At 33.9% G+C, this 72,089-nt stretch overlaps 2 protein-coding genes across 2 annotated transcripts; one reads left to right on the forward strand and one right to left on the reverse strand.

Annotated features, from left to right (window-relative positions):
• The first annotated feature begins 9,169 nt into the window (after window positions 1–9,169).
• LOC112277956 (puromycin-sensitive aminopeptidase) lies at window positions 9,170–29,846 on the forward strand. The gene is made up of 32 exons (XM_073531556.2): window positions 9,170–9,219; window positions 19,241–19,340; window positions 19,486–19,570; window positions 19,933–20,123; window positions 21,508–21,597; window positions 21,726–21,773; window positions 21,947–22,084; window positions 22,207–22,282; window positions 22,544–22,617; window positions 22,877–23,173; window positions 23,388–23,600; window positions 23,909–23,970; window positions 24,151–24,178; window positions 24,429–24,515; window positions 24,738–24,763; window positions 24,966–25,029; window positions 25,147–25,227; window positions 25,416–25,487; window positions 25,647–25,658; window positions 25,748–25,804; window positions 26,052–26,161; window positions 26,383–26,463; window positions 26,667–26,853; window positions 27,025–27,173; window positions 27,307–27,445; window positions 27,565–27,711; window positions 28,097–28,178; window positions 28,428–28,603; window positions 28,740–28,850; window positions 28,954–29,070; window positions 29,281–29,352; window positions 29,564–29,846. The coding sequence occupies exons 1-32, from the start codon at window positions 9,170–9,172 to the stop codon at window positions 29,642–29,644; spliced, it is 3,303 nt and encodes a 1,100-aa protein (XP_073387657.2). The 3' UTR covers window positions 29,645–29,846.
• A 15,094-nt stretch (window positions 29,847–44,940) lies between these two features.
• On the reverse strand, window positions 44,941–50,853 carry LOC112277813 (uncharacterized). Its single transcript, XM_024510558.3, has 3 exons — window positions 48,620–50,853; window positions 47,385–47,514; window positions 44,941–47,027 (listed from the first exon to the last, which is right to left on the reverse strand). Exons 1-3 carry the CDS (start codon window positions 48,750–48,752, stop codon window positions 45,578–45,580), a joined length of 1,713 nt encoding a protein of 570 aa, XP_024366326.1. The 5' UTR covers window positions 48,753–50,853; the 3' UTR covers window positions 44,941–45,577.
• Window positions 50,854–72,089: the final 21,236 nt, after the last annotated feature.

A 72,089-nucleotide genomic window follows, 5' to 3' on the forward strand; every position in this document is an offset into this window, starting at 1 on the left:
CAAGATTCTTTATTGGCTCCCATGTGCGTTCACTAATACCATATCCGTGCCAATAGACAAGATATTCTAATTTATTTTGGCACCGCCTTGAATCTAAGATTTCTTCTACTTCAAACTCTTTATTATTGTCCACTTCTATAAGATGAGGTGGAGCTTGTTGTCTTCTTGGTATGACCACTGTCTTGTATGGTTCAGAAAGAGACACGTGGAATACTGGATGGATTTTCATTGACTCTGGTAGATCTAAACGATATGCAACTGGATTGATTTGTGCAGAAATAGAAAATGGTCCCAACCTTCAATACTCCAACTTGTCACAAGGACGAGTGGTCTTGATATTGCGATGAAGTAGCCATACCTTATCACCAAAGACGAATGATGGTTGTTCCTTTCGATAGACATCCGCTTTGGCCTTTTGTTGTTCTTGAGCCTCTTTTAACTGCGCCTTCATCGTTGCATGTAGCTCTGATAAATGAATTGCCAAATCTTTCGCAGCAGGATTATCAACTTTTGAAAAGTCAAAAGTATCAAGTCGTGGATGATAACCATAATTAGCAAAGAAAGGTGTTTGTTTTGTAGAAGAGTGTACCGTGTTATTATAAGCAAACTCTGCCAATGGCAAAAGAGTTGTCCAATCAACTTGTTGGTAATTAATAGTACATCTTAAATATTGCTCCAAAACTTGATTAACACGCTCTGTTTGTCCATCAGTTTGAGGATGGAATGCCGAAGATAGTTTTATATCCACTTTAAGAATCTTGAAAAGAGTCCGCCAAAATCTTGATACAAATTGAGTTCCCCTATCTGATATAATATCCTTGGGTAATCCATGATAGCAATAGATATTGTCAAGAAAGAGCTTAGCTGTTTCTTCACCTGTGATAGATTTTGTACATGGTACAAAATGTGCCATCTTGGTAAAACGATCTACTATCACGAATATAGAGTCATAAGAACTTGAGATTGGAAGATCCGTGATAAAGTCCATAGAAACAGAAGACCACGATTGTTCTGGAATGGGTAATGGCTGAAGAAGTCCAAAAGGTCAATGACGAGGAGTTTTTGATCTTGAGCAAACATCACATGATTGTACAAAATCTTTAATTGCCTTCCACATATGAGGCCACCAAAAATCCCTAGATATCAGTTCCAAAGTCTTATTATATCCAAAATGTCCTGCTGCTGGGAAGTCGTGACGAGCTTGAAGAACACGTAAACGTGCTTCTCCTTCTGGAACATATAGGCATCCTTCGAAATAGAGTAGGTTGTTCTTGAATTCAAATTTAGATGAATCATGAGATTTAGAAGAATTGTTCTTGATATCATGAACAAGAGGGTTTGAAGACATACTTAACTGGACTTGCTTAAGAAAAGTTAAATCAACAGTCAATGTTGATTTTATTGCTCGAAGATAAAATTGTTCCGGCTTCAAGAGAACCATTCTTTGTTGCTCAAAAGCTGCATCTCCTTCTTTTGGTGCAAGATAAGAACGTCTAGACAAGGCATCGGATAAACCTTGTTGTTTTTCTGGCCGATAAGTGATGATGAACTCGAATCTTGATAAAGACATGCTCCAACGAGCTTGGCGACGATTTAATACGTGTGCTGACATAAAATATTCGAGGTTCTTGTGATCCGTATACACGGTGACTGGACTAGAAGCGCCTTCTAGATAATGACGCCATTCTTGAAAAGAATCCACAATTGCTAGAAGTTCTTTGTCATGGATCTCATACTTGATTTCTACTGCTGAGAATTTTCTTGAATGAAAGGCTATTAGATGAAGTTTGTCATCTGTTCCTATTTGTAATAAAACCGCACCCAGAGCAAAGTCCGATGCATTTGTTTCCATAAAGAATGCTTTGGAAAAATCAACACGATACAAGATTGGTGCAGAAACAAACGCTGTCTTCAAAGATTCAAAAGCAACTTCTGCTTCTTGATTCCATTGGAATTTGTCTTTACAAGTCAAACGTGTAAGTGGAGCTGCAACTCGAGAGAAGTCTTTGATGAAGATCCGATAGTAGTTGGCAAATCCCAAAAAACATTGGACATCTCTTACCGTTTTTGGGATCTTCCAGTCTATAATAGTTTGAACTTTCTTAGGATCCATCATAAGTCCATCATTTGAAATGATGTAACCTAAGAAATCGACTTGAGTAGTGTGGAATACACACTTTTCTATCTTGGCCTAGAGTCCTGCATCTCTTAATTTTTGTAACACACGACGAACATGAAGTTCATGTTCTTCTACATTCTTAGAATAGATCAAGATGTCGTCTAGATAACACACCACAAAATCGTCCAAAAACTCTCGAAAAACATCATTCATTAGATGTTGAAAAGCTGCTGGTGCATTTGTAAGTCCAAAAGGCATGACGTTGTATTCAAAATATCCATACCTAGTTCGAAACGCAGTCTTCCATTCATCTCCTTCTTTGATGCGTACTAGATTGTATGCTCTCCAAAGATCTATTTTTGTATAGATCTTAGCTTGATTCAGCTGATCAAGAAGTCCGGATATTAAAGGTAGTGGATACCTGTTTTTTATGGTAATCTTGTTGAGTCCTGGATAATCAACACACATCCGCAATGATCTATCTTTTTTCTTCACAAATAGAATTGGAGCTCCTGCCGGAGATTTAGAATGGCGTATGAAATTCTTGGCTAGATTTTCTTCAATATACTCCTTGAGTTCAGCTAACTCATTTTGTGATAAACTATAGATTGGTCCGAATGGCGGTTGTACTCCTTCTTGAAGGTCAATTGAGCAATCATAGGGACGATGTTCCGGGAGTGTATCCGCATTCTTTTTTTCAAATACATCTTGAAATTCTTGATATTGGCTTGGAATGCCACTTGAAGTCTTTTTACCAGTAGAAACGGATGTAGCATAAATAATGTATGGTGATTCTTTCATAGCAGCATGCAAGAAAGCTTTTGCACCTATAAATACGGGTTTAATTGAACTGAACTTATGACTCTCTACTTGCTTAACTACACTGTTAGTTATACTTTTAGAAAAAGTAAGAGTTTGGAAAATCGAGTCTATTTGAGGGTTTTATTTTTCTAACCACGATAAACCTAAAATGACTGGATTAGAGGGAGATCTAATGATATTAAATACTACAAAACTATTATGACCATTGATTATTACTTTTATAGGAAGGATTTCGTGAGTAATATCTCCAGAAGACAATGGACGACCATCTATGACTTCTACATGAACAGGTTTAGTTTTCTTTACTAAAGATATGCTATATCTTTTAGTAAATTCTTCATCTAAAAAACACGCTGAGGCTCCTGAATCTAACAAGGCAGAGACTTCGTAATGTTTAGGTCCTAAAATAACATTTAATGTAAAACAAGGAGAGGGCTCTGAGGAAAGAATAGGACCTTTACTAGATGTTGTGCAAGGTTCCAGCCGCACGATCCCTATTGTAACTGGACAAACTCGTTTTCCGACATATTATCTTCTTTCACAGCCATACTCCTCATTTTGTAATTGCGTCGTTTCTTTGGACAATGTTGAGCAGTGTGCTTTGGTTCTCCACAATATAAACATAATCCTTCTTTATGACGACGAGTCTTTTCTTGCTAAGTAAGAGGTTTGAAACGTACTGCATCAATTTGCATATCCTCTACTTTCGAATGTATGTGTTGAACAAGTGTTGGTGTTGCCATTGAATTATAATAACGTTGAGGTCCACTTGTACGGTTTTCAGATCGGAATTCAAAAAGGCGATTGTCGCACTTCACAGCAAAGTCAATTGCTTGACTCAATGTTTGAGGATCAGGTAAGTTGAGCATTAATTTTTTTACCTCATATTATAATCCATAGAGAAATTGGCTAATAAGTGCAGCATCATCTCACTTGATATCAGTCGCAAGTTGTCGAAATTTTGAAGCATATAACGTTACTAATCGATTGCCTTGTCGTAAAATACGGATCTTATTGGTTGCAACACGAATTGCATCATGTTCTCCATACATGGATCGAAACTCTGCCAAAAAAGCCTCTAGATTATCCAATATTGGATCTCGTCGTTCAAAAAAAGATGAAAAGCACGATAGTACCGAACCTGAAAGAAGCGTACCAATGAATCTAACTTTTGATCCTGGAGTTGGATAGCTTTGGAGTTGAGTTCAATCACAAGTTGCACTTGATTGATAAATCCTCGAAACTTAGATGTGGTACCATCAAACTTCTCGGATAGGACAATTCTTGGTTCTCTAACATTTGAAGGGCGTTCCACCATAGGAAAAAGGACATGGTTTGATACAGATGTTGAAGCAGCTCCAACCATTTCTATATCTTCACTTTTTGCCAATCTTGTTGCTTCTTGTGGTGGTAAATTGAGTTGATGCATTGCAAGCATTAAGTCCCTCAATTGCTCTTGCATTTGTGCCATTTCACTCTTCATTTCAAGAAGTTCTGCCATGATAACACTTAGAAGAGAGAAGATGTCTAATATCGCTCAAGACAAATAGAAGAGAGGACTTGCGGACAAAGAAAATACTAAGGACAATATCAGTTTAGAAGAGGGTAATCCGCAACTTCTAATACGCTTATATCTTATCAAGAAAAAGGGGTAATCCATTCTTAATCAAGATTAGACAAAGCTCTAATATTGTAGATGCACTCTTGTCAATCTGTCAAGGACAAGAACTCGATGTAAAAACAATTTAGACAAGTGAGCCTTCACTCAAAGAGAGGTAACAAAATATACATAAACAAGTATATATATTGAAAGAAAAACTGGAATGGCTATTGCCAAAAGACAAGAAAAATAAAGACCCTTGAAACTAGACTAGAAGCAAGAAAGGAGTTGACAAGAGTGAAGAAGCCTTCACTCTTGTCTCTATATATACTATCTAACTAGGGACTACATGGCGATATTCTATAGGACCTCTAATATGTGTTGACTTTGTAGGACACATGCCTTGACTTACAAGGCAAGTTTTTCTACGTGTGGGCCACATAGTTAGCTTGATCTTCAAGTTAACAACATGTGTGGCACATGGCCAACTTGTTGACCACGTTTCTAATCCAAAAAGTCAATTAAAGACACCTATGAAGTTAAAGCAGCGTCTAAGAAGTTTCTAAGAAGCTTCCATATTAAATATTATAGAATTAACTTACTTTTATCTACTTTTACTTACTTCTACCTATTTCTATATGTAATTATTAGCTTACATGATTATGGCCGTAACATTTAGATACTTATACTTCAAGAGAGACATGACATTCCAATATCTAGACATCCAAGGCATGAAAAGACTCTAGAACAGATTTTAAAGACATAATTTTGGATAGATTTAGATCTTGATGTTTGAGCTTTTGTACATTCTTGCGAGTTATGCTAACATAACAAAGTATGCAAGACAACATTTTTTAGGCTATTACAATCAATTCTATTATTTATGGCATGTTAGGAGCAAGTGACTATGGATCTCATTATGTATTTGTCATAGATACTTCGCAATCATACTATGATTGTTATCTTTGTAGATTAATTCTCAAAACAACTTCACTTGGCTACAATGCAATCCAATATTGATGCTTCAATACTTGCATGGATCTTCTTTGACAATGTCTTTTGTCATCATAGATTATCTCATGTCATCATTTCATATCAAGATTTGCACTTCACAAGGAATTTCTAATAGACTTTGTTCAAGCTAATGGACACACAACTTCTTATGTCCATGACCTTCTATCCATAAAGAGTTGGACAAGCAAATTATGCAAATTGGACTTTAGAAGATATACTATGAGCATTTGTGGCGGTTTATTATAATGATTGGAATAAATATTTGACACCCTTGGAATTTACTTACAATAATAGTATTCAAGCAAAGTACTAGTCATTCACCATTCTTATCTTAAGACCAATCAACATCCAATTATACTAGCAACTTTCTATTGTTTCATCAATACCAAAAATTTGATAATAGAGGAGTTTATACAATGGCTTATAATGATCTTGTAAGAGGCTATTACTACTATTTTATTGCATAGAATTGACAGAAGAAATATGTAGATAACCATGGATAATATAAGACCTTTGAGGATGGTGACTAGGTATTACTTTTCAATGCCAATTTTTTACTTGCTATATCAATTTAGGTCCATAAATTGGCACCTTAATTCCTTGGATCTTTTTATATTTTTGCAGTGATTTTTTATGTTGCATATTGCCTCGAGCTTCCACTATATATTTTGGTCCATTTGGTCTTCTATATTTCACAACTAAAGGAATTTTACATTGAACCAAGGCACTTTTCATATCAACATCAACCACCACCACCACCACTAATTGTGATTCATGACCAATAAGAGTATAAAGTGGACAACATTTTAGAATATTTCTATCTTTACAATGGCAATGGACATTTGTAACTTCAATATAAAGTCCTTTGGAAAGATTATTCTATCTATGATGTAATATAGAAACGTGCACAAAACCTCACCTATTGTTAAGAAATAATTTGAAGATACCATCAAGAGTGAAACGAAGACGTTCTATATTAGGAGAGAGAGATCAATTATAATAGGGTGTGGATAAGATATTTGTATTATTGACGCATAGAAATAGGTAGTTGGAGCCATTTTTGTAAAGTTTCTAGAATTAGAGTTAAGTTGGTGGTCTACATGGGACCTATTATAGAATATTCCAGAAGGACTTAAGATGATTATCTTCATGGGACCTATCATTAGGAACATTCTAGAAAGTTTTAAGATGATTGGACAAGTATAAATAGGATTGATTGAGGCCATTTGGATATTCAATCAAATATGGCTTTGGTCCCTTTTTCTCAGCAAATTTGATTTGCATTTTTTTGTTCTATTTTTTTCTATTCTCTTTTCCTTTGTTATGCCTTTCATGTTCAATTTTGTATAATTTTGTTTAATTTTGTTATAATCTACTCTATCTTATGTTATAATAAGATTTATGCTGCTATGGATTAGAAAGGTTTAAATATCTTAGAGAGAATCTAGTCTCGTTTCAAATATACTAACATTTTTACTTTGTAAGTTAGTTGATTAATCTTTAAAAATCATGAATATATCATAGAAGTATGTTCTTCTTTTGAACTAACTGTAATATCTTCTATTTGCAAAGGAATATTAGAAATCAATTAACATCTATTGATTAATAAATATCATATAAATATATTAGAAAATTTTCTTCTTTATTTAATTCTTAACTAACTATAGCTAATATTACATAAAACTTACAATTTAAACTTTTCTTTGTAACATTAATGAATATAGTTGCCCTTAATATTGCCTCTAGTAAATCTAATATAAATATATATTATTTTTCTAGTTTCATCTAATCTTACTAAAGTATTAAGTTTTATCAAGACATAGTAGAACCTTTATTTTATTTTTATTTGGCATGTTTAGTACATTTTTTATGTTTTATACTATGAGGTTCAAAAGCTACTTAAAGACAATTACTAAAGAATTATACCTGTGTCATTATTTCAATTTTTTTGTGCCGGAACATGTAGAGATTTAGTTACTATCTTCACTAAAATTGTTCTAACCTCATCCTACTTCAACATAATTGAACAATAGCCATGTTAATAAATATGACATTTTTTCACCTGAAGTCAGACTACGGTGTGAATGCCACACACATACACCAAACCAACACCCCCGCTGTAAGAAACTCATGGTAGTATTCATTTGGTAGAATTTGCCAAGCGAATAATACAATGAGTTTCTTCGAGTGCCTTGGTCTGTAATTGCAGTGCTAATAATTGGGGCTTACAGGTTCCAATCACTCATGCAAAGCGAATTTTTTTATCTGAGATGGCGAAGGTTACACCTTCATAGAAAGTTGACACTCTATCAGGAATATGAAGGCTATGAATAGCAGTGCATGCATGATGAGGGATTCTCAAAGTCTTGAGACCTTATCTCGTTTATTCGCCATTGCATAGCTCAATCAACAGCAGCCTTTTATTTTTATTGTTTAGAGGTGATTTATCATGAACTTCAATCACATTGTTATGAAGACCGGCTGGTGTGAAGTCTGGTCTGGTTAGTAGAACTAGTTTATGAAAAAGCTTTCGGGAAGCTGTAAAGCTCGAAGTTGCAGCAAAAGCTGCAGTTGTTGGCACCAGCAATCGAAGTTTTATATCAATATTCTTTATACCAAGCACTGTCGATTGGGGAATGAGACCAGGCTTCTGATTCAAGTCGTAAGTTCATGACTGATAAGATGGTGAGTCTAGGCTGGAATCGACATGCACTGTACCTCCACTTCTCATGTCAGTTTCCGAATCTTCACAAATTAATTGTGTTCAAAACCGACACATCATCGGGGGTATTCTAGGCTTGAATTGTCAGTCAACAAGAAGAGGCGGAAGCTGGTAGATTGTGCATTGATTCTAATCCTTTCCCGACCACCTTCAATTCCTCATAGTAAAAACAAAAAAAAACCTCTGATCGATGAATTCATCAAAAATAATCAGACGTACCCAGGATGGTTGGACGGCGCTTGAATCTCCACACAATTGTCACTGACCTTTTGCTGGTATCACCAAATCTCGAGGGGACATAACAGTCTGGAAGAACGCCCCAGCCGACCTTTGAAAAACGCATCTGAGACCAGAACCATGACACACTTTCTTTCCGTGGAGCTTCACTAAGGCAAGCTGGAACTTGCGAAAGCATTAGTTGGCATCTCAACGGAACTTCCAGGAGAGCTACCGGCTGGAAACCCTTCACAGTTGACCACCGCGAGCAGGAACTTCGTCGACGCATTCCAGCTTCCCATCCTGTTGACCAGGAATATATTTTCAGGTAAATGTTGGTGTTCTTGCTCGCATTCCGATGCTGCTCAGCCAGCAGCTCTGACGCCGCCTTCTCAGCATTGCGGTGCATTCGCTTTCTGCAAATCCACAAGGGAGGAAGGGACCCACACTGTGCAGACGTACAAACAAACAAACAAACAAATTCACGAATAATCAAACGAACCCAGAACTTAAAAAACTCGTCCCACTCTGACTGGTTGAACAATTGTACGTTTTTGCATCACTCATTCAAAGTTGTTGGTGAGTAATTCGCTAAAATTCTCAAATCTCGCATCCCCACGATAAGATTTTGTCATTTTCACCTGCCGTCGCTTTAAAGCGGTGGAGGTGTCGGTAAATGCCGAAGCAGCTTTTTGTAGGTGGTCTGAGACCCACCATCTTGTGCCGGTTGTTCTTTTACTCTTGTCGTTTTGATTGTGGCCGTTAGACGAGTAAGAAATGCTTTAGAAAACTTCTCCAATAACTAGCTTGGTGCAATAATAAGAGGAAGGTGATCAAATAAACAACTGATTTATTTGTTTGAAATAGGTTTGACTTCACCAAACAATTTGTTGGATTAGTTGATAATTATTACGTTAAAATCAAATCAAATGCAACCATGTGCGGCTCCCTATGCCTCCATTAATGTTCTCCATAAATTATATTTTATCTTCTTATTTCTCTATTATTAAGTTGCTTCCTTTGGTGGATTTTTTCCTTGCACTATATTATTTACATACCACTTCTTTAAGAAATTTTATCCACCAATTTTCTTCGTCTACAGCCTACAAATATCAAAGTATTTCAGCGTAGGCTGATATCTTTAGAAAAAATAAATCCTCTTCTTTTTATCTTTTTTATCTTTTTTTTTTTTTTTTTTAAGATAAAGAACTGTTATCCAATAATGCTTTGTCATATTGTGTCAATCTTTAGACATTTAACCTTGCTTTTATATATATATATATATATATATATTTGAAAAACAGCCTTGGTGTTATTCATGTATGTATTACTTGCAAGGTGAAAAGCTTGTAATAGAAGCTTCAAGTATCAAGTAATATAAGTTATTAGAATAACTGTATGAAGATATTTTTTAGAAACACTTGTAAACAAAGCTTGGTAACTAAGACATCAAGAACAGTATTGAAAAAGATTTTTGACAAGACTTGTTGACCAAATTATTAGAAGAAGCATCTAAAAAATTGTTTAGAGCACAACAATTGATAAAATAATACTAAATGGATATGCATATGTATATATATATATATATATATATACATATATATATATATACATACAAATCTGACTTGTCTTGTATGGTTTATTCTACAAAACTGATTATTTTAGGATAATTCAGTTTAAAAAACAATCATGACTTAGAATTCAACAATCTATTTCAAGTAGCTTCATATGAATGTTTTATTTACATTTAAAAAGTACTAATATAACTTAGTGTATTTGTAACATAAAAATCAGTAATAAAATACTTTTTATTATTTATATTACATCTAACTTCACAACTTCTATTCTTGTAAAAGCATTATTTTATGCTAACACATTTGTTTTGTATATTGAATTTGTAGTTATTTGTATCACTACTAAATTAAATAAAGATTTAAAGTGGATGTTCAGAAGATAATTTGAGATGGTTTATATTAAAGAAATTAAATGTAAATTTCTTGTAGTTTAACGAAATGAAATAAAAAAAATCACAATTTATATTATTATATGAAAAATTAAATTATTTATTTTATATTATCTACTATATTTAAGAAATTGTTTATAGAATATATACATATATATTTTTTTTTAAGTTTTGAAATAGTTTAATAGTAAATGATGTAATGAATTTTACTATGATGTTTTTTTAATAAATATGATGCTAATTGAGCTCATGTAGGATGTTAGAGCATTAAATATTCTTATTTTGAATATATCATTAAAAATCCTTCATACACATGTGTAACTCCTAAAAGACATTATATTAGACATTATGTATTTGACTGGTACTTCATTGGTTAATTTAACATTACTAATTGGCAACTTAAATACACCACTAATTAGGGGTATATCCTGTAAGTGTTACAACATATTAAGATTGTTCTATGGTTTAATAAGACAAATATTTTAAAATCAAGTGGACTTTATTGGTGACTTATTGATATTATGCTTGTAATAAAATATCATCATTGTTATATCATAAGTAGCTAAATCCAAAGCTCATTTTAAGTTTTTTTAGAACTAAGAAAATTTAACAAAACCAGGTGGTAAATCCAGTTTTATATAAACAAGAATATATATATTTATAAAATTAATTTTATAATGTGATGCCATTATACTGTCATGTTGGTTTATTGTCAATTTCATATTGTATTTATGACTAGATCAAACACATACATTGGCATCTATGACATATATAATATGAAATCTAATATAAATATAAGCCACAGTTTGTTGTAATCTGAGCACAGTTTCATTGTCCCCACAATGACCAAATCAAATACAGATACTGTTTGTGAAAGTAAATGTTCGATGTATTTGTAAATAAATGCATCACCATGTAAAACAATTTTTAATTTATGAGGGAATTTTCTCTTAAGGATTTTAAACAAACACAGATTAGAATTTTATTTTCTCTTGGTTACGTAATTTAGTTCAAAATCCATAGGGTTCTAGAATTCTAATGTTTTTATATCTTTTAGCATGTTAAATAGTTACCAATATATAAATACAAATAAAATATTGCTAGTGTCATCATAGTTTTTGCTATTGGCACCACAATTTGACATCCACCATGTGACATCACAATTTTTGCTATTACCACCTTAGGTTTTGCTATTGCCACCATAATTTGCCATCCACTCAATATATTATATTATTTTTTATTATTATAAAAAATATAAATACTAATCATATATATATTTAAAATTATATAAGAAGAAATTTTTATTTTAATAAAAATAAATAAATAATTAATAATGATAAATTGTGGTCATTGTAGCAAAAATTGTAGTAGTATTAGCAAAATTATATATATATACATATATAATTCTTTTGGATTTAAATTTATAAACAACAAAAAAATCATAATTTTTTGTAATAAATATAAATATATAATCATTTATAATAAAAAAAAATTCTTTGATTTTAAGTTTATGTTTCTAATAGATTTGTTATATCTTCATGCCTCATTTTATTCAGGCTTATTTATCCTTGCTACTTATACTAATATTCTGCAAAACTCTTATTCTTACTGAAGTTCCAACCTTAACATAGATGTTTCTTTGTGAAAATAGATTTTAACACTTGTGTTAGATTTTAGTTATTTGGTGTGAAATAATTAAAAAATGAAAAAAAAAATTATATATGAATATACATGTCAAAGAAGATAAATAAAAAGACATTTGATAAACCTTAAAATTTTGTTTTTATGATAACTTCAACTTATGAATTATATAATCAACATGCGTTTTATACAATAAAACCTATGCAACTATAAAAAAATTTATCAATTTGTAAAACTTTAAAATCATCAAGACTATACATTTGTGACTTACTTCAAAACATCTTTTTTTTCACAAACATATAATGGAAGAAGATTCTAAAAGATTTTAGAAGGTCCCAAAAGGTTCAATTAGGCTATATAAAGTTCTAGAAAATTCTCAATGAATTTCAAGAAGTATCTCATATGTTCTCATAGAGTCTAAAAAAACTTTTTAAAGATCCTAGAAGGTTTAAGGAATTTTACATGATTATAGAAGGTGCTTGGAGGCTTGTTTTACCTCCAAGTATTAAAAAAACTTCTTAAGCAGCTTCCTTGCACCTAATATGTATATGAGTTGAGACTAAGAGGATCCATAGTCTTGACTTTACAATCCATATGGCTCAACTTGAGCTTTTTGATCATATTTTGATGCCTTATTGTAGCTCCTTCTTTATGATGTAAAATAGATTTTTTTGTTTTTTATTTTTATTTTTATTTTTTATATATATTCTTAGAATCTTATTTTTGAATTTTTAATGTATTTATGATAATTTATCAAAACTCATATAATATAATATTGGAGCTAATTCTTTTTTAATAGAGAGTAGTTTATCTCTCATTTGAAAAATAAAATTGTACTCTAAAGGTTGTAAAATATTCTCTTCTAGACTAATATTGTTATTATTTTTTTGTATTTATTTGTTTCTAGTTTATTTCTATAGTAGAAGATAAAGAATTTAATGTAAAAATTTTTATAACTTTTTTTTAGATTCAAGTGTAAATGTTCTTCAAGCAGTGAGAGTCAAGACAAAGATCTTGTCTAAATAAAATGAAGAACTTAATATAACTATATATAATGGTCAAAGATTAGAATCACCTTGGCTACTACAACAAGTCATTTTAGAAATTCTACTATTAAGGTCTACTTTACTAGATGATATATATTTTCAAGGTGCCATTTTAATGTTAAAAACAAAAGAACTAAGAATTAATCTTTCAAAGACATTTGATATAACTTGTTAGAAGTTCTGTGGCTTTTTAAATCAAATATAAATTTTTATTATATTTTGTCTTTAATAATATTCTATAAAATTATCTTATATTTTCTATTTTTAACTTTTCTTTTAAATTAAGATTTATCTTTGTTTATTCTATTACTTAAGAAGAATTCTCTAATATTGCATAACTTTGAAATATTTTGGTGGCATTTGAAGAAGAATTTGATGAACATAATAAGATTTATTTTTCAACAATCAAGATTTGAAGCCTTTGACAAAGAACACATTCCACATTGGTTTATGTCTCAGATTTTTACAATTAGCATGTAATATAAATTAAGGAGAGGATTCATTAATAAGCCAATTTTAATAGGAATTACAAGACAATGTAAATATATCTAACCTATTGTTGAATATATCTAATATTTAATTATTCTATGAAGCCATTAATTAAGTTGTAAAGTGTAATAACCAACTTTCTTAATATTAACAAGATAAATGTCTATTATTTATGCCAAAATTTTATTTGGCATCTTTTAAATCTAGTAAATATTTTAAAGGAAAAAGATATGTAGATTGATGTGATTTACTTCAAATTATTTTTTGAGCGAGAAAAGATATATTAAAGAAAATATTACATGTGTTTATATTATAGAAAATTTTGACATAAGTTTGATAATTACCACAATATCATTGACATATACATTAAATGATAAATGTGATTGTATTACAAAATCCTTTATAATAACATAAGGATGTTTAATCACAGTAGAGACTATATATTTGGAATTTTTTACTTCACAAATCAAAAAGTATCATCTTTTTGGAAATTTTAAGATATATTTGAAAAGAAGAATATAGACATATTGCCAAAACATCATCTATATAATTATGCTCTTAATCTTTTAGATGGTCCACAACCACCTTTTGGTCCAATTTATATATTGGAAAAAAACAAGCTTAGAGCATTGAAAGAATATATTGATGGAAATTTAGCAAAGAACCTTATTTAACACTTTAAATATCTTAATGACATACTATTTTCTTCATGAAGAAAAAAGTTGGATCTTTGTATACATATATTGACCACCACAATATCAAAAAAGTAATGATAAAATATTATTATTTTTTACCATTGATATCTAGGCTTCTTGACTAATTGATCAAATTAAGATCCATTTTAAAATAAATTTTTGGAGAGCTTATAATCTAACTTGCATCTAAAAAAGAAAAAAAAAATATTATTTTTTTATATAAGATATGGATGTTTTGAGTATAATGTTATGCTTTTTGGTCTTAAAAATGTACCAATTATTTTCTAACATTTGACAAATGATTTATTTTTTGAATTCTTTGATGACTTTATTATATGCTATATAAATAATATTTTAATTTATTTAAAGACTCTAGATGAGCATAAATGACATATCTTCCTTGTCATAGTGGATTATATGCCAAATTAAAAAAAAAAAAATGTATTTTGTGATTTCCAAGTAGAAAGTTTTGGCTATATCATATTAAATAAAAGCTTAATGATAGATTCAAAGAAGATTAAGACCATTAATAAATAGGAAATTTAAAAATTCTTATATTATGTCTAATATTTTTTTAGATTTGAAAACTTTCATAGAATCTTTATCAATAATCATTCTCAAATAGCTATTCTATTTGCACAATTAATATGAAATGATAAGCTTGAATGGAGATCAAAAGCCACAAAGTCTTTAAATAATTAAAATAATAATTATAGCTTCCACCTTGATCTATCCTTACTTTTTAAAATTATATTTTATAAAAACTAATACCTAAGCTTTGTATTGGAAGCAATCTTGTTACAACTTAGAAGAGAAAGAAGACTATATTTTGTTATATTTTATTCCAAAAAATTCTTAATTACAAAGAAAAATTATGAAATCAACAACAAGGAACTTCTTGCTATTGTAGATTTCTTCCAAAAATAGTTCTATTTTTTCAAAGATGCTTTATATCTAAAGATTCTATATACAAGTCACAAGAACCTTAAGTATTTCTTATTGATTTCTGTTCTAAATTATTTTCAAGTCTATTGGAGCATGTTTTTGTCATGTTTCTACTTCAATACTACATATCAACTAAAGAAGCAATAAGGACTATCAAATTCTCTATAAACGTAATCATAACTTATGCTCTTAAAAGAAGATGCAACATATAATCAATAATTGACAACACTCTTGAAACTCAAGATTTTTTTTTATTATAGCAATTGTTATATCAATTCCAATAGATCTTTTTTTTCTTCATTAGATTTGTACAATCTTAATTAAATACCTTTTAGTTTTTGATATTAAATCTTATTCCAAAGCTTCTTCAACTTCTACCAATTCTAAAACAAAAATGGTTTTTTATTTTTATAAACTTCATCACAAATCTCTTACCAATAAATTTCTTTGATACCATATATGTAATTTTGAATAATTTATAAAGATAGCATATTTTATTTCTTTTAAAAAATATTAATAATAAAAAAATTACCAAATTCTTTATTAATAATGTCTATCAATACTATGAATTTCTAGATGATATTAAATTAGATCAAGGAATATACTTTATATTTAAGTTTTGAAAGTCATCTTTAAATTTTTTTGAATAATTATTAAGCTTTATTTAGCATTTTATCTATAAACTAATTTCCAAATGGACTAAATCAACCAAATCTTAGAACTAAACTTGAGATATTCCATTAATTACTAACAAGACAATTAGATATCTTACTTGTCTTTATCAAAGTTTGTTTACAATAAAATAATACATATATCTATTTAAATCTAACTATGGTTGATATATAAAATTAGATATATTATTTATTGGTAGATTTGATAATCTAATAGTAAATAACTTTATAAATTGAATAACTCATATCCAAGCTACTTTAAAGCTTCAATTAGGAGAAATCTAAGGACACTATTGTGTAGTAATACAACCATTAGGTGAAAGAAGAAAGAAATTACTTTATTATAGAAGAGCCTAATTAAAAAGATATATTAAAAAAATTTAAATAAATAATAGGCAAGTAGTAAAATTTATTAGTATTAGAATTGTTTTTATGAAATTGGATTCTATTCATTTTGTAAAGCCATAAATAAAGCAAATCAAGGTAGATTAGAAAAATAAAGGATATAAGTATGTGTAAGAAATAATTAAGGATTTATTTTAGCAAAAATTATCTCAAGAAGATAAGAATTGATACCCTAAGATGACAAGTTGCCAACTAGGATTGAAATCAAATCCTAAGGTATAAAACCGAGAATTTTAGGCAACTTTGGGATATTTTTTATAAATCAAAGAAAACTTAAGAAGAGATTTTCGAATATTAGTTTCATGTTATTTGGATTAATATTGAAATTTTGAAGGATTTTCGAAGTTAGTAATGTACTTAGTAGATTTAGATTTTGAGAAATAAAAATATGTTTACAAATTTTATATAAATTAATTTTGAGGGATTTGAATACTTATTAAATTTTTGTGAGCTTTACAAAGTCAGGGTTGTTTTGGATGACTTTGTTTTGTATTGAATAAAAAAGAAATTTAATTTTGGCCAATTGTATAGAATTTCTAATAGATCCATTAGTAAAATTTAGTAGATTTGTAAATGCATTTGTGTTGAATATGTGTTTTCAATTTGAGCTTAGTTTAATAGTCAAATCAAATGTAAGTGAGGTTCAGGGGAGCTAAGGTCTTAGAAATTAGATTATAAAGATTAAAAAGAGTTTCTTAAATTATAAGTAATTTTCTTATTAGATTGAAATAATTTATTTTTGTGAAGATGATTATTTTTTATTTTTTATTTTTTTTCATTTTAAAATATTTTGAGACAAAGTTCACATTTCAATTATAAGGTATTGAGGCTAGAAGTTTCACTTTGAAGTTGGAGAAGGGGGACAGCCAACATTCAAGCAAATAAGAAAAATTTTCATCTATTTTATAAGTAAGATTATCTTTAAGCTTTTTATGCTTGTTTTTAACTAATAAATTGATTTATATAAAAAAATATAATTAAAATTAATAGTTAATATAATAATTATTGAGATTTAAAATTTATTGTGATATTTATATAGGAATTGATTAGGATTTGTTTGAATTTACTTGAGGTTTGATTGAGGCTTTTAACATTTTTTAGGATTATATTAGGATTCTATTAGAATTTGATTAGAGTTTGGTTATAATTCTATAAAGATTTATTTATAATTTCTTTGTAATTTCTTTAGGCTTTTTTAAAGACTTATTTAGGATATGTTGTAATTCCTTTATAATTTCTTAAATATTTCTTTAGGTATTGTTGTGATTTTTTAGATTTCTTTTGTTTTATTTTGTTTTCTTTAAGATTACATTTGATTTCTCTAAGATCTAAATAGGATTTTCTTACGATTGTTTAAGATTTATTTGAAGTTGAATATAATGAGATAAGATTAATTAGATTTTTTGAGATTTCTAAAGTATTTCTAAATACCTTGTGTATTATCTTTGCATTATGAATCTAACTTTAAGAAAAAAATCATTCTTTTCTATAATTAGATTTTTAATACATTTTTAAGGCTAATTTTTACTTAATAGTAATAATTACAACATTAATAAATACATAAGTACCAACTTTAAATTTAATGAATGCACCTCAAAGTGTATTATAATTTCATTGACAACATCCTTATGGACCTAATGTAGCAATATATGTTATGTAATACTCCTATATATCATATTTAAATATGGTATGTGCTAGACTTTGTAGTTTCTTTGTACAAGAAATAGAAGCAATTCCAAAAAGTTTTAAGAATTCAATTCTTATACAAACTAACAAATCTCGAAGTAGTTCCATTCTACCTTAAAATTACAATACATCTTTAATTTAACTAGTTAGATGTGAATCTTCAAGAAGATAATACCATGCCAATTAGGCCATATCAACTAAGCATTTTTTGTTGTCAACTTCAAAAAAAAGAATCACTTGAATCAAGAAGACATTAAAGAATATCCAACATTTGCTTTGTGGTAATTGTCATTGAAATAGAACTTACTTATGAAAGACAAACTGAAGTAATTTTTGAGGGATTGCTTTGCAAAAAAAATACATAAATTCATGCTTGGTTTGTAGTAGAAGGTGTTAATTACTATTGTTGGTTGCAAAGACTAATGAATCTTTTCACTTACAAAAGACAACTTGAGTATGTAGTAGATACCATGTGGCACATCTTTGACTTTCTTTGCCTTTGATCAACTTCAATTCTATTTCTTCTCATGAAACTCAAGGCTAAAAGAAGATGTGATGTTATAGACATATAATGGAAGAAGAGTCTAAAAGATTTTAGAATGCTCTTATTAATTTTGAAAAATTCTTAATATATTCTAGTACATTCTAAGAAGCTTCAAAAAGGTCTTAGAAGGTTTGAAAGAATCTTAGATGCTCGTAGAAGGTTATTAGAGACTTGCTTACTTTGAAGAATTAAAGAAACTTTTCAAGGAGCTTCCTTGCACCTAATATATATAGGAATTGAAGTTGAAAGGATTGGTAGTCTTGACAATGCAATCCATTGGGCTCATCTTGAACCTTTTGGTCTTATTCTTGTACCTTCTTGTAGCTCTTTATTTGTGATTTAAAGTGAATCTCTTTTGTTTCATTTCTTTGAATTCTTGGAGTTTTGTCCTACCCAAGTGCTATGTCTATAACATTTCTAACACAAAAAAGAATCTTATATACTAATCACTATACATAAACCATACAAGCAACTATTGTTCTTGAATATAGTCCACTTCAAATGAATGTTATTCTTTAACATTCCTAAAGAATGTTGTTTCGAAAAATGCAGATTAATTCGAAATGATAACACCAATCATCGTAAAATTGAGAAGCAAGGAGGAAACGAATGAATTCATCCACACATTAATTAATTAATTTATCCCAACATGTTCAAAACAGCAGGAGGGGAGGGGAAGAGGTGGGAGGCAGCGGGCAAGCCTGCCCGACGTTGGCAGGGCAGGGCAGGGCAGGGCTGCGAACCATGAGCGGGGTGGCCACAGTAGGCTCTGAGCAGATAAGCCCCCCCCCCCCCCCCCCCCCCCCCGCCATCGCTACTACCGCCATCCACGTCGCCGATCTTCCTATTCAATCAACCGCAGTGGGAATCCATCGTCACGGGCCCTCCACACCTGCTGTAGTAGTAGTTGTTGTTGTTGCTGCTGCAATTCTGTTCACAACCTCGAGTTGCAAGGTCACACGGAGGTGGCAGCTCGGCCAATTATCACCAAGGTAACTGGGAATTGTGCAAGCATTGCTCTCTCACTCTCACTCACTCTCTCTGCACGGAATAATATTTCACCAGTCCTGGTCCTGTTAATTCCATTGCCAGTGTTGGTGGGCACCCCCACGAATTTTCGAGACGGGTGTGCTTGGGAGTACATGCGGAATTCCACATTCTGTGCGACTGCTGGTGTCAGAGGCGGTGATGTCTGGCAGTGAATTGGAGGTATTGTTGCTAGGCTGGAGGCGTTGTGGAGGCAATTAGGTTTGATAGAGAGTAGGCAAGTGAGTCTAATTTAGCGGATTTGAAGATTTTGGTGCATTTTTGGTAAATTGGATTTTGGCGGGGATGGCGGCGCCCGCTTTGTCAGTGCTACTAGAGCGGAGCCCCGCAAGTGCTCTGTATGCTTCCGCTGCAGACTCGAGCTCGCGTTCTGGCGCTTGGATTGCTGGGAGTGCAGCGGGAGGGCTGGTGCTTATGCCGGTGCCGCGGTTGCGACGGAGTATGTCTATGGCATGCTTGCGATCTTCCGCCCGCTCTTTGCTGCGCGCGGCTGCGACTGTGAGTGTTCTATGCCTGGGTTGTGTGTTGGAGGCTTGTCGTTGCTGTTGACAGCTGTTTTTGTTGATTGTGCACTGCAAGAAACGCCGAATTCCGAGATGGATGTCAGTGAGAGGTATGCGCGAATAGCTATGTGCTGAGGATTTATTTGTCAGCCTTTCTTGGTTGTTGGAAGTTGAGGGAATCCAAGAGTATTGGCGGTTGGATCAGTAACAATCAGTTGTTATCTTAAAGGGGATATTCTCTGGATAGGATGAATTACAAGGCAGGTCGAATTCGGTTGACTTTTGGACATGTTAGTATTGCCGGGGCAAGGATGGCGTGCTCTCTAAACTGGTACTTTGAACGCAGTCAACAGGAGTGTCCGCTAAATGTGTCGTGCGTTACCACGGTTTTTTTTTTCCGGTTTTTTTTTTTTTTTTTTTTTTTTTTTTTCAGGAGAGATTGAAAGTATATATTCGGTTCGGCTCGATCGCTTCAATTGTAGAGCTTGATGGTGTTCATGCTTGATGGTGCTCATTTGCAGTTCTGGAGATATATTCCTTCAGGTTAGGGCTTTGCAGATTGCCATCATTTGACAATAGCATTTAGTGTTATCTTGCAGGTCTTATTCAATCTCCTTTTGATGAGCACTCGCTGATGCAGTTTTTCTTCAGGTCCGAGGACTAATTCTTATGTCTCTTAGATATTTGCCACCGGTGATATACACATGTTTTTTCTATTCGTGTGTAGCTGTTTAGCAATCACGATTTTTTGAGGACATGTGAATTTTTTCTAGTATCGAGAGAGGACATGATCATACGTTTATAGAAGATTGCTTTTAGGCAAGAGTTCATTACAATTTTTCCTTCATCTCTTTAGATTGTTGCAGATTCGAAGAACTTGCCCTGAACCGGTTACTTCTGCTTTGCTGAAGCAAGTACGTATTGGCTAAGTGGAGGATTAGTCCTCATCGTGTAGTATTTGAATCAATTGGATAGCTGAGCGGTAGTTAGGGTTGTCACAAATGTCTCTTTTATTTTAGTAGACGAGTGATGTTTATCTACTCTCGAGTTGGAAATGTAGACGCCTGCTTTGCGATCCCTCTGTGGCCGGATTTTAATGTTAGGGGTCTGCCCAACATTCGCAGATTTTTTCCAATTCTTTGTTTGTTTGCGTATTAACACGGACAGATGCGTGACGTGAAGTTTCGCATGAATATAATGATTTCTATCTTGGAGAGCTGCATCAGACTGCAAGGGTTTGGATTTATTGTTTGGTTAAGACTGCGTCATGTGATAGACTGCTGATCACAGTATTCTACAGCCTCGTTGAACCCTCACAATTCTTTGGATGCATTACACAAACATCTGAATGCTTTGTGTGTAACATGCGTCAATTTCAGAAGAATCCGACCTTCAAATCAGCTCGGGTCCAGCGTGGTATCGTTTCTAGGCAGACTTTGAGGGCCAGTCCTCTTTCCAGGAGTGTCAGGGTAAGTTCCATGCACAAATTTTTGCAGTTCAGTTTTATCTGCTATTCCTTGCTTTTGTAAATTTATGAGGGTCTCTATTAGTTCGAGATCCTTGACTCGATTAAGATAATTCAATTGTCTTCTTTCAGGCACTTGGCTCACAGTCATATTTCAGCAACAATCTTCTTCACTTGCGGGTAAATTGATCCAGCGTACTGTGATTTGGTCATCATTCTTTTCTTTTCTTTTCTTTCTTTGAAAATTGTTCACTTGTGTGTTAGATTATAAGGCGGGTTGCCGCACTTTTCTTCAGGTATGTTGTACTCTTAGTAGTTTGGGATAGTAATTATTTCTTCGTTTCTTTCCCCAGGATTCGGTGTCTAGTCGTGTTCAGTGTACATTAGCAGCCCAGCCTCAGGACACCATGGCGAAGGATGAGGTTGTCAAGGAGGGTCCCAAGGAAATCTTTCTTAGGGATTACAAGGCACCAGATTATGCTTTTGAAAAGGTGATTCTAGCGGGCTATTCCAGCTTCACTGCTTTCGTTTGTGTGCTTTCACATTTGCTGTTTAAGGGTTTGCTGATTATTTGTATTAAATATGTTTAGATGCTGTGATATTTTTCTTGCAGGTAGATTTGAAATTCGAGTTGGGGGAGGAGAAGACATTAGTTACATCCAACATTCGCGTCCTTCCTAAATCTTCTGGTAATGACCTCTTATGAATGTGCACTTGTTCCGCTGGCAGTTAATTGAAGCTTTTTTGGGGTATGATGCGTGTGTCCTGGACTACGTTTAGTTAACGTGGTCCATTAGATTTTAGTTTGCAGCTGCAATTGACTTTCGTCCTTTGTTTGTTGTCAAATTATTTCGTCATTGTTATTCAGGAGACTGTTGTGACATTCGCTGTCAGTCAACTTTACAAGTGTCGCAAGTATAGTTATTTGATAAAGCGTTTTCTGTTCACAGGTGCCCCATTGATACTTGACGGTGACTCAAGCTTGAAATTAGTTACTTTGAAAATCAATGGCTCATCCGTACCGGTAAGTTAGTTAGGTCTCCTTTACTTAATATTTCTGTCTGTTCATGAATTGTTTGGTGTTGAGCAATATCATGTTTTCATCTTTTCATTCTTTTATATCCAGTGAATTCTAGCTAGTCTTTTATGAGCCATATTAATTTTCTCATCGCAGCATTCTGGTCTGGAATTTGGTTCCTGGTAACGCTTGTCATTTTCTTGTTTGAGTTTGGCATGGATGTTTTTGACCTATGCTGAAAAGCGTCCGTTCTAACCTCATGCAGGAGGAAGATTTTAAGATCACTCCGCGGAAATTGCACTTGACTTCACTGCCTACTGGTCCCTTTGAGTTGGAAATTGTGACCGAGATCGAGCCACAGAACAACACTTCTTTAGAAGGGCTGTACAAGTCATCTGGGAATTTCTGCACCCAATGTGAAGCAGAGGGTTTCCGCAAGATCACCTACTACCAGGACCGTCCTGATGTTATGTCTAAGTTCACAACACGCATAGAAGCCGATAAAGCCCTTTACCCAGTGTTGTTGGGTAATGGCAACCTGATCGAGGAAGGTGACTTAACAGTAAGTCGCTCAACATTCATTTCTTGCTGCGAAAGTGGCATGCCCAACCGTGCAATGCTAAATTCACCATTTGAATTTTATTATTATTATTATTATTATTATTATTATTATTATTATTGTTATTTATTTATTAATATTTTCTGCGTTGCTGATGTTAAAGTGAATGTATTAGGAGTAAATTTATTTCTCTGATTAGCATGCTGCTGGGTCGCAGGATGGCAAGCATTATGCAGTGTGGGAGGATCCATGGACCAAACCTTGCTACTTATTTGCACTGGTAGCTGGTCAACTTGTAAGTCGTGATGATACTTTCACCACTATGTCAGGCCGCAAAGTCGTTCTACGAATTTGGACTCCTCCACAAGATATTCCTAAGACCGACCACGCAATGAAGTCTTTAATCAATTCTATGAAATGGGACGAAGAGGTGAGATTCTTCAATATATTTCCTAACTTAGGTAGGATGCATTCAACTTCGGTGCCAAGTCTTCATTCATGGGTAGAATTCTTGTCAAATCGAATTTGTAGGGGTGAATATGTTGTACTTACAGGAATCAATATTCATATGCTTGTGTTGGACCAGTGAACCGAAGACTTAAAGGACTCATCTTCTTACGAGACTTGTCCCTTTAGACGGAAATACTTGTTTATCTGCGTAGATATTTGCATAGAACCATCTGTAAATTGTTTATTGGTAGCACATGAGTTATGTCTGATTTTGATATCGTTGAGCAGGTATTCGGCTTGGAGTATGATCTAGACCTCTTCAACGTTGTTGCTGTGCCAGATTTCAACATGTGAGTATGCTAACTTCTACAATTTTCGACCTTGTTGCCCAGCGTTACATTATGGTGGTATTCAAATTTCAATGTTTGGTGGAATTTCGAATAAGTGATGATAGCTTGTGTTAATTCGAATTCATTTGGTGCTAATTTTTACGGGTTTGCTACGGCGTGGTTATTGCCTATGGTTGACAGGGGTGCTATGGAGAATAAGAGTTTGAACGTAAGTATTGCTGTCTATGCTACGCAGAGTATCCACTTATGTCCATTGCAATATTTATACTGCTTGGATTATGAGTGTTGAGATTGTTGCACTTCCGAACAGTGGTGTGTGAACTTCTGGAAGCTTGGTTCGATTATACATTATGCCACTTGCACATCTTGTTTGCATTAACCATGTGGAGCTGAACATTTTCTACCCTTCATTCTGTGGTTATTTTAATACGTGTGTCACATAATACATATTTAAATAGATTTTCAACTCGAGGTTGGTTTTGGCGTCTCCTGAGACAGCCACAGACTCAGACTACGCTGCTATTGAGGGTGTTATTGGCCACGAGGTACACTGCTCCTCTGTGACTATGTTGCTATATGTTGCTCATAAGAGCTATATACTTTTTTTTAATCTGTCGAATCTTATCATAATTAGTCAGCAATTAACAGGTTAGTGGTTCTGAGTGTATCCCGGGGATTGTTTGTGCTGAATAGTGTGCTCTATTTAGTTCATCGTTGATGACTACTGAAGTACTCTTCTGATTGATCTGCGCGGTCTGGAAATGCAGTATTTTCACAACTGGACAGGAAATCGGTATGTACCGGGCAACATTTCACCTGAGAAAATTAAGTGGATTTGTTACTGTAAGTTGCAAATGTGTGTGTGTATATATATATATATATATGCACGCATTTGCAGTGGACCCGTGGAATGAACATTCTGCTCTGTTTTGTGTCTTGGAATATCTTGTGATCATTTCAAAATAGGGCTTCATAATTCTTTTGCGTTTGAACAGGGTGACATGCAGGGATTGGTTTCAGCTTAGTTTGAAGGAAGGTCTTACTGTATTTAGAGATCAGGTAAGGAGTTTTTGAATACTATCTAGATCATATTTTTAATTATGTATTGGAACGTTTTACAGTTCTTTTTTGTATAGTTCATGGTGGTTAGTCTTCTTAAATGCATGTTGGGTGCAGGAATTCTCATCTGACATGGGTAGCCGTGGAGTAAAGCGTATTTCTGATGTGTCCCGGCTACGAATTTCTCAATTTCCTCAGGTTAGTATTCGATTCACACTTTGTTTTTGATAGATTTCAAATTTTTTGTTTTTACGAAAAATCTCTGGCTGGTTCCTTTCAAAGAGTTGTGGTAGCTTTTCTTAGAGGGTTGTACTGTTAAGTTTTGCCTGCATACTTTCATGGCTGACTCTCGTATCTCTTTTAATGGCCGCTCTTGCTTCTGGCAGGATGCTGGTCCGATGGCACATCCTGTGCGACCTCAGTCCTATATAAAGATGGATAACTTCTACACCGTTACTGTTAGTTTTCTTAATCTCACCTTCGCAAGTTTTCTGCTATTTTTCATTATTATTTGTTAATGTTTGGTGGTTTGTATGATAGAATGGGACTAATCATGACTTTGTCGTTTGCATGGTAATTCTGTTGCGGCCATGGCGATTCATGATGATGGATTGCAGGTTTATGAGAAGGTAGTCCTCATTTCAAACGTTCCTCAACTTAATTAAAGTTATTTTAGTTTTTAAGCATTTCTTAATTAACTTTATATCTCGACCTGCAGGGTGCTGAGGTCGTCCGTATGTATCAGACTTTGCTTGGAAAGGAAGGCTTTAGAAAGGTTTATCATCTTGCCCTCTTTAATTTGGATAACGAAGTTGAAGTCTTTTTTGCATGTTTTAATTGCTATGTATATGTAATAGTTTCTCATTGGCCGGGTTTACGTCAATTTTTTCGTGGGTTTACTCTGCGATGAGTTTTTCGAGATGTCTTCCCAGTTAGAGGATATTTAAACCCTCTTCAGATGTAAGCACGCCTTCTTTCTTAAGTATGTGGTATTAAGAGTCTGGTTCGAATCGGGGCTTCAGGGTATGGATTTGTACTTCCAAAGGCACGATGGTCAGGCTGTTTCTTGTGAGGAATTTATGGCGGCCATGTTTGATGCCAATGATGCGAAGTTCCCTACGTTCCCTCTTTGGTAAGTTGGTCCTGATATAAAATAATTTTGAGCTTCGTTCTGCTGCAGTCGTAAGTAAATTATTTCACCTTGGATTTTATTTTTGTAATAGTTGGTCGCATTTTGTTTATACGTTTCTTTCTTGTTTTCATTTCAACTGAAATTTATCCTTGATCCTCTGTCCCTCATTGAACCATCACTTTCTTTCTCTAATTGATTGTAGTATACTCGTGGTTTTCCAGGTATGCTCAAGCAGGTACTCCGATTCTGACTGTCACCACCTCTTATGACGCTGATGCGCAATCTTTCACGATCAAGTGCAAGTATGTGCTATAAACCCGTTAGATGTAGTTGTTAGCATTGAAAGCACATTCTTGTCTTTCTTGAAGCTTTATGTGACCTTTTTATTTGTTCATCGTAAGAGTGGTGGTTAACTGCAAATTCTCTTATCTACAAGTTTTCTTGTGATGCACTATCGCTGTGGACTACATATGTTCTATTACTAATATAGTTTTTGATTGTATAGGCAAGAAGTTCCCCCCACAGCAGGCCAGCCACAGAAGGAGCCAATGCTTCTACCTCTGGCTGTGGGACTTCTTGACTCACAAGGAAATGACATGCGTCTGAGCTCTGTTAAGGATGGCGCTTCACTTCACAATTTGAGCAGTTCGGATGGTGATTTTACCACTACTGCTGTATTGCATGTTGACAAGGTAACATTCTTTGGTCCGGGGTTCAACTTTATCAGTACGGTGCCTGTTGGAAGTTTTGAAGAAGTATTTTTGTAAACCAGACTGACAAAGTTGGGGCTCCAGCAGTGGTTGTACTAGCATTTTATGAATCGGTTATTCAATCTTTTTCTAACGTTATGACTTTATCTTTAGGCCGAGCAAGAGTTTACATTTTTGGGCATTACTGAGAAGCCAGTCCCATCATTGTTGCGGAACTTCAGTGCGCCGGTGCGCCTAGTCTCTGATGTTACAGATGACGAGCTATTTTTTCTCCTGGCTCATGATTCTGATCAATTTAACAGGTAATTTTGGCAATAACTTTCGTGTGCTTCAGTTTGATACACCCCAGATCTGCATAAGCAATAATTTGAAGTCTGGGTTGACGTGCTCTGTATACGTCATTGGATTGCTCACGCTGTGTTGGGGTGAGGACAGGTGGGAAGCTGGTCAGACTCTAGCTCGCAAGCTTATGCTGGACTTGATTTCTAAGCAACAGAAGGGAGAAGAGCTTAACGTTAACAGTGCTTTTATTGAGGGCATCCGCAGTACCGTAACGAACTCCTCCCTCGACAAGGTAAGTAGGAAAGTGAATATTTTCCTGCTGTTTCCAACTGTAGTTTATCTTGAAGCCAGGGGATGCTGTGCCTTCCACGTCTTATTCTTCTTTATTTATTTATTTATTTTTGATTGCAGGAGTTTGTGGCGAAATGTATGTCGTTACCTGGAGAAAGTGAGATTGCCGACCTTATGGAGGTGGCTGATCCAGATGCCATACACACTGTTAGACGGTTTGTTATTAAACAAATTGCTGCGAGCCTTCGCGAGGAACTTCTGAGCACGGTATGATCTAAAGGTTCTACTTCGTAGAGGAATTACTTTAGGTTTGCAGTTTTGTTATGAATGAAAATGTCCACGTCGAACCATCAACGAGGCATGAAGGTGGAGATGATAGTTTCAAAAATAGAGCAAATCCTTATCCTTTTCATATCCCTTCTGGCTAGTGCGTCAGTGATTGATTTTGTTACACTGTGATTCTTGCGAGTCTTCCTCTTCTATCCTTGCATTCCTCAAGGTGCCTTTATGTACCTTCTTTGAACTTGGAACAATTTGCTCACCAAATCAATTTTGCTTAATCGGTTCGGGTTTGCTTGTGATGCACATAATGAAAATTACTTAGTGCGCCTCTACATCTAGTTATGAAAGTTTGTGCGGGTTTTAAATGCAGGTGGAAGAAAATCGTAGTTCTGCTGCTTATGACCCCAGCCACGAGCACAGAGCTCGGCGGTCTTTGAAAAATATTTCATTGAGTACGTATTCTTTCCTTAATCCATGTGAACAGTAATTTGTCTGGCTTGAGTTTTATGTCTAAAAGCTATAGATTGAACGGTCTAAGCGACAATACGTCTAAATTTGTACCTGTTGTAAGGTATCTTCAATTCGATTTGTTTACGCTTCGAGCAGTTGCCAGATTTTAATGCTTTTCACGAACAACTTGAGCCTGAATACGTAAGAGAAACATAGCTCACTTTAAGACGGATTTCGAACGTTTTGTGCAGGTTACATGGCATCTTTGAATGAACCTGAGATAACGGAATTGTTAGTGAATGAATATAAGAATGCTACAAACATGACCGATCAAGTTTCTGCTCTAGCTGCACTCTGTCAGAACCCTGGAGATGCTCGCTCTCAGGCTCTATCAGACTTCTACGACCAGTGGAAGGAAGAGGCTTTGGTAAGTTCTGGCCTAAGACTAGAAAATAGTTTCAAAATACCTTTTGCAGCAAACATATTTTGTAGTTTTGGTGTTAGTAATGATTTTTTCCTCGCACTTCGGTCTGTATGTTGTATCTAACTAAAGGTCCGAACAGGTCATGAACAAATGGCTAGCTTTGCAAGCTATGTCTGATGTTCCAGGCAATGTTGAGCATGTGCGGAGTCTGCTGGAGCACCCTGCTTTTGACATCCGTAACCCCAACAAGGTTTGTTAACATGATTTTTCCTACTTCCTTCGTGCTTTCATCTTGCACTCTATTTGAGTGTTACCTCCTAATGGTTTCTTCTAACTGCACTTTTGTTTCACAGGTTTATTCTTTGATTGGTGGTTTCTGTGCGTCCGCTGTCAATTTCCACGCCAAGGACGGTTCAGGGTACAAGTTTTTGGCCGACATTGTTCTTGAGCTGGATAAGCTGAATCCTCAGGTTTGTTCTTATGATATTTGTCACATTCATTCAGAACATTACGTTTTAGAAGCTTCAGTCCTATTTTCTGTGATTTCGGGCTTATTGCTGTGGTTTTTGTTGTCTGTTAAACAGTATGTCATGCACATTTTGTGATAAATGACCATATCTATTCCACAAGGTGAACTGTACGTATTAATCTTCTGCTATACTTTATGTTTTATGGTTTAGGTTGCATCACGCATGATTTCGGCTTTCACTAGATGGAGGAGGTTTGATGAAGAAAGGCAAGCATTGACCAAAGTAAGTTTCTGTCTTCTTTAATTCGTTTATGTCACTGTCTCTGGTTCATTTAACTTGCAAGACCGGAGAGTCGTGCATCGCTTGTCAAGGCCTCAAATGTTTGATCCAGTATCTCCTGTTCATCTTTCAACCTTGGAACTTTTCCTTTGGCTTTATGACTGAATGTTTCATGTGCAAAATATTCACTGATAATATGTGGGAATGATCTCAGGCACAGTTGGAGCGAATAAAAAGCCAGGACGGTCTATCTGATAATGTTTTTGAGATTGCCTCAAAGAGTCTGGCTTCATAGGATTTGAAGATAGGTGATCGGTGATGCACATTTTTGTTGGTTACAAGAAGCTTGTGCAGATAACGCAAATTTCCTTGGATACTTCTGTACCCATGTTTTTTCTGAGGTTTATATATACATATATACATGCATATATATATATATTGGGACCAAATCAGGGTCAACTCTTTTTCCTCTCGATAATAAATTGTTTTTCTTGGAATCGATTTACTTAGGCTTCCACATTTTGAAGAAAGTGACCCTTAGTGACCGAATCATTTTTTACTTATTTACGAATATAATTTTTTCAGACGAACTTTAGTCTAATAAGTTTATTTTTTAGAGTTCTTGAATGTGCATGTTCTGCAGTAATCAAAATAATATACAGCTCGAGCATTAATTTTTTAGCAGCTCATTGTGCAACCTAAGATATTGTGTTAAATGTTCTTTTGATATATAAAAATGAGAGCAAAGTCTTCAAATTCAAATTTAAACATGCTTGAGTATCAAAGAAATGTGTTATAATTTGTAATCCGTCTGATATAAAACAAAGAAAAAATCGTCATGATTTTATCCTAAAAAGAATTAACATATTTTAAATACAAACAAAAATTTTAAAAATATCTAACTTTAAGGTAAAATATCATATATACCCTTGAAATATGTTGAAGTATTAAGAATATCCATGTATTCTTACTAATAGCAAATCTATTCCTCATTTTGGTGATAATATCAAATCATTCCTTCAACTTGATAAGCTATCACAAGTATTCTTTTTTATATGCAATTGAGGCCCAACTTTCTTGCTTCGGAGAAATCGGTGAGTCCTACATAGACTATGGAATGGCTATTTTTGGAAATGGATGAATCCACACAAGCAACAGTCAAACCTAGTTGCCATTAGGTTTAGTCTTCTCCTTGTTCAATTGACTTCTCTATGTATAATTATATATTATGACTATATTTTGCAAATCTATTAGTGCCCAATTGACTTTTCCAATTTGTGTAGGATCCAAGGTTGAATTAACTTAGTAAAATACAATTCAATATACTAGGTATGTGAGTCTTGATCCCTACTTGCTACACACCATAGCTCTCATTTTCTTGAGCTCTTTATAGATGCAATAATAGCTTTAAAAAGTTCAAATAATAATTGCTTTCAAAAGTTTAAAATCCAAAGCATCCACTATCAACCACCCACAAATTGTTGCAAGGATGAATACAAAACCAAATTGAAACAAAAATAAAAACATTTCAAGTCTCTATGGCTTTGTTTTTATTATCCAAATCTCAAAACTCACAACACCATTTCAAAGGTTTTTGGATTTCAATCCTACAACAAAAAATGAGGGAAATTCAATTCTAATGCACTTCATTTGTATAACTAATGATTATTATTTATTATTGAGAGCAAAATTGCACACCTTGCATCAAGTTCATGTGAATGGATTTGTTTTCAAAAACAATGCAACCATGATTTTTTAGATTTAGTTTTCTTTGTGGTTAAAAGAAGAACCAGAATGCAACTGGAGTCCAGAACTACCCCGGAACTTAATGGCCTCCTTCGAGGTATCCAACCGGCATCCATCCGGTTGATAAGACTCATTTTCATCTTTTCTTTTTCATATTTTCCTTTTTTCCTTCATCTTCTTTTCTCTTCTTTTTTTCTTTTTTCCCATATTTTTTTCTACTTTTCTTTTCTTCTTCGACTTTTCTTTTCTCTCTCAATTAATTTTTTTCTATTTACTCTAGTCTATTTTAATTATTTAAAACTATCAATGTTTTTTATTTATTTTTATTTTAATTTATTCTTTCTTTTCTTTCTTTCTTTCTTTTTTTTTTTTTAATTTTTTTTCTTTTTGTCTTCTTTGTGATGTATTTGAATTGAGGATTTCACCTTAACCATTTATTATAATCACAAAAATCAAAGATAATAAAAAACTAATTCTACAACTATCATTTTAATATCTATTTGATTAATAGTTTCTACATTACTCACCATATATTGTAATTTTAAGAACAATAATTGCATTATTTTGTACTAAATATCTAAATGAGTTACTTTTTATGACTCACAAAATTGCAAGGAATTTTGGAGTGACTTATTATTGTGTATGTGAATTGATAGTAGAGAGTTTACTTGACTACTTAGGTGTTTTAAGGAGTTTTAAGAGTGGATTTAATTGAATGAACAAGATCTACAAATCCTAGAATTTACATAATTAATTCACTTGTTGTGAACTAGAATATACTTCCAACTAGTAGAGGTATTTTTTTGCTCACATTTTGGTGTGTTTGCCAAGAAGTTATTTTATAAGTCTTAGGCTTGCTTGGAAAGAAATTGTTTTTATTCTATTGTGTTTTTATTTGTTTTTATCTTGCACTAATACTACCTTTTAGTTTTGTTGTGGGTTGTTGTTTTGAGGAACTTAGAGTTGAAGAAGAAGCTTGAAGGATTTAAAAGGTGAAGTAGAGGAAGACTTAAATACGGATTTAGAATTATCTAGAAATTAGAATCAAGGCAAGGGTCGTCATCAAGAATGAAGCTCTACTTCAATACTGTGAGCTCCTCTTTTCAGAGTTTAATGGCAATCTTAGCCTAAATTTAGGAATTAAGAAGCTCTTTATAACAGTACTGCTGAGGCCGAAAGGGGAAAAAGTATTTGATGTGGCGAACTTGAGTTTCTAGGGACTTTTTTTTGGGCAAAAATTTGACTCGAGGATCCAAGGGGACTGGAGCTCGAGAAGTATTGGAGCAGATAGGAGTCACGGTGCTAAGTAGTAGAAAGAAAGGGAAAAAAAAGAAACGTGACAAGTAGTCATCAATTGCAGAGGATTACTCTTTGTAATCTTCATTTAATTTCTATGAAATTTTAAGTTCATTTCTGGGTTAGAAATGCTTGATGTGCACACATTTAATCGTGGATTGGCCTTGGGGTTGTCCAGGCAGGCAGAACACTCGAGGTTTGTAAGTAAAAAGTAGGCACTAAGATCTCTCGAGAAGAGAGAACTTGGTTAGTCATTTCCGATTAGGATGAACTCTTCTTGTAGCAGAAGTCAAAATCACCACTGCTACAGACTCTATTTTCCAAGCGTGTCCGTAACGCTCTTCTTATCCAACTTCTCCTTCTGATTTTCTTCGTGATTCTTCATGTCCTTCGCTGATTCCTTCATTTGATTTTAGCCATTACAGACCTTCACTTGTTTTGGTGAGGTTTGTCTCGATCGAAGCTTCCCTTCTTTCTGTCCTTCCCTATTTCTGCCGCCGGATCGGATTTGAATGTTGGTCTCGAGGTTCCACTCGTATATCTGGTTTGGTACTTGAGCGTTTGTCTTTGATTGAGTAGCCTTCGTTCTTCTGATCATAATTGCTCATTGTGGCCATGCTCTGGTCAGTGTTTGATTTTTTGGGGCAAGGACTCATTGATTTAGAAATTCCTGAAGGGACTTTCGGGCCCCCTTCACATAGAAAATCCTAACTAAGTTCTCGACTGCATGGGTGTCCTTGAACTTTCACCTCACACTTTTATCGATACTGAGCTACACACTTTAGTAGTAACTATATATAAAAAAAAAAAAAATCCTGCCTAATTATTCTAATCGATTTCAAGAGGAGCCTCAGATAGCCCTCCTCTCAATTGTGAAGCGTCTTTGCAAACACTACACTTCCATATAATATTTCTTCAGCTGGTTGAAATGTACTCTGACTGGAAAAATTTCACCTTCTAAGGTGCCAACTTGAATTGAGCTGTTCTGAAAAACCGCATGGACCATACATGGTCCCAACCAGCAGGTATGGAGCTTACCAAGGAAGTGCACATACCTCGAATTGTAAAATAACACGATGTCACCGACTTGTAGAGTGCTGGGCTTGATCTTATTATGGGACTTCTTCATAAGATATTGTTGATGTGCCATGGGACCATTTTAGCTTTTGTTCAAAATCAATTCACACTTAAAACTCCTTAAATCACTCAAGTGATCAAGCAAATTCTCTATTACCATCTCACATTTATAATAATAAGTCTCATGATAAATTCCATATAATTACAAAATCCAGGCCTAGTCCTTCTGAGCTCAACTTCCCTTATATCGCTAGGGGTGCTTGGATGGTTATTTTTTTATATTGATTGTTGAAAATTACATTGATTTCAAACAACCTACAACTACTTATTAGCCAGTAGCTGCAACAATCCAAGCCTAAACTTTGATTATGTTTTCTCTCAACATTAGGTACTCGTTTCCTAACTAAGGATGTTGGAATCATTCTACTCCCATCTCAAGAACTACTGCAGAGCATTCTCTCACTGTCATCAATCCTAGCTTTAATTTCCTAGCAATATTGAGTCAATATCAGCTGGACCCTCGCCTTGGATGAGCACAAAACAACACCACATGCACCCACCGCAGCATTTTGTCACCGGAAGCAACCGAATCAAGATGAGTGAGAAAACTGCCCTTCAACACACTGGCGTTGCAAAACAGAACTCTAAAACAAAAACAAGGAACACCACTGACGAGTTAAGAGATTTAGCAGTCTAGGGACCTGATTGTACCATGTCTCTGTCAAAATTTAGAAACAAAAGCACCGCCGATGATCATAGGCTTTGCACAAACTAGACCAACCGCCTTCAACAGAACCACCGACGCTTTGTCGCACACCACTTGCTAATGATCCGAACCCCCCTTCAAGAACCTTTGAAGACACTCGATCATAGGAATCTTCTAGCAGAGAGCAACCTCACACTAAGTCTTGATATTTTGCCACCAAAACGCGATTTGAAGCCCGTCCAAGAGACATTAAAAACCAAATTCGGTTGCTAACAATTAAGAAAAGAAATCTACTGCAGCAAATAGATTTGTCGAAGATAAATCGCTCAATTCGACTGCAGCTCTACAGGAACAAGGCTCAGCAATCTCTGATCACAAGGAAACAAAAACGGAACACATTGTCGATGCAGACTTGGCCGTCGCACTTGACTGCTTCTGGTTGCGAGTTTGCCGCCAATCCAGCTAACGCCGAGAACAACGCCACTGCCGCCCAATGTAAGCTACACCGCTGCGAACACCAACTTTGATGAATGCCAAAAAACAGAGCCAAAAAAATAACATCGAAGAAGTGATCTTCCACAGTGCCGACAAAGCATGGGTTGGTACTAGCAGCAACAAAAAGGAGCACAGCTAATCTCTTTCAATACAAATTTTTATAATTATGAATTTATTTCAAGCATGATATTATTATTTAGAAAGTGCTTTAGCACCATGTATATGGATCATAAGAACATTAAGTACTTCATATTGGCATGTATTTTGAATCATTTTCAAGTTTGTTAGAGCATGTCTTTATTAAGATTTGATTTCAAGATTACTTATCAATTTCAAAAATAATAAGATTTATTAAATGTCCTTTTTAGACGTTTTTATCTTGTACCAAAAAAAAAGATGTAGCTTTTAATCAACAAAGAATAATTTTCTTAAAGTTAAAGCATTTTCATCTTCAAACAATGAAATCAACATTAACTATTGACTCAATCTTTCTCAAGCAAGTTCAATTGAGTATGTCCTTTGATCTTCTTATTTATGATATTAAGAAAAATTCTTTCAAGTCTCATGATACTTTTAAGTTTAAATTTAAGAATAATTTAGTTTATTTTGAAGAATGATTATACACTTTAGAAGGCAAAGCACGATTACATATTTTTTAAGCTTAACATAATTTTCTAGCACCCAAATATTTTGGATATTATAAGATTTTGGAGCTAATATTTAAAGATCTTTAATGGCTTCTAATATGGAAGGCAATTAAGGACTTTTTACAATCATGTGACATTTGTTTAAGTTCAAAAATTCCTTGTCATCAACTTTATGAATTTTTTCAGCCATTACCTATTTTAGAACAACCATGGTCTTCTATTTCTATAGATTTTATCACAGATCTTTCAATTTTAAGTTTGTATGATTCTATATTCATGATAATAGATCGTTTTATCAAGATTGTACCTTTTATATTATGTACAAAATCTATCATAAGTAAAAAAAATAGCTAAATATTTTCTTAATAATATCTATTGTTATCATAGATTATCCAAAGATATTATATTAAATAAGAGAACTCAATTTGTATCAAGATTTTAGAAAACCCTTTTAAAGATTCTAAAAGTAGATATAAAGCTTTCTTTGGCTTTTCATTTTTAAATTAATGGATAGAAAGAGTGCTTAAACCAAGTTTTGGAATATAATTTAAGATATATATCAACTTTATAATTTAATTTAATTTTAAATTAATATCTTAATAAAAGAGAGAAATAAAAGAGATAAATAAAAGATCTTAAATGCAAGAGAGAAAAAAATATTATATTATATAAGATCTTATTTTAAAATATTATAAAAAATTATCTTAAAAAATAGGTAATAGTCAAAAAGATAGTGAAATTAAAGAGTAATATTGATGTTTTTTTATCAAATAGGCTTCTACTTACTTTGTAGGACCATAAATAAGGCAAAACAAAGTAAATTGGAAAATAAATTAATATAGAAATGTGTAGGAGGAAATTAAGTGTAGATTTTAATAAAATTTTCTTCAAAAAGCTAAGAATTGATACCTAAAGAGGACTAGTTATCATCTAAGATCAAAATCAAACTTTGAGGCACAAAATTACGTACTTACAATGACTCTAGGATTCTTTGATAAATCAAAGATTAGAATTTGAGAACAGACTTGCAAAGAGATTTTTAGACATTGATTTTTATGTCAATCAAGTTAATATTTAATTTTTGGGAGATTTTCAAAGTTAATAATATTGTCAATTGGTTTAGATTTTAAAAAATAAAACTATATTTACACATTTGAGAGTTTCTTGAATTTTGTCGCATGTGTATGGATAAATTTTGGACAAAGTGTTGGTGTATTAGTTGTAAATGTGTGTGCAAATTTTGAAGTCAATCAAATAGTTAGATCAAAGTATGTAAAGGTTTTTGTGGATTGAAGTCTCAAAAATTGGAGTTTGAAGGTTAGTTAGTCTTTTTAAGATCTTTAGCAATCTATCAATTGGATTGAAAAGATTTTTTTTTGTATAGAGACTAGACTTAATTTTCAATAATTTTGGTAAATTTTGAGAGAAATTCAATAGTTCAAAAAGAAGATATTAGTGCTAGAAGTTCAACATTCAAATTAGAGTAAGACATCAGCCAATACTAAAGCAAATTTTAGGATTTTTTTTCCATTTGGTAAGTGCAATTATCTTAAAAAAATTTGTACTTGTTTTTAAATAAGAGGTTGAAAGATATGCAAATTTTTTAGCAAGATCAACAGTTTAATCAATAGATATTGGAATTCTAATCTACCTTAGAATTAATTTGAATTAATTAGATTTTGGTTAGAATCTGGTTTAGGGTTTAGGATTTGTCTAAGATTTGGTTTAGGATTTAAGATTTTCTTAGAGCTTAAGATTTGTCTAGGATTTGATTTAGGATTTAGGATTTGTCTAAGGTTTGATTTAGAGTTTAGAGTTTATGATTTATCTAAGGTTTGGTTTAGGATTTAAGATTTATTTTTGATTTAGAATTTGTCTAAGATTTGGTTTAGGATTTAGGATTTTAGATTTACTTATGACTTAAGGTTTATTTAAGGTTTAATTTAGGATTTAGGATTTAGGATTTATCTAAGTATGGTTAATTTATTGCAATATCAAGACTAGTTCCACTTGTGATAAATTGGATTATTGTAGGTTTGGACCATTTTCTATTTGTAAACAAATCAATCTTGTTGTTTATTGATTACATCTATCAAAATTTATGAAGATCTATCTTGTATTCCACAGGTTTCTTTTTGAGCCATTGTGATGGTAAATTTTTTCTTTTGTGAGCTCTCAATTATGCTCTAATATTTAAAATTTTATTATTTATTTATTTTATGATAATTGAACATATTAAATTAGGATTTATATAAGTAGAATTTAGTTTTATAGAATTTATAGGATTGCAACCTTTGATGGTATAAATCATAGCTTGGTTCCTTGAGTTAAGTTAATTAGGATCAAAGTGATAAGAGTTAAAAAATTAATACAAAAACTTAATTTTAATAATTTAAAGGTTATTAGTTACTACTATGAAGATTGAATAAAAGCCTATGATTTCACCTATAATCATTTCATATGATTTAAAGTGAATTAGAATTATAATTTTTTTAAAAGATCTAATAAAGTTCAGTAACGATAGTTCTAAAATTTCCTCCAAATTCAACAAATTCAAGTGGCACAGTAGTTCTTTTAATTAATAGAAGTTTTTTTAATGTGATGGTGGCATTGGATTCACCCTGTGGAGTGAAAAAAAACAAGATCAACACTCTCTCCTTCAAAATATTAGTAAAGCAATGAAATTCTCATTTTGAAGAATTTTACAAGAATGGCCAAAATCTTTATAGGTAAAAATATTTATAAAAATTGTAATTAAACATGGATTGAAGCATGTGGGTAGTAACTTTAGCATAAATAGGTGTTTTGAATACATTGGTGAAGTTAGATTTACCAAAAAGTGTTTTCTTGATCACTTATAAGAACCATTAGCCTTAGAAACAAAATTAGCTCTTAGATGAATGAAGGCTATAGATCTATGTTATAGATCTTAGAAATCAAAGGTGAAAATATGGCCACCATTCTTTAAAAAACAACATTAAAATTAAACTTTTTACTACCTTTCAATCATTTATCCTTATTTTTCTACTACATCTTTCTACTAGACTTTTCTATAATAACATCCATATTTTTATTTTTCACTACATAATCATATTACAACACTAAAACATCAATCAAATTGCTCAAACCTAGCTTCTTAGTAATGTGCAATGGAGTAAGAGCACAAAGAGCACAAATGTAGTGACTGTGAGATGTAGACCAACTTGACTAGAAGAATAGCAATGACATGATCTCAGTGAGACACACGACCCGAGTAGATTGGGAGCATCTACAGTTTCTCGCCGCTTGAAGCGACATAGTTGTCGACCATACTCCTTGACTTCACGATCTCTCTATCTAATACTAAGCCGCTGCTCGAGCTAACACCGTCGACACTTCTACTTGCATTGATTTCATCTGCCAATTGAAATCAAACAAGCATTGAAGGACGCCTTTCAGATCTCATCTCAATTGCACGACTCAGTCAATCCTCCACCGCACCTCCTCGCAGTCAGATATCCACAAGAAACCAATAGAACCACAAGAAGAACCCCCTGATCACACTGGATTTTGGGGCTCCATATTAATCACACAAAGAACAAGGTGCTGCACCACAGCACCTCAACTGAACAAAGAGCAAAATAAAATGACCGCCGCCATCGTGATTTGAGTAAGAACAATTAACCAGCACCGCAATGGTTCGTAACAAAAAAACAAGAGCACGAATGGATCACATGAGGAATTTAGACGTCACAACGACTCAACCATCAGTGGAACACCAATAAGAAGGCTTGGGCCGCACTACTGCCGCTGTCCACGATCGACCAAGAAAATACAATCTAGATACATCACTGAACCTCTGAGCTCCATGTTGATCACAAGAAGAAGAAGAAGAAGAAGAAGAACGCCTTCCGCACACCATTCTGCCATAAGAGGAATCCGTGGTCTACACCGCAACCTCCAACAAAAAGAAACACAAGGAAAAAACCACTTCAAATGGCCAACGGCCTTTGTTGTCAAACTACACCAAACAGGAGCTTACACTTATCACCAAAAAACCAGGATGCTGCACCGCAATACCTCAATTGAATCAAAAACAACTCACAGCTACACACGCACGTCGAAAAAACTCAAAAGAAAAAACTCTATCCCGATCGGAACCAAAATCCACACACAAAACACCACAAAAAACAAAGAAAGAGAGACGGGGATCTGAGGCAGTCTAGACCCTTATTGGCAATGAGGCCCCAAGGTTCAAGGGGAGCCTCTCGCCTTTTCTTTCATCTTTTCTTCTTCTCCTTTTCCTTGTCCTTTTTTCTTTTTTCCCCTTTTTTTTTTTTTTTTTTTTTTTTTCTTCTCTACTCTTTTTTTCAGTTTTTCCTTTCTTTCTACTCCTTCCTTCTGCTTTTCTTTTCTCTCCCTACTCTCAATCTTTCCTTCTTTTTTTTTTTTTTCTTTATTTTTATTTTTTTTTTCTATTCTATTATTTTTCTTCTATTTTATCCTTGGTAATTTTTTACTAAATACACAAGTAAGTCGATTTGGTGACTCACAAATTTTCAACTTGCATTTATGGTAGCCCGTATAAAGTATATGAAGTGTAAATAAAAATTATATTTATAAGTTTGAATTCTTGTCAACCTAGCTAAATTTTTCTAAGTTGACAATACTAATATATTAGAAGCTAGAACTCCCAAAAAATCAACAATTCTAAATACAATTGTTGAAATGATCTTAAAAGAGAATTCATCTACTAGGATTTCTTAGTATTTCTTCACTATTTGTTCCATTTTAGAATCTTTAGATTTCTTAGTAAATCTTAACTATTCGTTCCATTTTAGAATCTTTAGTGCCTTCAATTGTTACTTAGATTCTTCAAAAGATTACTGCAAGTGGGTGAGGATAATTATATGTTTTGCAATTTGTACTGATCAATTATTTAAAAAAAAAAAAAAAAAAAAAAAAACACATAAAACTGATTTTATTTAGATTGTTAATAAAAATTGAACCTTGGTCACCAAGTCCGGGTCAGGCTCCGAGATTCGACACCGGACTACAATTGGTGTTGTCAATCTCTACGTTAGTGGTGGGCTGGATGCGACCCTGCAGTCTGGACTGGTAGGCTCCGATTGCGACGGAAAGGGCTTTGTCGCCGTTTGGTTGTCTAGGTTGATGCGTCACAGCGGACAGAGCGGACAGCGGCGGAGACCGACGGTACCGTGCGAGATGTGGAAGCTCGGTTTGTTTTTCTGGATCAATACAAGGCTCAGACGACGCCAATGGGAACTGTTTAGTGAATGCTTCAGTTCTGTCGTCGTTGCCCATGCTGGAGCGTGCTCGGCACTGTGCTTGCCATGTTCATGTGACCTTTTTTTCGAGGCTTTTCTGTTGGTATGTAGATGGTGCTCAGCAGATGATTTTTACATGGACGTTGGCTCTAGCTCGGACTCTGAAAATGAGGTTAAAGACTTCCACAATCGAGGTGAATGCAAGGCCTTCAGGATACCGAATATTATGTTGGAGACAACTCCGACCGCAAGTTCATCTTCTTCGACTAAAAATGGCTAACGAAACTATTGACACAGTAGTGCGTCTCTTGCATTCACGTTCTGTACAAAATCTAGTACTTTATGTAGATCATCCGGATGGATCGATCTGTTCAGTCTATTAGTTCGCCATTGCATTACGCAACGCTGGGGTCTGTCAGGGGCCAACTTTTTGGATTAGGACTAAACTTTCATGGTTACGGGTCAAGACTTTTCACGCGTCTGGGATGCGTGGATTCTTGGAAAAGGCTGTCTTTCGAATATTGTGATCATTGTGAGTTTTCTCCAGTTCCATTCACGCGTTTTAGTGCGAAGATTACGCATCAATATGAGTCTATTTTATTGGGGACTTCGAGTTCGACAAGCTTTGAATCCTAAAACCTGCCGAGGCTGTGAACTTCAGGAACATGGCGGAATGCGCAGTACTGGAAAGATGGTGCCGCACAGGGAGGAGAGAAGTGCGAGCCTGTAATGAAAGTTAGGTTTTCCCTTCGCTGATCCGCCATTAATGGGTACCTCAAATAAGTGATGCAACAGGTGAATAAACTGACAATGAACCCAGAAGGCGACTTCTAGGGGTACAAAGCATGTGTCAGTCAGTGAGGTACGCAGACCCACATCTTACGTTCTTTTATGTCGTTGTTGTTCAGGGTAATGGTTCGGTCCTATGGTGCCAATTGTTTCATTTTATCTTATTTTATTTTTGTCTTGTATGTCAAACGTAAATTGTGAAATGATTTGATTTCATTCATGCTGTTGAAGGTGAGTGTATTTGTTGATTCACCCCCTTCTCAAGGTAACGCTGCACGGAACACCCGGAAACAGTACAGGTGTACAGAGCTTTCCACTATGCTGATTCTTATTGATTTGTTTATTTATTTATTTTCTTCTATTTTGAATAAGCACATACTGTGGTCGGAAAAGATGGAATCAGGTGATGAACGAATTCTATTTGCGGTAAACCGTTTTGTAAAACTATTTCCATCCTTGCCTTCTCAACGGATGCAAACTTTACATTTGTATCCATTTACAGCCACAGGGTCAAAACACATTTTACTTAACTACGGGATTATCAAGAGTTTCGAGTGGGCTGCAGCGGCCGACCTTCCTTCCGGGATCATCGAGGAGTTTGTGAAAGAGCACTAGGTGCAGGCGCCACAGCAAATGGAAACCTCCCAAGGTGACCATACTGAAAGATGGCTCATAAATTCTACTCTATCTCAACGTCCTGTCCTCGCAGGGTTTCAACGAAGTCGAATGCAACGAGAGCGATCGGTGAACTGGTTTGATTTAATGGCACAGCTTTGGCAGATTCATAGCCGTGGGATGACAGTTGACATGGTGCAGATTTCCCTAATCTCGCATCCCACACAATACTGCCTGGCACGTGTGTGGTGGCCAAGAGCTTTTGCAGCGTGGAGTAAGCCCTACGAGGGGATTAGGGTGGGTTGATGACGGCATTGAATGGTGGAAACACGTGGGGCCTGACAGAAAGGAGGAGGATGAGGATGAGGAGCCAAAACCATGATGGGAGGGGTCATTGACGGAGTCAGTCCCGCGTTGATGGCGCTTGTGGTCGGCATCCTTGGAAGTAATAGTTGGCTTGTGTGTATTGAGTGTGGCGATGCTATCTACTCACTTACCCATGCTGTTGTGTTTTTTTCTTCATCTTCTTCTATGATTGTTCGTTCGACTTAAACTCGATGCACGTGGGAGGGGTGGGGATTCCTCTGCACTGCAGTGTCCATGTAAGAATTTGCGCACATGAGTGTGCATGCTGTCAATCCACTAGCGCAAAAGAAATTTTCCCCAGCTCAGCGATCCATGTATACGGAGGGCTGTAGGCAGGGCGCATAGAACCTTCGTCAACACCTCCTGTAGATCCACATGAATGGTGTTCACTGAGAGAAAAGCCTTTTCAGCCATGGATTCGACGACATTGTTGGATCCCACACATTGAAGAGGGAACCTGAATTCATGGGCGGGGGGATGTTACACTGACCCTTGAAGTGGCCTCTGTTTTCTTCCCTCGTCCGAATTTTAGGGTTTGTCCTGAGTACTTAGATAACAGCGAATGCCAACTAGTGTAAGGGGAGATCCTTATCAACTGAGAGACCAAGTTGACAACAATATGTTCTGACAGGCTCTCTGATTGAAGGGTGGACAGTAGTGATGAGCTTCGACGACATGTCATGCGAAGAGGACTTGGCTGCTGCGTATGAGGTGCAGTAAAAGCGCGGTGAGTGGACTGATCGTCCCGCATTCAAGACGTGGACTCTATGGAGGCTTTAGAGCTCTAGGCACTGAGGTACTTGCTCAATGATCTGCAACAGTTGCACAGCTTGATGTGACGATTCTGCAGGATTCATTCTGCAGGGCGATTCATTCTAACACTAGTTGCTGTTGTTGTTTGGTGGTGGTTGTGGTGGTGGTATTGTGGGCCAGTGAAGACTGAGGAGAACTGAGCGTGTGTGATGAGTCTATCGAACCAGATCCGATTCTATTGTGAATGCAAAAGCACAACCAAATGGTCCGGGAACCCCAGCTCTGATGAAGATTCCAACATACCCAGGGACGATAGATTCATGTGATCCTCACATCAGCCTCAATCACAGAAGAACATACAAAAAAGCCATAAGGCAAAACAAACAAAACACAATACAACAAGAAACAAACAAAAACATAAAATAAATGATAAAATTATATAATAAAACAAACAAACAACCACAGAACCAATAAAGGGATGCAAATGGATATTCTATCATATTCAAGTACCTGCGGTGAGAGCCTTCAAAGCACATCCTTATCTAATTGGTCACATGAAAGACCACTTCAAGTTGTTTTAATTGATGCATAAATTATGATACTGAATAATTTAAATACTTAATAGCTTGTAATTTTGAATACTTGTTAGCTAGCACACTGTAAATGTTTTTGCAAGCTAAAAAATATTTGAAAAATTGTATACATCGTGTCATGTATTAACATTTTTTGTAATTATTGCACACTCAAAATGTAGTAGTGTAATCTTAAAGATTATCATGTTCTTTTTAATTCATAACAATTCCAATCATCATTGACGTTTAATCTGAAAAACTGTAACAACACTAATTTAGAATTATTCTTGTAAAAGTACACAACCATCTAGAATATTTAACATTTAACCAGTTAGCAAGCAATATTTTCTTAGAAGCCAATTTCATATCTCTTGAAATTAAATCCACGCAATTCACATTCAAAGCAATAGAAATAAAGATCACGACGTCATCCATACCAATACAATAGATGGATAGAGTTTTTGTAATGCTAAATTTCAGGCTTTCCAACTTTGTCTTTTGTGATTTCAGATTTCGGCAAAAATGAACATTCTGACTAGTGTTGTCGTTGAAGGCGTGAGATGGGCCTGATTCCACCACAGTGCTCCCCCCGATCAAAGCAAATATACATCTATATATAATTGTGTTTGAATTTGTGATTTTTTCTTCCTCGTTATTTATTTGTTTATATTTGTGTCTACTGCATTTATCATCATTTGCTCCGATACAGATGCATGCAGTAATTGATCACTGCTAGCAATGCTGCAGATTCCGTGTAGACACGAGATGGCCAGGTCAGGTGACTCTGCCGGATTTGATTCCTGAATCGTCCGGGCTCGTCATCATCCACTGCTTCAGTCCAATTTAGAACCATCTGAAAGAACACCGCAGGAATGTTGCACTTGTGAAGATCTAATGTGGGTCAGTTTACTGCTGTTGATGGAGGGGGGATTCGCCAAGTGAAGCGGCAACAGTAGACGTCTGATGCGAAGCTTATAATCAAGATGAGCCAATGTATCCATTCAAGTTGCGCCTTGTTTCTCTATATGGCCATCAGTCAAAATATAATGGTCCTAGGGAATTAAAAGAAAGAGAGTGAGTGAGGATGACTTAGTATTGGGACTGACTTTTAAAAGTACTAGACTTTAAGCCTTTCTTAGAACTGCATAAGCCATGAAGAGTTATAGCCTCCGTTTGCCCTTGTAAAAACGACTTTAATCTTGAAGAGTACTTTTTAGCGTGTCATACTCCAGTTTATTTCCAAACAGAGATGAGTGAAAATGTAGTAAAGAACTCTTCAAGAGAGGAGCAATTTCCAACTTTACAAGGTCTGCGTCGTTAAGTTCTTCAGCGTTAAAAATCCCTAGGACGCGGACAAGTGATATTTCTAGATGAGTCAGAGACGACGGATTAGCTGAACAGGCTTGTGAAGTTGAGCAGACAAGCGTGCTCTTCGACTGTGTTTTGGTTGAGAAGGTGAATGGAGTATTGAGAGAGGTAAGGGGTTCAAGGATGTGGGTACTAGGTATTATGATGATGAATAATTTACGATTTGATCATTACGATGGATTTATGATCAAGGTCGCCGGAGCAACCGCAGCAACCTCAGATAATACCTCAGATAATGCCATCTCTGGATTAATGTTATGCTAAGCTACACTCTATCAGGTCCCTGCATCCTCACAACTCATCCTGAAGCAGACGGATTTTTCATTTGATTAAATCCTCCCCCTGGTTGTCACTGCTTCCAAATTGACCCAGCAACTTATTTATAATATTCAGGGGCTTTGTCAACCTGAACAGCTTCTGCCAGTATGTGGATTCACCATGAAATTGATGAACACCGTACTCAATCTGCAATTAGTTAATCAACCCCTTCTCTAGATCTTATATTGTTACATTACGTGACCCGATAAGAGGTCAGATCTGATCGAGAACGGCAGCCATTCGTTGCAGTTCCTGTGACATGGGTGCCACGGAATCGAACATGGCATCTTGCCCTCCATGACTTGCGTGCATCTGCCAGTTCATGCAATGCGAGGTGAGCGTGAACTGCACATTGCCAGACGAACCATTCCCCAGTGGATGGTCCATTTGGGACTGGCTCAGCTGGTCTGCATGATTCTGACGAGGATTGTGCTCGTGATGTTGAACTGGTGCATTTCTCGCCGAGGCAGGCAACTGATCAATGCAATGGTTCTGCCCCTGCGTTGGCAGCAACGCACACCATTTCATGACTGTATCGCAATCCGAAGGTTCGTGATTTGAGGAGAAGCGACTCCTAGTGGATGGCTCTTCTGTCGTCTGAGCTGAAAGACTACAAGATTTGAGGGCGCTTGGCGAGGGATCGGTATCAGCACTTGACCAGGGTTGGTTGCCACCAGTCTCCTGGAACATGAGATGACTGCCAGGGGGACTAATACCCGTCTCATTGCTGGTGCTGCTACTGCTCGGTTCACTGCCATTGTGCCCCTCCCACCGAAACGGTCGCTGAACGCGAGCATTGCCGACGTTCACGGCATCTTCATGAGCTGGTCCCGCCCCCGACCGCAGCTGCAGATTTGCAGTGATAGAGCTCAAGTCTCCTGGGTCCTGCAACAAATCCTGGAAGCTCCCACCGTGGTAGTCATGGGATGTTCCAGATGAATTCGGAGCGAAGGGACCCAGCCGCATCTCAATCTCGGGAGCTCCATGCTGGGCATGCACAGGAAATGGGTCACTGCCCCCACCTCCGGGTTCGGAAGAGGACACAGCTCCCGATTGCAACAGCCAGAAGACGGGGTTGAAAGCTGGCGGTACCAGTGTGGAAGGCTGATGGATGGGCTTCGGCCCATTGTCATCCCGATCGAGGCTACCAGTCAGGTGCGGCATCCACGAAGGCGCCTTCGGAGGCAGCCCCCGGCTGTGCTTCCCGGTCATCATGAGCCGCTCAAGAAGATTGTCGGTAGACAACCCGTTCCCCTGTAGCTGGTTGAAGCCCATGAAATGTCTATCTCTAGGGGGCTGCTGGTGGATAAGACTTCTGGTTGGATTGTACATCACCTCTTCCATGGGGATGAAGGGGTTGTGGGAAGCTTGCGGGTGGAATAGCGACTGCGCTTTGAACTCGCTATTGGTGAACCTGACAAACCCCGTGGAGCTACCGGTGATGACGTGCGAGTTCGAGGAGGTTGATCTGTGGCATTCGCTTTTGGGGTTGATCTCGCTAGAGGAACTCTCACCGAGGAACGCCGATGAGTCTGAGCCAACCAGCTTGTGTGTGCTAGGGTCGATGCCGATGTTGCGAAGCTTCTTCTTGATACAGGAGTTCCAGAAGTTTTTGATTTCGTTGTCGGTGCGGCCTGGTAACTGAGTTGCAATCTGAGACCACCTGCATGCAAGGGGATCAATTGCTGCATTAGCCCAACTAGCAGGGGGGGGGGGGGGGGGGGGATAGCTTATTACCAACATGTGACCTTATCGTGTCTCAGTGGGTGAAAAAATCTCTATTCATGCAGTCCTAGAGTGAGCTTCGTCCCTATTCATGCGTAACTCGATAACAAATTAGCCAAAATCCCTCAAAGGTGGAGTCAACATACGTGCATTTCCCTCTCTTTCTTTCTTTCCTTCTTTCTCTCTCCCTATATATGTATATAAGAACATATATGGTAGTGTTGGGGTGATCGAGATTCGTTAGGTCAAGCAGGAGATGTGGGTGAAAGGTGAATTAAGGTGTCGAGACTGAGACCTGTTACCAAGAACAGCATGTAAGTCGATGATCAAATTCTCTTCTGCCGCTGAAAACACTCCTCGTTTCAAATCCGGTCGGAGATAATTTATCCACCGCAGTCTGCAGCTCTTTCCACACCGTTGAAGACCTGTTACAGCAATTGTGTGTGATCGACGAAATAGACATTAGTTTTTTTAAATTCAATGTATAAAAATAGTAAACTGATTGGCAATCAAGAAAACTTTCTGGGGAAAGTGTAAACGGCCTTCGGAAAATCCAGCCTCTTGGCTCATTTGAAAAATAAATTACATCAGATAAATGATTTATAGCGCTATGAACAAAGTATTGCAGCCATGCAGTACGTATTATACGAGGACAGGCCTGGTAACCTCTGTCGAGGTTCTTGAAACAGAAAAGAAATAGAAAAAATTAATCAATCAATGCAGCTCTCAAAGCTTCTGGTAATTTAAGCGATGGGAGCTTCTGGTTGTTAACGCAATGTATTCCTTGCATGATTCCGAATGCCTGTTCTAGAGTATTTATCCTCCGACACAATTCCACAAGAGTAACCTGTGCAGGCAGTGTTCACGACTGGCAACGCGTTACCCAAGTCGAGCCTTGCCGCAAATGCGAAATGCGCTGGATTCTTGCTCGGAGATGAATAGCCAAAAGTTTCTCGTCTAGCATGCAATTCTACAGAGTGATTTAGCTCCACCGAAGAAAGGAAATTGTTCCTTAGGAACACGAACAGGTCGTCAAGAACGACCGGCCCGAAGCAGGAAGGGGAGTTTACTTTCTTAGGCTCGACTATTGGAAGCTCCAACTTAGGTATATCGACAATTTATGCTGTTTTTGTGTCAACAGCACAAGTTTACAGTAATTTCGTTTGCGTGGCAACAATTATCAATGATCCATTTTACAATCTTTTCGGGAGTATGTCACGCCGATGATCAGCCTATGCAAGTTCTTTCCATCAATTCCTTTCTCGTTATTGGTGGAGGAAACTAAGGTCAATGCTTCAGGACATGAAATTGACCGAAGAACCGAAAGAAGGAAATGAATTACAGATGGCTCATATCGTCATACTAACAAAGACATCGTAACAGGTCATTAACATGCCCAGAAGAGGTGAGGTCGATGACAGTGAAAGTTTAACGGCGAGATTTTAGCTAGAATTCATCGAGGAGATGGCGGTGCGGCCACTCCATTGATCATGTAGACGGCTGAGTAGCCTAGTTTAGGGATGAACTCACCAGCTTGTTTTGGGACGACGCTCCAGCAGCCATGGCCATGCTTGGTTACGTAGCGCACCAGTTTCTCATCTTCTTCAGGAGACCAGAGCCCCTTCTTCAGTTTTTGTTTGTGACAACACGAATGACGGCCCATGATCCTTATATCTCCTACCCCTGTTGATCTCCAGCTCGTCTACCTTTCTTAATATCTAATTCTTCTTGTGTCATCAGGTCTCTATAGCAGCGCCTCCACAATCGCTAAGAATTGATTTCCTGTTGGACAACAGAATCAGCACTGCGGCTTCGCAACTAGACTTCTAACTATTTATTGAGCACTTCTACATTAGGATCAATTATATCGACTTGAGCTGCTGATAAATGGCATGAATTCGCACTCCCGTAGTCTTGAGCTAGGGTCTAACTGCACTCCAACGATGCCGGTAGCGCTGAAATGCGACTAGAGCATCCGAACCCAAAACTCAATTCGCTTGACTACCACGGCCGGCGACCGTCACGAGATTCTGAACTCGTCTGGAAACACCTGCGATTCAACTCAAGAAATGATCTTCCTCGAACTAGATGATCACTATTTTTAAGTTGCACTCTACAACCTACGTACCATAGAAGCCCGACTCCACGGCATCTATCATGCGCAACTTGATATAACCCTTAGACGATGGGCAGGAGCCACGACGTTCCTGTATGTTCAGAACCGATCAGACTAGCGAGACTGCAACGCAAAATCTCCTCTGAACTCAACAGTAGCAGTGCCTATGTCATGAACCACCCGAACCAGATGCACACGCCACCTCCTCCGAAACACTTAATCAGTGCTAATTAAGCTAACCCTGGAGTTACAAGAACCTAGAAGAGCCCAGAAGGCCAATTCTTGATGATCTCTGAGAGTTTATGGAGCAAGATTTCGCAGGTACTCCTACTGTTTCCGAGAGACAATGATGTCATGGCATAGAGCAGCAGAGAAATAAAACCATAACCAAATTCCCCTTCCATTCCATTCTTCTCAATTTATGTTTATCGTCTAGCTGGAAGATCGTAAAGGGAGTCGCCACTCATGATCACCTCCTGTGGGCAAGTCCTTCCAGTAATGGTTCCCTTTCCGACCGGCTAGCAGCTGGACCCATTGCCTGAATGGGCTCCGAAAGAGAATGCATGAAGCTCTTCAAGGCAAGGATTTGAATTACTCTCTCTCTCTCTCTCTCTCTCTCTCTCTCTGTTTCCCTGTCGGAGGCATTATGCGCTCAAGCGCTGGTGGTTCCGATCACGTCATGAAACCCTGAGGTTGATCGAGACGCGCATGCGAGAGAATATGTCCTCTCTGAAGCAGTCGCACGCGATCCGCCTTGAATAGGATTGTAAATGGGAGAAGAAACTTAACCAGAGTGGGACCGGGAGCCCAAGGTTTAGCATGTGTATGCAGGCTGACTTGGTGAAGACCGTGGCCGATCTCTATTTGTGACAGCTTTCGCCCCGGCCCGCTTCGCTCACTTAATTAGAGGCATCCGAGCTTTCTGGCGCTTCGAAAACGACGTCTTCGACTGTGCGCCGGAGAAATCCCGCGAAAATCTTCACTGAACGAGGTGACATTGTTTCGGAGCACTCAGATGAGTCACAACGGAATCCGAACCTGCCAAATTACTTCGATTGGTATTCTTCTTTGTATTTCCTTTATTTTTCTTTTCATTTTTTTGCTATTTGTCTCACTCGATCAATGTAGTCCCCGGAAAAGTGCCGTTTGGCTTCATAACGAGGTAGCAGCAAGCTGATGATTCCATGGATGGTACTCTCTGACCCCTTTCCAATGATCCCGAGCATGAGCAGACAGGTCTTGTCTCCCGGGATGCACGTTTTCGATCAGTCGATCGCCCGCAGTAAAGCCAAGCTTAAGTCGACCTCCTTGACACACAGGTTAATTTTTCATCAACTGGTACGACCTTAAATAACCACGACCAAACACTCACACTCTGCAAAACTGTATCATGCCGACCGTTTCCAAGATGGTGAATTATGCCTGCGAACTGGTGTTGGAATCAGAATCGTCGGGCACCACCCTGCAACCTGGACATGATGAGCCCGGTACACTGTGGACCGCAGCAGCATCAATTGGAACCTCTACACAGAACCGTCGTCGTCGTCGTCGCCCCGAGGTGCTCATGGGCCAGCCAAAAACACAAGTCCGGAGCCGGTATTTTACTTTACGTTGACAATGTTCATCAGGTCTTCCAGCTCTCCACACTCTTTCCTCCTCTCGCAATCTCTGCACCTCTGGACCCCACTCTGCATGATTGCCAAGGCCCTTGCAAAGCCTTATACACGCGCTGAGTCGATCGACCAGCTGCAGGCCAACATCCGTTGCCAGGCGGAGTACAGACAGCATTACCCACCCTACCCAGCAGCCGGGTTAAGTCAAGCTTTCCCAAACCCCTTAGTACTGCAGTCCACTGGAGGTAAAAAGACGATAAGCGATTAAAATCCAACTAAATAAAAATAACCTACCTGGTTAGTCTGATAAGGCGAAGTGGCTCATGAATAAGCGGACAATCTGACAACTTGCCAACGAAGCAACTCCAAGCGGGGGCGGGAGTGAGGTGTTAGACTAGCAGTACGACTATTACTACTACTGGTATGAGTAGGATGGAGCTCGATCGATCTTGTGGCAGTTGCGACAGAGGCACCGTCTGTACAGACGGGTACGAGGAGGAAAAGGGGATATGAATTCAATACAGCAGTAGACGATCATATCATACACATATCATCTCCGAGGTGAAGGGTTTTATGCCCTCTGTCCCCGCGATGGGGGTCCAGGGCTGCTAGGTGCCTGCTGCCCACCTGCCCCATTCCCACTCGGCGTAGATTACAGCCTGCCCCTCGCCGCTGCGACCCAATCCTGCAACCATAATCCACTGCAGCAGCAACAGCAGCAGCTTCCGTAGCAAAGACCTGGCTGACAAGACCCATATTCTACGTTGCACAAGACTCAGTTGGGGTCTTCTGTAGAGCCTCATTTGATGAGTGAATGAGGGAGGGAGTGAGTAATCTCTTGTGTAATAAAATCCATTCTTCACTACTTGAATGGCGATTATTCATAGATGCGTTCATTGCCTTCTTCTCATCACCACCATATTTTTATCAGTGTGGGTATAAAGAATTGAACTTTGAAAATTTGTGTGATAATTTTGGTTTTAAGTTGTAATACAAGAATGCATTTCGAAAATGATAATTGTAGAGTAAATATGACTGTGTGGTCCATTTATTTTTTAATGATTATATATATATATATATATATATATCTATATATATATATATATATATATATATATATCAAAATATGATTTTAAAATACTTGAGATTAACTTTACTTATATACAAAGATTTTCCAATAAAAATAATATATACCTTAAAATAGTTCGTTTTAAAATTATTTTTTATAATTAAAATATTCACAATAAGTTTTTAATATATATATATATATATAACCAGTAAATCAATTTTTAAACTGTTTAGTCTCTATTTTTATTAATTAATAATACTGTTATGTCTTTGTTAATAATCAGTTGTTAGTATCTGATTGTATACTAACTTTTGATGATATCGACTTTATATTGTATTTACATATGTTTGAAATACAATATAAACTAATTTCGAGATAAATTGCAAATTATGCTTTTTGACAATGTAATTTTTTATTTTTAAACTAACTAGTTTTACTTTTACATAAGTTTTTCTTATTCCATCACAATACTTCTCCATCAATGAGCATGTTTGTCATAAACTATGTGCACAAGATTCTTTTTCATTGCATCTTATAGTAATTGCATATATTCCACTTAAATGAAATCAAATACTAAAACATTAACCTTGAAAAACCAAAAAGCATAATACTAAACAATTTTCACATCAAATCTACGGTCAATCAAACACAGCAAAGAAGCAAACATTAAAAACCTAAACCTAAGACTTGCCATTTGTGTTAGCATGTTATAATGTTTAAATTTTTATTTTCTTTCTAATGTTGTTGTCAAATTATTCTTCCTCCAAACTAAGGGTACACTTTTTATTGTTTGTGTTTTTATTTATATATATATATATATATATATATAAGAAAGGAATGAGTAAAAGAGTGCAACAGAAGCAAGAGAGACCATGAAAAAAAGTTATGTAAAGGGGGAAAAAGTAAAAAGAAAAGAAGGAAAAAGGGAAAGGAATAAAAAGGAAGGGAGAAGGGAGGCACCAAGGGTGTGGGAGTTTAGGAGTCAACATTGGAGCACCATGTGTGGCAACCTCTCCTCCACATGATGGTTTGCTTCTTGCCCCTCAAGGGGATGTTGTCCTTTTGTGGCTTCAAGCCCCTCTCTCCTCTCCCTTTGCCTACAAAGACCTGGAAAAATATTATATATATATATATATATATATATACAATTAGACCCAACACCCAAGTAAATATATATATATATATATATATATAGAGAGAGAGAGAGAGAGATACACTTTATGGTGCTCCTGAATGTGTGGTTCATTATTAGAAATTAAGGATATATATAGTTATATAAATATGACTAACAAGTTACGTGTATTTTTTTAATCTCTGTGAATAAGCAATGGCTAAAGCAAAGGATGAGGTGGCAGTAGTGGGAATGAGCCCAACTCATCCCCACCAAAATCCACGTAATCTCAAGATTCAAATGCATTATAAATAGATTTAGTTGTTCTAAGAAAAATGTAGGGCTTACTAGATATCAGATTCAGGTAGCACAGCTTATGGGACTCATCCTGGACACTTGTACCCACTTCATTAATTTAGACCACATTGTTTTCTTACATAAAAAGTTTAATGATTACCATAATAGTTGCAATGGAAAGAAATAAGACGTCTTAAATATTGTAATGTAATTTTCATTACTGATTTATGATTTTAGTTTTTACTAAGTACAAGTGAATGACATGTTAAAAATGTATGTATATATATATATATATATATATGTAAGTTGGATCCTTTTTGTTAAGGAATGTGTAGTGCTTGCTTTTAATTTGATCTTCTTAGATGATCTTTTTGAAGATTGAAGGGTAGAGGGTGAGGCATATGAGTGAGAATGTACAAAGCAACCTTGAGGGTTTTAAAATTTTGGTTTTGGGATTGTATTGCTTTTTGGTAGTCACACATGCCTTGTGTTATACAAGAATAAACTTCGATTAAAATCCTTCCACTCTTAACTTCCTAGAGGATATTTCAAATCAAAAAAAAAAAAAAAAAAAAAAAAAACAGATGAAATTAAATTTTGAATTCGAATTTTAATTTCAAATTAAATAAAACTCATATCATGCTTTTTTTAAACTATTTACAAACAAAGTTATGTAGTTCTTCATCTCTAGGCAATCCAAGCAAGCAATCCATTGAATAGTTAAATTATCAGTTTTCAATCGTTTCAATTGAGGGTTGATGTATTTTTTCAGAGAGTGTGCATTAGTTTGTGGCAATTAAATTATCTGTCATCAATTCTAGATGATGATTTCAAATCTTTCTGACAACAAAACTAACAAGTACCTAAGGGTTTCAACCAGATTTTATCACGACCATTACATTAATATTTTATTTTTATTAACAATGAGAACAAGAATAAATACAAATTTTGAGTCACATTTTTATTGTAATATCAGTAAAAACACACATATAGAAAAAATTATTAGTGTTGTGCATGGAACTTTAAAAATTACAATACAATCAGAAATAACTCTTTAAATTTAGTTTTCAACAGAACACTATATATATATATATATATATATATAATACCATATCATATCATAGCATATCATAGCATATCAAATAATAACAAAGATTGAGATCTGTGAACAGGAATTAGCAAAACATACCCTAGTATTGGAAGAATTCAAAAATCAATAAAATAATAATAATAATAATAATAATAACTAATGCCTTGCTAATGGTTATTTTCCCATCTCATTTTCCAAAGAGACGATGCCCTAGAATCCATCAAAAGCAGTTGCTAAGCCTTCATATGCAATGGAGTGGCAACATTGTAATAGAAACAAAGAAGGGGAAGAAGGGGAAGGGCAAGGGAGATGACTCATAAGGCCTTGTAAGTGCTAGTACAAGGAGGTCAATTTCCATGGCAACCAATTATTAATGGAGGGGAGACGGGCAATGCCACAAAGGAAGAGTCCCTATCATCTTCTAACAAACACCCCCTTCACGTCACGTTATAGTGATCCTCCCTTTCATCTCTCCCCTTCTCCTTGCTCTTCCTTGACTTCGACTTGCTAGGCCTTTGTGGGGTATGAGAGGGGCCTTGTTGTTGATGATGTAGTAGTGGAAGTGGAACTAGGGTGTAGGTTTTGAAGCGAGTAGAACTAGATGTAGAATGAGCTCCTAAGCATCCCTCCCTAGGGAAGAGGACATGTATGATGTGTCCTTGTCCTCTCAGCCTGCTACCATCAATGCCAATTGCCTTGCCATACAATGCACCCCATCGTGGTGCAATGCCCATGGTACTCCTTTGATTGTGATTTTTTATTCTTATACAGATATATATATATGTATATATGTATGTATATACATGTATGTATAAGAATAATAGATTTAAATTAAGAGTTATGTTTTAAGATAACTTTGATATACATTGTTTTATATTAAACAACTTTTGTTGAGTATTCACAAATATGTTTGTGTGTGACTCTAACTATTATTATTTTTCAAAAATTATGAATTAGTTTATAGTTTATTTTTCAAGATTATGTGTAAAATATGCAACTGTGTATATGCATGTTGCAATGTGTTATTGACATTTAGTTTTACAAATTATGATCTTGAATAGTTAAAAAACTATGGAACTTGGTGGTAAAATCATATATCTCAATGCATATTGACAGCTAAAATAGCCATGAAAATATTTAAAATTCAATTACAAAATAATGATTGTGATAAAATAAAATAAAAAGTAAATGTTTCCTTTTACAGAAATGAAGCAAATAGTGAAAATGCTTCAGAATATCCTTTCATGAAAAATCTCATGTATTTCTACATTGAAACAATGAGAAACTAGCAACCAATCAAATCCATTGAATTCACTGAAAGTGGGTTGGATTGTGATGCCATCCTCTTCCAAAAAGGTGAAGTGGTGAGTATAAGAAGGAACCACATTTTTTTGAAGTTTGAGTCAAAGGCTCCGAAGCAAGCAAGCACACTTGTGCACAAGAGGATGACATTTTTATGAGTGATCTACGAGTAGCCCCTCACACCATCCTCATTTGCCAAAGTTGATCTCAATTCCCACCCAAAATATTAAAAAAAAAAAAAAAAACATTGTTAATGGAGTATCCACCCACATTTCATTCAACACAAAAATGGGAGACAAAGGAGAAAGGATGGATATGGGCAAACCAAAGAGAATGCACATGGACAAAAATGGATGGATGGATGAAATTATGGATGAATGGATGAAAGTGTGGATGAAAGTATGGATGGATGAAAGTATGGATGGATGATGTAGATGGATGAATAGAAGGGGAGAAGGGAAACGAAAACATGATGGTGGGTTCATGTGTGCCTTCATGATGCATGGGTTCTGTCTGAACCTTAGGCTTCAAACTTTGTGTGCATGAAGTGGTCTAATCTGAAACCCTAAAACAAGGTAAATTTTTTGACTGTAGGAATGGTATTTTCCTCTTTTTTTTTCTTTCTAACAATGGGAATTTTAAAACCTTGCATTAAGCTTGTGAATTTTAACATGGATACGTGAAAGCGTGTAAATAAATCCTCATTGTGTTTAAGTGTTTTAGTGATTGTGTTTTTTTGGCAGGCAAGATGAAATACCATAGTGTTAGTGGGTTTGAACCTTGCCAATACAATTGAACAGGATAGGTGTGGTATGGAATGGTGGCTGTGCATGCAATGTAATACACACACACACACAAGCAAACCTATTCCACCTCAGCTATATGTCATTTTATTTATAATTTCATATTGACATGCATATCTTTTTTAGAACTAGAGGGACAAAAGAATGGACCAATTGTCCACAAACTTCCCAGATGATGATCACAGGGTTGTGCAGGCTCAAAAGAAGTTGAAGAAAAGCCAAAAGCCTCTCATGAGTAAGCATTGACAATAGTAAAGGGGAAACAAACACAAAACAAAAAAAATAAATTGTTTTTAAAAATAAAACAAGGAGTACAATGTCACTTTCTTTCCTCAAGAGCCAAATCTCCTCTTCCTTATATGCACGTGAGTGTTTGTATACATAAATCAAACAAAAATGGATTAGTAAGTAACAATGATTGACATTGGATACAATGTACATACTTCAACATTAGTATAGGCATATATCATGCACGGCTGTGTGGAAAATAAACTACAAAAAAATGGCCCAAAGAATCATTCTGATTGTGGTTTTACAATAGAGTATTGTATTTAGAAAATTTTCAACATCATGGATTACGAATGATCAACTGAAACTCCCCCCGCCCCCCCCCCCAATAAAAGTAGTAACTATCAAAAAATTCCAACCTCTATCAACACCTTTAGAATTCAATACAAGTTGCCCTTAACTGAGCCATAATGCACACTTGATATGCAGTGCTTGCATCAACAATGATTGATCAGATTCGTAATCACATCAATTTAATCTCTCTCTCACACACTCAACGACAAAAAATAAGAAATAAAAGCAAAGCTGAGCAGAGCATAGCAAGCACAACATATAAAATAATAACAATATTATCAACAAAGAATGCCAATCTGGGTTTCATTTATTTTTCTGTGATTTTTTGTACAAAGAAAGGAGGTTTTATTCATGGGTAAGCATAATTTTTATCTATTTTTTTCAAATATTTTATTTTCATGTGAGAATCTGAATGGGGGGGGGTGGGGGGGACATGGGGATCATATCTGATTTTGCAAATTATGCCACTCCGTCCCATTGTGGCCTCTCAAAGTGCCGCGCTTTTAATGCCTTTCATTGTCCCAACCGGAGTGGACACCCCCCCCCTCCTTTCCATTTGGTGGTAGTAGTCTCTACAGTAGTAGTAGTAGTGTTTCCAGAGTAGCACTTGCAAGTAGGGTGTACCCCCCCACCTCAATCCCTAGTACCATTTCATCCATTATTATTCATCCATTGTGATATTCATTCATCCATTTACCTTGGGGGGGGGGTGCGTTAGTTACCTTCCACCAACTCTGCTTTTTGGGAGCTGTCGCAGATGATCCCCTTTGCACCCTCAAGGGTTCTTTTCTTTTATCTTTATTTTTTAAATTTATTTATTATCATTATCACCGCCTTCCCTTGTTCCTTCATTCCTTTTTCCCTTTCCTTTTGCCTTTTTCTTTCCGTTTTTAGTCATCTTGGGGGGTTTGGGGGTCAACCAGTGAAGTAACATGTTTGAATTGCCCTCCATGCAATCCCCACAAACAACCACACTCCTCACCCCCAACTCCCCATCCCCTTACTCCTCCTTTCTTTGTACTTATGTCGTTTGTTTGATTGTTTAATTGTTGGATATGTTTTGAAAACAATGCCTTGTGTTATGTGCCTAAAGTTATGCCTTTATTCTACTATGTGTGTTTGGTTTTGATATAAGTGGTGTAATCCAATAAATATATATATATAGAAAGAAAATAATAATAATAAATAATGTTGAGGGAAGAATTTATTTAAATAAAAAAAATATATATATCTGGAATTATTATCTTTAATAATTTCGTTTATTTTCCATTATAATTTCAATTTCCTTGTTCTCTGGAGAAGAAGTCAACTTTACTAGTTTATTTATTGTGGTGATATGCTGAAATTCAGAGTGAAAATGAGGAGACAAAAGAAATTTGCAGATTTGAATGCTCTATCAAAGTATTTACCAGAGCCACATGAGATTTAATAGATGTTTCCTTCTTCAGTATTTATTTCATTTACATGAGGAGGGTGGAGGATTCACCTTAAAATCCATCCTTCTACTATCCATCCATCCATTGCCTCTAAAGGCTGAGAGCACCCTTCTCAAAGCAATAGTTTGAAATAAAAACAAAAAACACAAAAAACAAAAAATACAGAAAAAAAAAAAAAAAAAAACTCCCATCAAAGTTATAGAATGAACCAGCCAACTAATTGTCCTGTAGTGGCCACTTCTGACAATGACCTATTTTCAGAAAATACAAGCATCACTTGGGTTACTCATTTGGTACATGGGCCAAAATGCCCCCCATCATTATGTAATCATGTTAAGTGCCAAATTTCCACTTAAAATAAACAAATCTAAGAATAACAACAACGAGGTCAATTCTTTGAATAACAGGAGAAAAAGAGGGGGTTGTTATTGTGGTTTGCCTTGTTGAAGGTCCGTGATGGGGTGCAAGATTAGGATCCCGTTTTGTGGAAGCTAAGGCTCTTGGAATGGCATTGACAAAGGATATCCTTGGAATGGCATTGAAAAAGGTTTTGTATGAGGTGGTCGGGGTTTCATGATGTTTTCTATGATGAATTCAAATCAGGCTCACAAAATTGGCCCCTCATAATTGGTCACATGCAAAACCAAGAGAAGCAAGAAGGGGAGTTACATTCAATGCCTGACTCTATGCCATAAGCTGTCTTCAAATAATTATACCCCCCCCCCCCGGCTTCACTCCATCCAAACCATTGGTAGCATCATGTGATTGTGTCAAAAGAATGAGTGAAAGAGCAGCTCCTATTTTTCACTTGATCCTTTACTTTCAAGGCAGTGGTGAGAGGGTCAACCTTGTTGTCTGGAGCCTTGTGGAGCTTCAACCAAGAATGGCTGAATCAATGAGACTGCTGCTGCTGCTGCTGCTATTGCTGTTCCCTCAGCAACCAGTTGTACCAATGCGGCGTGGTAAATCCTGAAGGGGTCCCACACAAAAACAACAATAATAGGTTGAATGAGCCCAAGCCTCCCTGTGTGCAAAGCCTCAGTGCATGATTGCCGAAGCAGAAGCCCAGAGGTGGGGGATGGGTACAGAGTTAATAAGACAAAACCAATCCAGCAATCGTTCCAGCCAGAACTGACTCTTTGTTTTCCTCGGGGGAAAACAACAACAACACCAGACCGACACGATCATGAACTCCACACTACATACGCTTCCGATAGAGAGCAGTAACAATCGCCAGATGAATAGTGGATTCGAAAGGATAGTCGAACCCACTCAATCCTCAAGCGCTATGGGGGCTTTGACTTGGATATCACACACAGGTTGGGTAAGATGACGCTCATGATCACACATCCATCACCATGTCTATTTCTTCCAGAACATTCCACCGGGAGAAAAAGAAGCAAAACGGAGGCCGAGGCAGAGCATATGCAATGTTGCTGTGGAAAGAGAAAGACAGTATTGATAGGAACTTTCACAGCAGGACCCTCAACCTAGTCCGTCTCACTAGAACAGTGGTATATAAATGGAACGTTTGAGATCCGCCAGTGTATTGATGACAAAGAGCTCAATCAAGGAATTCTCAAACTATCGTCCATCCTGTGTGTGAGTGTGTGTGTGTGTGTGGACATATACATGTCTCTCTCTCTCTCTCTCTCTCTCTCTCTCCCTTTATATATATATATATATATATATATATTTCATAAATCGAAGTAGGGAGGCTGAATGTTCAATGGAACTCATCATTTTGACGCAGTCTGACAGTTTAAAGTCAACTTAAACATATTGCATACTTGATCTACGAGCTGTGACACCACTAAAACCGCTTTCGAACTCCAATCACACTTGGTAATTGCCGTCAACTACTGTGACATGGGTACGGTGCTAAAAAAAACCCACAATTGTAATTTTCTCGGTCTTCATATCTAGATCATCGACATTATCCCTTCATTAATTCAGAAGCTCCAGTAACGTATTGTTGCTGATGGAGGGTGTCACGCTGTGTAGCACCATGAGAGACCTATTATTTAAGAGGTGGTTGCTTAAATAATAGGTCGTGATTCATCTGAGGATGCTAAGCAGGATGCCTCAAGCTGCTGAAGCTCTTGCAAATCAGAAGAACATCCTCATTCGCAGTTGCTGCAACGTGTTAGTTTGAGGCTCTTAGATGAAATGAAGTTCATAATTAGATGAATCGTGCAATAAAGGATGCGGAAGCTACTCACCATTGCGAGCAAAATGAACCATACAAAAGCTTCCCATCCGGGGTTCTGTAACTGAATTAACACTTGCAACACAATCCTGAAAAATACCTATCTGCTACCACATGCAAAAATCAATTTTTGGGATTATCCCACAACTAACAAAATGTGCTTACGAAAACTTCACGGAGTATGTAACCAAAAGCAAAAGTAAGTAGAACTTGAGGCCAATAAAAATGCACATCTTGACTGTTTTTAGGGGTTTGAACGGATTCTCTAAATTCTTGAATTCCAATAGTATGTAATAAACATGAGAAAAGTGTTTTAAAAAAAACAATCGTTATCACAGTTCCTTTCAGAAAGATGTCAAGCAGTTGCATCAGGTACACCACCTCACTTCGGAAAATCCTGCCGCTATTCTTCCTGTGTTCAATACTAAAGACAGTGAATGAAAACCTCGTCAATATCCACGTCCTTGATTTTCTAAACTTGTTTCAAGACCTTCATCTTTACACCCTGCAACCATTCATACTAAAGTTGGTATACTCATATGGTCCACATATCATAATTATTTGTGACAGACTCGAAATGGTCCAGGGTTATATCAATAAGATTAAATCAACCGAACAGCCAGTGCCGAAATGATATGACCTGTGTATATGAACCTTGCAAACTGTATCTTAACATGAATGGTCAAAGAACTCATAAGATCAAAATACGCTCCTCGTGCTTCTAGAGTCGTCACAAACAATAAATTGTTCACATCGCAGTCCTATGAATATTACCAAGCATACACTACCAAGTGCAGTAAATTCCATTTTATAATAGGGACACTCAGCTACAGAGAGCTCTTGCGTTAAAACAGTTCCTGGACTCCTAATAAATTCCACTTCATTGCTTCACATTTCAATAAGCTCCCTCTCCCAACATCTCTCAGACAAAGCTTTACCGAAGTGCGTGACAAAAGAAATTGTTTTTCACACTGCTGCAAGAAAACATCAGGTGCAGCAATGAGCAGCTTACTAAGCTGTTTCAGTGCAGTATGAGAAAACATAAATGCCTTCATGGTTCAGCTGCCATCTGCTCAATTCCGAGGTCGGATATGTGGCTTTCAGAAATTAACTAGGAAACAGTTTGTGACCACTGCTCTTCTGGAGACTGTAGATCAACAGAATGATCATTCCGTTCAGCATCTTGCAAAGTTTCATTAATTGCCAGAAGTCGGTTACGGATTGTCTCATATTCACGGGTAGAGCGGCAAGTCCCCTAGGTGTGTCGTGAAAGCACATGGCATGTTAAGACCACAAAATTTACTCTTTCTCAAATGGTTTTCTGATGTCTTAGGAAAGATTATGAAACTATTTCGAAAAAACTAATAGTAATTATGCAACATTCCAGGTTCTTTCAACATGTATCCACCTTGAATGCAATGTGTATGGAAAGTATTATATCTCCCAAAAGGGCTTTTTCATATCTAACTATAACTACACTTCAAAACCAAAAGATTCAGCACACTAGTTCTCCAAGCACTATCATTCATCTAAGTAACATTGTCAAGATTCAATAAACATCTGGAATCCATGGGCAAGCACTTAGTTTCAGCGATTTCGATCAACAATTAAAAGAAACAGTCATTCGAAACATTGTGCTACAATGACTCTGCTTACCACACAGGTTCACCAAAAGACTGCTCCTGGGATCAATGTTTCCTTGAGGTATTATCATTTGATTTGGTGCATGATTTTTATTTTGTGTTATAATTTAATAATTAATTCAAAATTATTTTTGATTTTATTTTTAAAGGATGTTATTTTAGATTACAAAAATTACACTATATAATGTTATTTGAACTATTATATCAATAATAAGTCCAACAATATTGATTTAAGCAATTGTAAAGTATGAATGTTGAGAATTAGATTGCAAAATATTGTAATCCTAATTTTTATATGGTGGAAATAGAAAAATATTGTAATCCTAATTTATTTAATATAAGTATGTATAAAAATGGTAGCATGTAGTAAATGGCAAATAGGAATTGCCATTTCCAGCACATATTTTTATAAATACTTATATTAAATAAGTAGATCATTTTTAAATTCTATATCTGAGACTTGAAAAAATATTGGCCAATAAGAGTAATTAAGAGTCACTAATTAATCAAACCAATTGTGATAATAATGCAAGTGGTTGAAAAAAATGCCTTATGATGTGCAACTCAAGTATAGTGCAATCAACGGTGGCATTAGCAAAAACCATGGTGGTGTGGAGTAGGTGGTAAGTTGTGGTGGCATAGCAAAAATTAAGGTCACAATAACAACACTATATTTAAAACCTAAAATACTATGATAATTAATATATTTTAAATTAAGATATTAAAAATATTTAAAAAGTAAAATTTATTAGCTACTAATATAATAGCTTCAATTTTTTTATTTTCAAAAATATTTTAAGATTTTTTTTATTTGATTTTATTTAAAATATTATATTTTAAAGATATTATTTTAAAATTTACTAGTATATTGTATTTCTTATACTTCATAAAAATTGATTAAATTTTTATATTTTTTTATTTTCATAGAAATATTTCTTATAATTTAATTTTAATTACTTAAATTTAGATTAGTTTATCATATTTATTAAATAATTTTATATAAGTATTTTTTAAATATTTTTATAATAAGTCAAATTAAAAATATCTATAGCTTTTATAAAAAAATATATGATATTTATGATATTTATGATATATTATATTTATATTTATATTTATTATTATATTATATCATACTATTATTTATATTTATATTTATATTTATTATTATATTATATCATACTATTATTTATATTTATATTATATTTATATTTATATTTATATTATATTATATTTATGACATTTTTTTATAATATTTTTTACAAAACAATATATCCATAGTTTTTATATCAAAACTTTATTTCAATTATGTATATAAGTTATTTAAAAAAATATATATATATATATATATATATATAGAGAGAGAGAGAGAGAGAGAGAGAGAGAGAGAGAGAGAAAAAAAAAAGTTATTAAAGCCACATCCAAATGTTATTAAAGCCATACCTTTCAAACCATATAATGATTAATTTTGGAAGCTATGGAATAAGAGATGGAGATAAAAAATAAGGCATAGAGGTAATTAGACGATACAGAGGACAAATATGGAATAAGAGACAAAGACAAGGATAGAGAGAATTATCATGAAATAGTAATATGGGATGTGGCTTTATCAATTTCCATACTTACTTACACACACATATATATAATTTATTTATTTATTTATTATTATTTTTATAATATATGTAGATTAACATTTAAAATGAATTAAATATATATATTTTATAGTTTTATGTATAGTATTTCTTGAATGCTTTGAAAGTATATATGTCATATTTAAAATAATCACTTTATACATAATACTTTGGTACATGAATTTTAAAATACTAATTCTAATCTCACTTTTTTTGTAGAGTTGTAAGTTTTATATAAAGTATTTTTTCAATTTGAGTTATCTATTTTATTTGTATAGTTTAAAAAATCTATGATTTAAAAATATATATATATATATATATATATATATATACTATAGTTCATAATATAATTGTAAAGAAGTTCATTCTACTTCAAAATTCTATGAATAATAGAACAAATATTTTTTTTAACACAAATTATAAAATATCCATAATGATGAATATTATTGATGTAACTTCTATACATAATCATTTATTTTTTTGGTTACATTTATCAATACATATATAAAAGTAGAATATATGATATTTAAATAAAATTATAATACATGATATGAATTAGAGGATTGTCACAAGCTCAATTTTTAAATGAGCTCCAAAGGTCAAGTTAGATTTAGTTCTTTTTCAAAATTAGAACCTTATTGTAGAATGTAGCTATAGTATCCAAATATTTGAAATTATGAGATTGCCTATAAAAACAAGTAAAGAACACCTCTTGCCAAAAAAAAAAGATAAATATAGCAACAAAAATAAATAAAGATACTCTATAACATGGATAATATCTTCTACTATGGAGGAGGGAAAGGGAGAGGGAGAGGGAAGAGAGAGAGGGGAGAGAGAGAAGAGGAGGGATAGACTTTTTTAGTAGTAGTACTAAAGGGGCTCATTTTATAAGGAAGGTTTTTTTATCATTAGAAGGCAGAGAAATCAAAGAGCAAAACTAGCAACAAGAAAGTAGTAAAGCCTCTTTTTTAATATTATTGGTATTTTTTTAAATATAAAATTAACATAAATGAGTAGATCACAAGATTAAGTAAGTGGTTACCAAGAATTAAATAATAGACTAAGAATCTTTTCAAATCTAATCTGGAATGATGGCAATTGATGACTTTCTAGTTCTATTGAGAGATACAAGAGTGTATTGATGATTTCTTTCTTCAAGATTCATGTCCTTAACATACATAGCACATGTTGAACATTGTGATTCAAATATCATAAATGACTGAATAAAGTTATTGCATTTTGAGGCCTTGATAAAAACTTTGTTAATTGTTCTCTAAAGATTTAATAGGATTGTGTATAAATACCAAATATAATTAGAGTATGCCATTTGTTGTAAATTAGTTAATTTTAGGAGGACCTTTGATTTTCTATTATTAATTTCTTGGATTAGTGGATTTTAAGGTAGAATTTGTTTTAGATAGAAACCATTTGATTTGAGCTTCGAGTTGTCAAAATTGCAACAAAGATAGAGTTTTGGAAATGATTCAAGTAATAAATGGTGCACTTAGCAGGCAATTTAAATCAATTAACTTTGAAAGAGGTGTAGTTTTTAAAACTCAAATTTTAGATTGCTGCTATTTTGTGTTGCTGAAGTTTCTTAAACTTTAATTGTAGATATAAGAGTATAGAAGAAATTATAGATATTTTGTAATGAAAGTTGTATTGTAGCTATTTATTTTTGATTTAATTTGATTATGATATTGAATCATTAATTGAATTAATAATTTTTTATTTATTAATTTAATATATATATTAATTAATTATTTAATTTTTTTATTTTTATTTTATTAACATATTATTATTTATTTTATTAACATATTATTATTTATTTGAATTTTAAAATTTATAAAAATACTTTGGTTATTTTTATTCATAATATATAATGAATATTTTAATATAAAAGTAATAGCTAACAAATCGATGAATTTTAGTTATAGTATAATAAAATATGATAGATTTTTTAAAATATTTTTAATAAAAAATTATATATTCAGTAAAATATAATGTCTTAAGATTGATGAAAGAAAATGGTTGATACTTGAATTATTCATCTTTCATTCTACTATATAGCTTTGATAATAGTAACAAGTTATAGATATAAAAATTACATATAAGAATATATTATAAAAAACTTAAATTTTAGAAGAACTTATTTTGTATATTAGAAATGGTGTGATGTTTATACAAGGTAATGGATATGAATACTTTGAAAGACATGGAGATGTTATTTGTATATTAGAAATTGTGTGTTGTTTATGCAAGGTAATGGATATGAATACTTTGAAATAGACTATGGAATTGAAACTCAATAATAATGAAGTCATGGAAGATGAATAATTCAATGCAAATCAATGGAAGAATTTATTGAATTTTTTTAAAAAAAGGCTTGTAAGAAGTTGAAGCTATAGTTTAAGTATATGAATACACATTATAACCAATATTGGAGGACTTGTCTTGAATTATTGTAAAATTATTTTTAGAAAGCTTACACAAATTTGATTATAGACTTCAATTTTTTATTGAAGAATTGTTTGAAAATAGAAAATGCTTTGAAAAGACCTTCATTGCTAGAAATTGTGAAGAACTTGATGGAAGTGAAGAAATGCTTTCTTGAAGTTCAACTTATAAAGAACAAAAAGATGGTATCCAATTCCAATATATTATAAAGAAAGAACTTTTTCAAGAATCTAAAGGCCAAATTACAAGCATAGATCATAAATTCATGTAAAAAAATTAGCTAAGTATATAAATAAAAGTAACAATGAATGGAGTATTGAGTATAAAAATGTATCTAATGATACATCCAATATTTATGATTCAAATGTAAGTGTTGAAGACTTTTATAAAAATTTAGAGGTAAATAATTAATTGCTAGCTGTATATTGTTAGTTTTATATTTATTTTAAGTTTTTATTAATATATAATATTTTTTGAAATAAAATTTTAACAAAAAAATACTATAAATATATTAATTTATAATACAAGAACTTATTTTTTTATTAAAAATATGCAAATTAGCAAGTATTTTCAAAAAGAGCATAAAGATTCAAATCTTGAATTTAAGAAAAAATTGACAAAAAACTATTCAATATCTCAATGTTTTTATTAAATGAAAATAATAATATAAAAGAAATATTTTTTTGATTTTTTTTTTTTTTACATGATAAAATCCTACAAAACCTAAAAAATGAATATTTAATGGAATTAATAAAAAAATTAAAAGTTTTATACAACAAACACAAAGCCATGAATTTTTTTAAAAAAATTATTAATTAAAAAGCTTCAACAATAATATTTTCTTAAAATATTTGATGATGTTTTGAAACATGAAGATATGAAGAAAGTAGTAGATATAATAATATTGAATTTAACAAGAAGAAAATTTATAGTAATTATTTGTAAATAGAACATATTTAAAAACTTTAAAAGTAAATTAAGCAAAATAGAATTTTATCTACTTGATAAAAGTATAGGTATGAGAATATTTTTAAAACATGTTTTTAAAGATGGATCCTTTAATATGCCACATTTATATAAATTCTCTAAAAAAATATCCAAAGCTTGTGATGGATATCCTTTAAGTTTAGAATTTGTAGATTCTTCTTTAAATGGACAAACAAGACTTTATGTATAAGAGCAAATTTTGCATATACTTAAAAGAGCTAATATATGTGCAAATAGTAACGAATTTTTGATAAGACTAAAGCCTAGTTTTGATGACTTTAGAGAAGAAGAAAAAATAATTATTTTAGATTTAATATATATATATATATATTTCTAAAGATATATGGCTCGAGGACATTGATTAAGATGTAATTTTTAATTTTATAAAAGATAATTTTAAGAATTATAAAAAAAAATGATTATAAATTTAAAAGATACGTCATTTATCAAAGTAGATAAATTTGGAATGATAACCATTCATGACTTGTTACAAGACATGAGGTATGAAGATAAATTTCTCCTTCAATCCATAATATAAGATGACTTCAATTAAGAGTTACTTATAATTGGTGGTGTGAAGTGGAAGATGCAATAAACAAGAACAATATATATATATATATATAATAAAATAATTGCAATCAAGCAATTGCATACAATAAAAATAATTTATAGTTTATTTACTAAATTTTCATCTAATAAAAAATAAAATAAAATATTAAAAAAATATTTTTAGATAGATAAATTTATTATTTTTTTGATGCTATAAGAAACATATAAATCCAAATTATTATAAATAGATTATGAAATTTTAAAGATAAAAATAATTAAAAAATTAAAAAAAATATTTCACCTCAAGAATAACTTGCTTATAGATCAAGGATTTAAGCCTCATCAAGGCTCACATATAATGTGTATGGCTTGCCCAAAGAGGCCTTCAGGTGTTAGTCTTATCTTCCTACCTATATTCAAGGTGCTACAACCCATATGGGACTTGTGTACCCCCCTTCCTATAAGGACTAGACTAGCTATTGGTCTTCTAGTTTTTAACTAGTAAAACTCATATTTTAAATTTTTCTCATTTTTAACTCCACCATGATGTTTAATAGCCTAGAAAATTTGTATGGCCTTCAAATCTTATTCCATTTTTTCATAATAGCTAAGGTGATAAAACTCAATTTAATTAAGGTCTTAAAATTTTCTCTAAAAATTCCTAAAAAATTCTAAAAAAATTCTAAAAAATATTATAATATATTTATAATAATAAAATATTTAATAATATATTATTCTACCTTAATGATTTTTTATAGTAATAAAATAAATCTAAATCCATTAAAAACTCTATTTTTTATATAAATACTCAAAAAGACATGAGGTACTTTTTTATGCTTCTTTTAATTACTAACTAATCATTAATAGGATTTTTGTAATTCATACATATAGATATGAGGCCAATGTAGTCATTGGTTTTAATCACTAATCATTAATACTTAATAGCAAGTAAAAATATTAAATCAATTAAGATAATTGCCTCCAAGACTTACTAGGACTCTATTTTTGTAACTTCAGTCCTACTAAGACTTTTGTAACTTATAAATACTTCTAAATTCTAATAAATACTTAAATAAACAAAAAAACTTTTTAATCTTAATATTTAAATAATTAAATGACTTAAAACTATATATATATATATATATATATATAATCTATCAATTAAGATATATTAATAGGATTTACATGGGACATAGGATTTTAAGAAAAACAATTCAAGGTTGTTAAAAAATAGAATGAAATTTATATATTATTTATTGATTTTGAATCAAAGGCATGACATTAAACTTTTAAGATATTTAATTTAAGTTACATAATATTTTTCACAATCTTACATCTTAAATTTATATTTTTCAAAAAATATTTGATACAAAGAATAATTTGTATACATTCTAATGTATAAAATGTATTTTGTATTGCAAGATAATTTCGATGTTAGAGGCATTTGTTTTACAAATTTTTAAAGTCATTTAAAGGCACATGGTGGTATGAAGATCAAATTATCTCATCTTTGTTTATTAGGTTTCATAGCATGTACAAATACAAACATATTAATTTCAATTGTAGAGCAATCTAATCAGCTAAAGTAATTAAAATTTTATTTCTTTCAATTAGAGAGTACAAAAATATTAAAATATAATATTAAAATTATTTTCCATCACATTCACCAAAATCAAATAAAAAATCTTATTATATTAGAGATAATTGGCTTGAGAAGTCTAATATCATTTTTATTTGTTGGATCAAATATGAACTATTTAAAAACCTTGAATCTAAAAAATTATTTCCAAATTATAAAATTAAAAATTTATGAAGGAAAAAACATGATTTTAGATATTCTGAATTTAAAAAGATGTTTAAAACTAAAAGATGTTATAAACATACTTTCTATTTTAAAGAAACTGAGATATTTGGATTTACAAAATAATAAGAATATGGAAAAAATAGGTAATAAAGTGTATTTAGAATCATATTTAATTTTAATGAATTTAAAAAGATTCTTTAATTTTAAAAATTAAGTAAATTATTTTCTAATATTTTATCTCTCTAAAAATTAAAACTTAAAAATTACTCCAATTTGAAGAAGATTCATGCCACATTTGATGGAATGAAAAACTTAAAGGTATTGGCATTGGAAGGGTATAAAAAATTTAAAGATATGCTTATGGAATTGAAGCATCTTGCATCTTTGCATAAAATATCATTTAAAAATTATAAAAAGATGAAGATTGATGGTAATGCCTTTAATATATTTACACGTTTGACATTCTTAGTTAAAGTAGAAGTAATCTATAATGGATTTGTCAATCTTACATTGCTTGAAAAATTGTTTTTTATTGATTGTACCAATTTGAAGAAGTTTTATGCTACATTTGATGGTATGACAAATTTGAAGGTATTGTGGTTTAAAGGATATGAAATTATAGAAGATATGCTTATGAGATTGAAGCATTTCTCATCCTTGTAATAAGTATCATTTAAAAATTATAAAAAGACAAACATTGAAGGTGATACCTTTAATATATTAATATCTTTGACAGTTTTGGATTTAAATGGTTGTATTAAAGTGGAAAAAATCTACAATGGATTTTCCAATCTTGTATCTCTTGAGTATTTGTATTTTAAAAATTGTAAAAATTTGAAGAAAATTCATGCCACATTTGATGGTATGACAATTTGAAGATGTTATCATTTGAAAGATGTAAAAATTTGAAAGAAATACCTACAAGATTGCATAAGGATACAAGATTGTGTAAGAAATATCATTCAAAAATAGTAAAAGATAAAGGTTGAAGGTGATTCCTTTAATTCATTAATATCTTTGACATATTTGGATTTGAGTGGTTGTGTTAAAGTGGAGACAATCCACAATGAATCTTCTCTTTTTTTGATATCTTTAGATACAAGCATGTTTTAGTATTTCATTTATGATTTGGAAATCTATTAGTATAGTATAAGTGGTAATAAAATTATAATATAGTATTATAAGAAGAATTTGATTTGATATTCTAATTAATTCTTGAATTTGAATTATTATCACCAATATAATATTTTTAGATGAAGATTAGAGATTGTATGTTTAGTCTATTGAAATATTTTATATAATCATACTAAAGTAATTTTAAATTAGAGATAAGAATATAAAATGGCTTAGTCGATTTTGTGTCACTTGAAAAATAGTTTGTTAAATATTGTGCTAATTATTTAAAGAATCATGTCGAATTTTATGCTATGACACACTTAAAGATTTCAGGATTTAAAGTATGGAAGAGTTTAGATTTCATACCTATAAGATTGAAGTCTTATTTATCAATAGAGTATTTTATTTCAAATAAATCATATAATATTTAATTTTGAGGATTATTCTTAATAATTTTAACATTTTTTGTAATTAAAATTATACGGTTTTTTGAAGTAATCAATAGTAGACATAATTTTTTTTTTTTTTGGATCCATCTCTCATAGTTTTTTAGTTTTAATAATATCAATATTTATTAATATATCTTTTATTTTAGAATATAAATAAAAATAATTATATTTAAAATTATTTTATAAGATTTGATAAAGTGTTGCTTTTGTCACTACAACTTTTGCTACTACCACCACTACTTGCTACTTACTTTATATATTTCTTCAGTTTTTTATTCTAATTTTAAAATTTATTTAATAAAAAAATTGATAATTTATTAAATAAAGAAAATTTGATTGAGTTGACATATTTTGAATAAAGGTGGAATGTAAAGAATAGAAGGTTGTAGTGGTAATCAAAAACATTGTAGTGGCAATAACAAAAACCATGGTGGCAATAGCAATATACTTAAAATATGTTTTTAGAAATGATATTATTTTTTAAATAATTTTTTATATTAAAAAAACCTTTTTGTAATAATATTATAAAAATATTAATTTTAATAGAAAAATTTGATGAATTAATTATTATTGTAAAAATATTGTAAAAATATTTAAGTATCACTTATCAAACAAGTTTAAATATTAGAACTGAATATTTTTTAATTTAGAAAAATAAATATTTATAATAAAATTATTAATTTTAATATTTCTATTTTGTATTTTTTTAGTTTTTTAATTTATATTTTATTTCTAATAA

This window comes from Physcomitrium patens, chromosome 26, assembly GCF_059467195.1.
Source record: "Physcomitrium patens ecotype Gransden chromosome 26, ASM5946719v1, whole genome shotgun sequence".
Lineage (NCBI taxonomy): Eukaryota > Viridiplantae > Streptophyta > Bryopsida > Funariales > Funariaceae > Physcomitrium > Physcomitrium patens.

Excerpts from the sequence above, each read along its gene's own strand:
- LOC112277956 (XM_073531556.2), top strand. The coding sequence starts at position 9,170 with ATGCCGAAGCAGCTTTTTGTAGGTGGTCTGAGACCCACCATCTTGTGC. Across the intron at positions 21,774-21,946 it reads ACAATCTTCTTCACTTGCGG|GATTCGGTGTCTAGTCGTGT; the intron begins GTAAATTGATCC and ends TTCTTTCCCCAG. Across the intron at positions 24,764-24,965 it reads CACAACTGGACAGGAAATCG|GGTGACATGCAGGGATTGGT; the intron begins GTATGTACCGGG and ends GCGTTTGAACAG.
- LOC112277813 (XM_024510558.3), bottom strand. The coding sequence starts at position 48,752 with ATGGGCCGTCATTCGTGTTGTCACAAACAAAAACTGAAGAAGGGGCTC. Across the intron at positions 47,515-48,619 it reads CGTCGTCCCAAAACAAGCTG|GTCTTCAACGGTGTGGAAAG; the intron begins GTGAGTTCATCC and ends TTGCTGTAACAG. Across the intron at positions 47,028-47,384 it reads CATGCTGTTCTTGGTAACAG|GTGGTCTCAGATTGCAACTC; the intron begins GTCTCAGTCTCG and ends CCTTGCATGCAG.